Here is a 72089-nt window from a genome sequence, read left to right on the forward strand (position 1 = left end):
ACTTCTTAAGTAACATGAAAATAAATGATTTAAGTCAAGTGGAATGTTCCTAGGTTTACATATAGGTATATATATTTTTTTTTCCATAAAAATATGACTATATATTACATAATTTTGAGAAATACTATATGTCATGCCTTTTCCCTTTGTATTATTTATTTGGTAAACCAAAAGCAAAAGTACATTTTCCCTCACTGTGTATATCTTTGGAGAATTTTTCTACCAATGGACTTCAAAACTCCATAAAAATAGTTGACATTTCTGGTTTGTTTAGTACCAATGACAAAAAAAAAAAAACAAAAACAAGCTAAAAACTGTCTACGTTCTGATTTTTAAATGTCCATAAGAGTCACTAATCTAAAAATATAATCAATTCATTCACTCTATATAGGCATAGAAAAATATGAGTGATTATATAACTTTGAAGCCCATGGAAACCACCTGTTTTATGTGTAATTAATTAATATAACTATAAGATTATAATAATTTGATATATAGTCAATATATAAGTTCTACATATAAATTCCTAAAGGAAAGGGAATAAATACCGTTATTAATCCTGATTTTAAAGCTTAATTTCCCAAGTTACTAAAATTGATAACAGTAGGCTGTTAAGTTCTGTATGTGTTCACACATTAAAAGCGTAAAATAACTGGGAATTCCCTGATGGTCCAGTAGTTAGGACTCCACGCTTTCCCTGCTGAGGGCATAGGTTTGATCCCTGGTTGGGGAGCTAAGATCCCACAAGCCATGTGGCAAAAAAAAAGTGTAAAATAATTTGTAAAAAATATTAAATGCCATACAAACCCGTTATTTTTATTAATATCATTATTAAGGCAGTTGAGTGGAAGAAAAACATAGCAAACTGTTTAAATATGTTGGACATTAATACAAGATATATAGTTTTTCACCATGTATAATCTTCAGGCATTTAAACAGTAGAAACTCATAATAGCTGATATTTAATTTTTTTCTGATATTTAACTTTTCTTGACCTTCACTTATTACTTGGACAATTAGAACTGTATGAGCTTAGACAAATTCTTCAATCTCTCTATGGCTTATTTTCTTAATCTATAAGATGAGTGATAACTTGCCCTAAGAGAATCGTTATGAAGTTTAAATAGCTTAGAAGTTCAAGGCCCTTAGAGAACTACTTGACGTGGTGGGGGGTGGGGGTGGGATGGGGGGGGGAGGAAGAATGCTGGAGCAGGAAAAGGACAGAACTTGATATTTATTAGAAAATACTTAGATTTTTAATTAATGTGGGCTTTCTTGTTTATTCAGGGTATAAGCCATAAGGATGCTATGCACCAATGTCTTATAAAATTATATTTTCAAGTCACTTTCCATATTGCAAACAATATAATTAATTTTGCCATGGATTTAAGATAATCCAATATCCACCCATTCTTAATATGGCAATCTGAAAAAGATACAATGAAATATTTTTTACCATTAAAATAATGTTTACAATGAGGATCGTGTATGAGTTTGGAAGGCCAAGAGACTAGACCATCAATTTCCAGAAGCATTTGCAGCTGCACGCACAACCAGATATGAGCTTCACAGACAGCAGCTTCCAGCAGAGACCATGAATACCTCGTGTTTGAGTTCTTCAGCTTCAGAGTGATATCACTGTTGCCAAACTCTTTTTTTTTTTAAACTTTCTATTTTATATTGGAGTATAGTTGATTAACAATGTTGTGTTCATTTCAGGTGTACAGCAAAGTGATTCAGTTATACACATACATGGATCTATTCTTTTTCAAATGCTTTTCCCATTTAGGTTGTTATATAATATTGAGCAGAATTCCCTGTGCTATGCAGTAGGTCCTTGTTGGTTATCCATTTTAAATATAGCAGTGTGTACATGTCAAACCCTTGACATTTGTTCTCCCAGCTCTTCCAGTGATTATCTGTGCCCTAATTCCTTATTGTTTCTGTTTTCCTAACCAAACCTTGCTTGCAATTTGATCATTTAAAGAAAGACAATGGGGTTTCCCTGGTGGCACAGTGGTTGAGAGTCCGCCTGCCGATGCAGGGGACACGGGTTCGTGCCCCGGTCCAGGAAGATCCCACATGCCGCGGAGCGGCTGGGCCCGTGAGCCATGGACGCTGAGCCTGCGCGTCCGGAGCCTATGCTCCGCAACGGGAGAGGCCACAGCAGTGAGAGGCCCGCGTACCGCAAAAAAAAAAAAAAAAAAAAGACAATGTATTCATTCAGCTAGTTGGTCAATCTAACAATCAACATTAACCAAGTTGCTATTACAGGTGAAGTCTTGTCTTAGGAATTGTGGGGATTCAGCAGAGGCGTAGAATGCAGACCTAGCAGTTCATATATTGCATATAGTTTTACAGCACACTAAAATAATAATAAATCATTCATAAAAATATGACTTCATTGGCTACTTAGTGTTAGATTACCATCCCTTGTGCTTATCATTCAGCCTTATTTTTAAACAACATTGAAAGGTAATCAAGAAATATAATAGGTTTGATCTACACATGATTACAATGTATTATTATAAGCACAAAAATAGTTAACATCTGAATAAAGGCCATTTAAACAAAGGTTTCCCTGTAACAGAGGAAAACATGCCTATCACCAAACCACCACTGATTCCTGAAAGGTATGATTAGTTTACAAACAAATCAATGCAACAAAAAATTAACCAATGGTTTTAGCTTCCTTTACCAAAGATTACACACACACACACACACACACACACACACACACAGAGGAACCTGTAAATCCTGCTCTTCTTGAAGGACGTGACTTATACATATGCAGGAAGCTGTAAAAGTCTGTTTTGCATTGAATCCCTCTCAATCAGTAAACCCGAGGAACAGATCCATTCTGGATTGTTCGATGATAAGCTCTAATTAAAACCCTGCTTTGTTGAAATCTAATTCAAATTCCACATTTCCCCCCAATCTAAATTACTTCTCATCTTGTTCAGTTGCAAGCAGAATTCCTATATGTACAAGCCCTTCTCCCTTAGTCAAGAAAAAAAAAAAGTTAAATAAATTTGGTCTTTTATTTCTCATATATTAGTGATTTGAGATTTACATCAATATTATTCATGTGCAACATCAATTTTTTTTGCTCTTTCTAGTTGATATGGGAAGAAAAAGAGCATAAGCTAACAATAGTGTAAAAGTAGAATTATCTTCCCAAGTCCCCATCTCAGTTACACAGAATTGCCTTATTCCAGCCATGGGATTCTAGTAAGGAAGTTGCTCTCCCTCCACATTTTACCATGAAATGTACCAGCTTCTGAATGAAGGCTTAGGACATCCCGGTTGATAACAAATGAATTTGATACATGACCACTCCAAGTCTCAAAAATACTTTTGGCATCCTAGTTTGTGGATAATTCATTTATTTCCAGAAGAGGTCACCCAGAATGACGACAAGGAAATACTCCTCTCATGGCTATGTGTATCCTTTCAGGTGATAAATCAACTATTCCAATAAAATTAAAATAAAAAAAATTCATTCCTGACTAAAGCTTTGAGCTGGCATTTTTTATTTACCATGGATCCTGATGTCTCAGATTGTGCTTCTCACATGGGAGCCTTTTTTCATCTACTGGACTTGGTGCTCTCTAAGTCTCAAATTGAGGAGATGAATGAGGGTCCTCTCAGAAAGAAGACACTTACTTCTGAATCGTGAGACTCTAACCCTCTCTTCCTCTACCCATTTCTTCTGAGCATCCTCCTTTTGCTCTAGGCCTCCAGAAACAAAATTATTTAAATTCTTTTTCTGCAAGTTGAGGCTTAAGTTATCCAGCAGAAAGACCTAGACTGGCCCTTCCATAGACAGTCACAGTCTTCAGATACACAAAATATTATCTAGACTCCCTGAGGATATGAAAGCATTTCTCCTTAAAATCATAAATTTCCTTCTAGATAAATCACTCCCATAGACTGATTAAAGATTTCTGGCAAAAGCAACCAAAAATTAAGATCACGGTTGAACTTCTGTGCCATAGTGCTCCACGGTTTTCTAATCCACATTTCACGTGTGCAGTGATGATTCTGGACTATCTCCCTCTATTCAGAATCTTAGAACAGACAATTTGATAGCTTTTAAAAGCTTTCATAAAGTGCTAACTCTATAAAGTGCTTACTTTCTTGAAATAAAAATAAGTCTTAACTCATGTACACAAATGAGAAATACTTATTGAAACCGTCAGTTATTCTGAATTTTTTGAAACACTTGAACTGCTTTATGTTTCAAATGAGCTAAAGACATTTAAAACATCTTTTTCCAAAGTGCATTTTTACACACAAATTATCACTTTGGATTTTAGGAATGTTTATGTGCATTCAATTTAAATTAGGGAATCAGAGAGGTAAAGACCACTGTGTCACACAATGAACTACAACTGAAATTTATAATTTAATTAAGAAGCACAAGATTCTTTTATGAAATGATCCTCTTCCTTTTAAATATAAGAATTCAAAACCATAGATTGAATGTTTGCTCAATAAAATGAGATTAGTGGATGAGTAAAACTCATTATATAGCTCTGGAAATGTGAAGGTGTGTTGAGTTTTCTGTTTTTCCTGTAATTGATATTACTCCTGTTAATAAATAAATCAACGTATTTCAAAGTAAATCTTAATAAAAAGGTTACATAAAAGATATACGCATTTTAATTTCGGGCCTACAAATTTAGCAATGTAACAGGATAATATTGTCCATTGTGATTTACCTAGATTATGAGGCGATTTTGTTCTTGCTTTGGCCCACTGAAATATGGTATAATAATAGACTCCTCTTACTGGAGTTGACTCACTGGAAAGGTGTCTATGGAACTCCAGAGTGCAAGCCACACACATGATAATTAATATTAATATCTCATCTTTAGCCTGTAGTCTAAAAGTTCTAATGCCTATTTTCTGTGACTGTGTGTACATATGCTTGTAAGTATATATAAATATATGAATATGTGATATATATACAAATATAATAAATGCATAGGTGGATATAACTCTGAATCTTCTTTGAGACCATTAAGACTAATCTCCTTGATTCCACCAGACACCAAACCTAACCAGTAGACCAGGAATCCTATATCACCCCTCATCATGGAAATGCCATTGTCCCTTAAGATCTGTGTGTCCCTTTTTTTTTTCTGTCACTTGCCCCTGTCAGCTGATGTAAGTTGCTCTCTGGCTTTTGAATTTTGTTCATTATGCGTTCAGGGAATCACGGTTGTTCATAGGCAAACATGTCATATTCTAAATTTCTTCTTTGAACATTTCCCCTGCCTTCTTGGTGGAAATGAAACTAGGATTTCCCTCAGGACGCTGCTCCCTTTGCTGTCCTCAAGTGACGGCTGTTCTCTTTTACATTTCCTACATATTACAGGTCTTGGAGGTAGATTTGGTAACACTTAGGCGCCTCATTGTTGTTTTCAGAATATTCTCATCTCTACTCACTAAATTACCCCAGTCATATGTTTCGTGACACCAGATTATATCATTCACTATCCTTTTTTTTTTTTTTTTTTTGCTGTCATATACACAGGAATACATAACTCTAACTCTGGTTGTTCCTGGCAAGACCCCTGTCCCTCCTCCCTTCCCCACAATACTGTCAGTCTTATCACCACCATTATCCAGCTCATTATCCATCATTCATAGCTGTTAGCACCTGGCTGTCATGCAGTCTAACATTAATATTGCCTTAAGTTTTGATTATTTAATAATCCATGTAAAAAAATCATCTAATAACTTTGCTACTCAGTTTTTGACCTCCATCCCTCCAGTCATCATATTCTTCATCTACTTCAGTTGTTAATTCTCTCAGATAATCCTATCCTTTATTACCAACATCTTTAACATCTGTAGTCACAATTTCAGGCACTGTGCTCTGCAGCAACAATTTCTATCTTGTCTTTCCAGATTAACTTCCTATCTCCTATTTCTGCCCACCTATAACCATTTATCAACCACAGCATTACTTCCCTGAATTATTTTAAATCATTATTCAAATGCCATGTTCTCAGTGAGGCTTTCTTTGGCTACCCAGTAACAGCATTACAACTGCCTCTTTGCTTTGAGCTCCCCATCTTTCTTGTCAATTTTCCTTTCAGCCAGAGCATAAATGGTGAGTGTACTATGAAACTGATGGTACTTAACATTTCAAGTCACTCATTGGCAGGGCCCCTTCTTAGCTCTTCTAAGTAATTTTGTATTTATAACTTTTTATTATTTCTTTAAAAGTACAATCAAACTGTACATAAAATACAAATATAAATACATATATATGTACAAGTACACATATATACATATTTATGTATATATATATACACACACAAAGACACAACAAAAGTAGATCGTCTCCTTCTTATAACTTATCAACACCAACTATATATATTACTTTCTTATTTGTTCATGTAAATACTGCCTATTTTCCTTGAGTAGAATGTATGCTTCACGATGGCAGGTATTTTTGTCTACTTTGGTCACTGCTATTTCCCCAGTCTCAAAAAGGGTAACTGGAATATGGTAAATATTTGTTGAATTAATTATTTCATCTTTTTTATTCTTGCTCACCTCTACTGTAAATATTGCTGGTATTTTAGTTATTAAATGAAGACACAACTGCAACTCTGATAAACTGAGAAGCCAAAAAGGAGATAAATGCCAAGTTCCTAAACTGACAAAATAAGAAACTTGTAATGCTAACACTATGTATGGAATCTAAGGGAAAAAAAAAAAGGGTCATGAAGAACCTAGGGGTAAGACGGGAGTAAAGACACAAAGACACAGACCTACTAGAGAATGGACTTGAGGATATGGGGAGGGGGAAAGGTAAGCTGTGACAAAGTGAGAGAGTGGCATGGACATATATACACTACCAAACGTAAGGTAGATAACTAGTGGGAAGCAGCCACATAGCACAGGGAGATCAGCTCAGTGCTTTGTGACCACTTAGAGGTATGGGATAGGGAGGGTGGGAGGGAGGGAGACACAAGAGGGAAGAGATATGGGAACATATGTATATGTATAACTGATTCACTTTGTTATAAAGCAGAAACTAACACACAATTGTAAAGCAATTATACTCCAATAAAGATGTTAAAAAAAAAAAGACATAGAACGTAAATAGCTTATGGAGCAGATCTGCCAAGAACGCAGAACTGAAAGGTGCAACTGCTTTAAAGAAAGGAGAAAATTATTTACGCTTGAAAAAGGCAAAGCAAAGAACGTGGTAGAGTTGACTGTTCTCAGTGCAAAGGCAAAGTAGCAATCTGAGCTTGGTTGCTTGGCAACGAAGCTGAAGAATCCATATAAGTGGAGAAAGTTCAAGGCAGTTGCACAGAGGGCAGAATTATACTTCATTCAGAGTCAATTCTAATTAAACAAAGTAGTACAATATAAAAATGTCATATATTTCCCCATAGTTCCTGAAGATAGTACATGTACATTATGACAGTTTGTACAAAAGGTGAAAATACAGATGTCTTTTTTCTTTTTAAGTTTCACTGTGTGACATCATTAGGAGAATTCATGAAGCAATATGGAAATATGCATTTCCCTAAGCTTGAAATGACGATTACAGTTGCTGAAGGATATCAAATTGACAATAAGAAAATAAGAGATTTTCCCGGAAACTATACCCCATTCATTTAAAATCAAATGCTCCCTCAGTGGATTGATAAAGCTAAAGGTGATATGCCTTTGCTCCAACTTCAAAGGGATCATCAAGAGTGAGTTTTAAGGCTCTAGGCTAGGAGATGTGTTTTTCATAAAGAGATAAACCATCCAGTGATTAGAAAGAGAGGAAACAATAAATTTTCACTATAACATATGTATCTGCTGAAATGTCTGTTTCTTTTTTTAAAATCACTTCTCAAGTTCATTTTATTTTTCTGTTTACATAAATGATGGGATAGTGATTTCAAATAATTTACCAGTTTTGAAGATTAAAAGAGTTTAAAATTTAAAGGTCTGAGCACAGCGCCTTGCACTTGGTAAGAGCTATGTGAGTTGTTAAAGAAAATAAAGATTGACCGTGGTGTTATGTATATATGTATATCTATATATATATGTATATCTCACATTTTTTAATTTATTCATTTGATGGTGGGGATTTAGATTGTTTCCATATCTTCATTATTATGAAGAATGCTGCAAAAAAAAAATGACTGTGGGACTACAGACATCTCCTTGAGATAGTGATTTCATATCCTTTGGGTTTATACTCAGAAGTGGGATTGTTGGATCATATGGTAGTTCTATTTTGAATTTTTTTGGGGAAATCTCCATACTGTTTTTGTTAATGGCTATACCAACTTACATTCCCACCAACAGTAAACAAGTGTTCCCTTTTCTCTACATCCTTTTCAACACTTGTGATTGTAAGCTAGGCAAATTTTTATCTTTACATTTTTAGGGGTTTTCATGGCTGTGCCTAACAACTAAACTGACACATGACAAACTAAAAATAAAAGATTGTACAAATTTATAGAAGTTTTACGTGACACAGCAGCCCTGATAAGGAAACGAAGACCCAAAGAAATGATGGAAACTACATCCTTTTATAGTAGGTTGAAAAAAAAGAGACAGTTGTGGAAAAGTAACTAAACTATGTGGGGAGGCTAAAAGAAGACACAAATTATTTTAGCAAGGTCTGTTTTTATAGAATTCTCTCCCACTCAACTTCTTGTCTTTCATGATAAGAATATTACTTTCCTTCTGTCACAAGGAGGACATCTTTCACATGGGAATGTCATCTCTTGCTTTTAAGTAAGAGAAGGTAGGTCAGAGTGGTTTTCTTGAAATTTGCAGTTTTTCAAGTGCCTTTAGTTTGAAATAATCTTATGCCAAAGTGGCATATTTTGAGATGGCATATTCTGCCACTTTTCATTATCTTTTTTTTTGATAATAATTATTTGAACAGGTGTGAGATGACATCTCATTATGGTTTTCATTTGCATTTCCCTCATAATTACTGATATTGAGCACTGTTTCTTATACCTGTTGGCCATCTGTATGTCTTCTTTGGAAAAATGTCTATTTAAGGTCCTTTGCCCATTTTTAGTTGAGTTATTTGGTGTTTTTGCTATTGAGTTTTAGTTCCTTATATATTTTGGAAATTAGTCCCTCATCAGATTTATGGTTTGCAAATATTTTCTCCCATTCTGTAGGTTGCCTTTCACTTTGATAATTGTGTTCTTTGCTGTGCAAAAGCTTTTTAATTTGATATAACAATCCTCCTTGTCTATTTTTGCTTTTGTTGCCTGTGATTTTGGTATCATATCCAAAAATTCATTGCCTACACCAATGTCAAGAAATGTGGCTATGTTTTCTTCTAGTCGTTTTATTATTCCAGGTCTTACAGGAGTTTTATGATTCCATTTAAGTTGCTTTTTGTATATCATGTGCAATAAGGGTCCAATTTCATTCTTTGAATGTGGATATCCAGTTTTCCACCACTATTTATTAAAAGGACTATCTTTCTCTCGTGTGTTCTTGGCACGCTTGTTAAAGATCAGTTGAACGTATAAGGGTGAGTTTATCTTTTTTTCTCTATTCTGTTCCAGTGGTCTACATGTTTGCTTTAATGCCAGTACCACACTGTTTGGATTATTGTAGCTTTGTAATATATTTTGAAATCAGGAAATGTGTGCCTCCAGCTTTGTTCTTTTTGCTCAACATCTACATGAGTAAAACCATATATCTCAAAGATATTCTAGCACTATTAGTTTATCTAAGAATATGCAATACCTTCTTGAACAAGAATTATCATTTAAGCCTCCCTACAGACTTACATTTACAAAACACACACAAACTTATTTCAAAAAGTATGAGTAATAATGAATAGAGCTCCTTACTATTACCTACCATGTTTTATTTATTGACTTAATGCTTGAATTTCAAGCTTTACCACAGAGTCTGACATTAAGGCTAAATTTGTATCCTTGTTTTGTAAATTCAGTACACTTATATAAGTTAAAAAATATTTGAAACTCAGTACATAGGCATCAAAACGCAACAATAAAATCACAGTGAGATATCACTACCAACCCACCACCATGGCTAAAATGGAAAAAGACTGACTACATTCCAATGTGGTTATCAAATAATAACCCTACTGGCAATGTTAAAGAGCTTCTCCACATTCTCGCCAACAGTTAATGTAAAGTAATGTGTTAAATTTTACTAATCTAATGAATGTAGGGCGGTGTCTTGCTCCTTTAGTTTGCATTCTCCTTATAATTAATGTGATAATCTATTTAGGCTAATGGAAACTTGTGATATCCACTTCTATAAATTTCATTTTTATTTCCATTATCCATTTATCTGTTGGATTATTGATATTTTCTTTATGACTTGTATGGATTGCTTATATATTTAAAAAATTATTCTTCTGTTAGTTATATATGTTGTAAATATTAACTCCTTACCTGAAAAAAATATCAATTCAATTTACTTATGGAAATTTTCATAAACTGTTTCTAATAAAAAGGTCAAATTTATCAATCTTTATGATTATTGTGTGTTATTTAAGAAACAAAAATATTCTGTTACATTTTTTCCCACAGGTTTTCTGTACTGTTTGCTTGGTTATCCCATCAACATAACACACATTTAATTTACAGCTCTAGAGTAAGACTTCCTATCTCGTACATGTCATTGGTGCCACCTTAGAACAGTGGCTCCCAAAGTGAGGTTTCCAGTTCAGCAGCATCAGCACCGCCTTGGGACTTGTAAGAAATTGAAATTTTCAAGGCTTTCTCTACCTACTGAATCAGAAACTCTTGGGATGAGGCCCAGCAATTTATATTTTAAACATATTTCCTGGTGACTCCTGATGACTCTAAATTTTAAACATATTTCATGCTCAAGTTTAAGAAGGATTTTATTATAATTCTACAACCATGTAATCAGGAAAAGCCAAGGGAGAATCTCAAAGTGTCATAGATTTTATGGCTTTAACAGGTGAGAAAGCACCAAGAAAAGATTTTCCATCAAGGGTAAAAAGTTTTTGAGTTAGAAGAGAAGATTTTAAATCTCTAAAGGTCTAAAGACATGCAAATTCAATTAAATAATATAGTAGCCAAGGTCAACAGAAGAAAAAATAATACACATGTGGCACAGACATTAATATTTTTGATTAAGAAATTGGCACAAATAGGGAATTTTGTGTGCATTTAGTGTTTATGAGCTTTTGGCTGCCTTAAATTGGATTTTCTTGAAAACAAAGACTGAGACCTATCTTAGGAAATAACACTGTGATGCAGACTGTCATTCTAGGGAAACAGAAATAAAGGAAAAGAGGAGTAAGATAGGGACAGAGAAAATACAAGGAAATGCTGATTTGTTGGATGTATCATCTGAGGTCATATGGAACTACTGTCTTCAACCAGCCCACTGGGGGTTTGGAAGGGAGAAGAATTTGCCCTCAGACTTTTGCCAATGGCTCTATGCAGCAGTAATAGGTACTTGAAATACCAATGGTTCTGTTGTGCCACATGAATCAAGTGGCAGAATAACTTCATGGTGGCCTAGATTTCTTGAAGAGATAGTATGAGCAGAGGCTAACAGGAAACTAGAAAACCAGTTAATGCAGTTCATAAAGTCTCCCTTAGCCCTACCCAGGGAATAGGGAAAAGTGAAAAATGGTGGAAACCGCATCTGGAGGAACAAATGAAGAATATCCAGCACATTCTGAAACTATGATTGTATTCCATATGTGTTTCAGTACTGTCGTATATATTTGGGACCCATCATTGAACCAACCCAACAAAAATTTTACTGTCATAGATTTTTCACTGAAGTGGGTAAGGGTATTTCTGTGATCTTGGGCAAATCACTTTACCTATCTAGACCTCTGTTGCTTTATATGTAAAATGGGAATAATAATAGTTCCTACTTCAAAGGGTGTTTGGAGTATTAAAATGAAATTAAACATTTACACAGTGCCTGACAAAAGTACACATTTAGTATATGTTAGGTGTTAATACTGCTGATAATTTAAGAGAATATCTTTTAAGGTGTAGAGGGGAAAAAAAGAAGTTTGGATACATTTGCTGACAACATCAAGATTCTGAAATGTCTGGCTAAGGATTTAGGACTTTTTGATGTATACTATCAGTACCTAGTAAATATCCAAGCAGTACTTAAGCTTAATTAATATCATCAATTAGATGGTTGCACAAAGAATTCTTTAGCAATTAATTCAATTGTGGAAATTATTCAGAACAGGGAGAAGTTTCAGCTTGTCACAGTGGTAATTTCAAAATGATGAAATTAGCCTTGTGCCAGTGCAACCCTTAAGGTACTAGAACATGAAAGTATATAGTAGGAAAACCTCAGGCTGATGTAATAAGTTAGAAATAACTGCAAGACACAAAGAATTTTCATGCAGGAGAGAAACATTTTCAGGTTCTACCAATTTGAAGGCTGTTCTCATCTCATCATAATTCAGATGAGAAAATAAATTCACATCCACTTTCACAGCACATCTCAGGGCATGAACAATAATTAAAGATGTCCAATGGGAAGTTCACACAGAGGAAAGCCATTCTTATATAAAAACAAGAAGCAACCATTCTGCAGATTACAGGTTGAACATTTCAGCTGTATGTGAGCCGATACAAGAGTTACTTGAAACCAGAATATCAAGCACTCCAGAAATGCTGCAGATGATGACTCTGCCATTAAAGTGTAAATTTTGAGAACTTTCAGGTGAAGAGACTGAGAATTTTCTGTAATTGATGTAATATGAATTGATCATTACAAAAAGGAGGACAGCTAAGGAAGACAATCAGATAAAATTAAACCAAGACAATAAAAAGAAAAGTGCAGGGATGTCTTTGCTACCTCCTTATAGGTTTCACCAGTGCATTAGGAAGAAGTGATAGAAATAAAAGCTGATGTGTGAATAATGCAAGGGTCCACTTCTTACACTTGCCTAAGATCTTGCCTTACGTTGGGATGTATATTGTCCAAAATGATACATGGGAGGGATTCAGGAGAGTCAAAGTATTGGTTGAATCTATTAATGTATAACACTGTAGGGAAAATTAAAAATTGCTTCCTTTAGATACTCAAAGTAGTACATGACCCCCCAAATTATCAAGAACTGTTATATAAGCATTATCTGTAGCTATATGTTTAAAATGCTAAAATGCCAAAGATTATTTAAATATACAATTTTTCATGAATTTAAAGAAAATTGTAGGAAGTCTTGTTGGTAAAATTTATAAATGTGAAATTTTACAAATCACAATAAGATAAAGCTTCTAAAATTGTCCATAATATCTCAAAAGTCAAAATTTCAATAAATCCATAAAATTTATGGAAATGTGGAATATGTCAATGATGTGATTTTTTCACATTGATAATACATGAGTAAACTGTGAAAAGTTATATTCAGATAAAGGGGAAAAATCCTGGAAAAACTGAGTCCAAGGCAATGTCCTGTGATAAAAATTACACATATTTTGAATGATAAATAGAGTCACTGAACGTGTAAATAATTCAGATTTCTTCTGATCATTAGAGGCAACCAGACAAAGGATCTGTATTTCAGGAAAATGATAACATGATAAAGTACTGGTTTTTCTACTGATGGTAAAGAGGGTGTTACAGTCTATGAAGAAAATATTGCACTGGAACATCCCACCTTCTTGGGATAAAGAAATAAAGAAAATAAAGAAAAAAATAAAGAAATAAAGAAAATAAAGAAAAAAATAAAGAAAACAGCAGAGCTGCTCTTTGGCATTAATAGCATTATACATGTAGAGTTTATCTAAGAAGATTAAACGAATATATCATCCTCATAATATAAACATTGTGATATTTTAACTAGTCTGTGCAAAAAATATAGTGAATAAGCATGCTGTATCATTCAGGTTTATCAATTTAGCATGTAACAGAAATATAAATAGACTTCAATTAAGAAAATAAAGGATTTATTAGCTCACATATTCTACCTGTAAGAAGGGTGATAGCTGGTTACAGGATACATAGAATCAAGGATTTAAATAGCAAGAATATTTTTCTATGCTTTTCTTTCTGTGGAGCTTTGAAAAGGCCCAATAGCACATTTTATTTTCTTCTCATTAAAGGTACTGAATCAACTGAGAATAAATCATAACAGTCAACATTATTACTGATGATGCTAAATTGAAAGATACGGCTTAGATATCACAGCCACATGAACTTTCTAAGTGAACCTCTGATTTAGACAGACTTACCCAGCAGTCAAGAATTTGCCCTCAGACTTTTGCCAATGGCTCTATGCAGCAGTAATAGGTACTTGAAATACCAATGGTTCTGTTGTGCCACATGAATCAAGTGGCAGAGCTGAACTGAGTATATCCAATCTTTTTTTTCTTTTTTTTCTTTTTTTTCAAGTGGCATCACAGGTGATGGTGGGAAAATTATTTTCATCCTGGAGATCATAGCCCTTGCAAGCTGCTCTGTTCCAAAAGGAAGAAGTGGCAGAGCTGAACTGAGTATATCCAATCTTTTTTTTCTTTTTTCAAATGTATCAGTGAATGAACTACTCCATTTCCCTATGTAAGATGGCAGAAAGGTCCATCAGGTTACTTTAATTGATTTTTTTTCCCAAACGAAAGGAAACATGATTTGGGGAGAAGTGGTCCTCACACATTCTACTTCTGTTTACATCTGTTTATATCTAAATGTCATATTCATTCTCTCTTACTGATGATCGGTATGTCATGGTAGAAGTGTGATGACTGGTAGTACCCTACTCACAGCCTCAAAACTCAGTGGCAGAATTACAAAAATAAAAACAAAATAAAATACAAATCAAAAGAACTTGTTTCTTCCAGTTCCAAATGGAACATTTCTATTGAAATAGTTTGGCTTAACTTAGGTCATATGCTTATCTCTTGGAAAGTCACTGGGCACAGTTGAAAGAGGCAATTATTGTTGGCTTGGACTGGGCTTCATGTTAACCCTGAGGGCAGGAAAACGAATATCTTTAGAATAACAGAGACGGGAAGTAACAGTGCTGAGTACACAGAGTAATGGCCTTCAAAAATCCCTAAAAACATGTCTTTAGTTTACCTTTCATCCATTAACAAATATTTATCGAATGTCTTATTTATTGATGAGTGCAACACCATCTAATATTTATTTGCACTTCATCCTGAAACTAGATGTCAAGAAGATCTGGATGCTCAGTCTTTGCTAAACAGACCTGCACTGCTCTAAATATATCTATAGTCATTCAGTGCCTTCCATCTGAGAGCACATTTCAGTGTATTTACCAAATTGAATTAAATTGAATCAAGTTAACATTGAGCTTTAAATTCCTCTTCATCTCAGATTCTATGATCCTTCAAACTTAAAAAACAAGTCATACAGAGAAAGACAAATATTATGTGATATAAATCTAAAAAATAATATAAATGAATCTACATACAAAACAGAAACGAACTCACAGACATAGAAAACAAAACAAACTTATGATTACCAAAAGAGAAAGGCGGGGAGGGATACATCAGGAGTATGGGCTTAATATATACAAACTAATATGCATAAAATAGATAAGCAACAAGGATTTACTGTATAACACAGGGGGCTATATTCAATATCTTATAATAACCTATAATGGAAAATAATCTGAAATATACATATAAATGAATCACTTTGCTGTACACCTGAAACTAACACAATATTGTAAATAAACTATACCTCAAAGAAAGAAAAAACTCACCATTAAACAAAAAGCAAATCATAGGACTATTAATAACTTTTCTTCTTTTTTTCCTCATATTCCTCTTTGCTCTCCTTGTTATTTTAATTGCAGTTGACCCATTTACTCTGAATTCTCTTGGACTTTATCAATAACCAAAATGCAGCATGTTTTCTGATATTTAGGAAAGCTTATATAATGTTTGGCTGATTCATGCTTACTAGGAAATTCCATAGTCATATAATGCGAATAACTTCTCAGAGTATAAAAGTCAGCATTTAAGTATTTTCCTCACATTATCCATAGAGAGTCCTATGAAGGCAAGTGAAGACATGTTTATGTATGGAAGAATGCTCATAGAAATTTTAGATAATGAGTTTAAAATCTAGAAGTGGTGGTAAGTTTATTTTTTCTGTTGTTTTGAGACTTGAAAAGTATTATATCATGACAAAAATTGCAATTTATATAAGAATTTCTAGAAAGAGAATTAATTTTTGCACTCAGAATTTATATTTGATATCAATACTATACTTTTCATACACACCAAGGACATCAGACTAAATAAGACAAGCAAGGACAATTCTCTTATGGAGTTTACATTTTAGTGGGATAAACAAACAACAAACAATTAATAAGATAATTTTACGTAGTCTTAAGAGCTCTGATGTGAGACAGCCAGTGTGTGGATGAACCATGCTGGGAGGTGTATATGGTAGTTTTTGCCAGGTCAAGATAAGAGATTTGGATGTTATTTTATGAGTGAATGAATGTTACAAAAGAGTTTTTATCAAAGACGTAATTTGATGTGATTATGTTTATTCTTTGTTCTGATATTATTGTTTGATATTAATGTAATCAATCTTTCTTTTGATTCGTGTTTGCATGATATATGTATTTATTTCTATCCTTTTACTTTTAACCTACTTCTATCATTATACTTGAAGTGAGTTTCTTAGAGAAAGTAAGTAATTTTTAACCAACCTGATGATCTTTATATTGTAATTGTTGTGCTTAAACTTTTAATGAAATTATATTTTTAATATAATTATTGATGTGAATTTAGGTCTACCAATTTTTATTTGTTTTTTTGTTTGTTCCCTCTGTTTCTTGCTCCTCTGTTTCCCATTTTCTGCCTTCTTTGGGATTACTTCAACCTTCTGAGTATCCCATTTTAACTTATTAACTATATTTTTACTATATCTCTTTGGATCATTTTACGTTTAGTGTTTGATGTAATAATCATAATATACATACTTAAGTTTTCAAAGTCTACTTAGAACCAGGATTTTTCCATTTCAAGTGAACTATAGAAAATTTACATCTACATATATTTAAACAGCTTTATACAACATCAAACATCAAATATATTTAAATAACTCAAGAGGAGAATAATAGTTTATTACATATATCCAAGCACCACATGCATTACTTATTCATTCTGTTTTATAATTTGCTGACTTTTTTTTTAGGTATTATAATGATTCCTGGTTTGTTTGTTTGCTTATTTATTTAATCGAAGTAAAATTGACATATAACATTATGTTAGTTTCAGGCGTACAACATAATGATTCAAAATTTGCATATACTGGGAAATGATCACCACAATAAGTCAATTTACGAATTGTCATTATTCATTCTTGATAGTCTAAATTTCCTTCTAGTATCATTTCCTTTCTGTCTAAAGGTATTCTAGCAATTTCTTAGGGTAGATCTTCTGGTGATTTTTTTTTTTTTTTTTTTTTTTTTAGTTTTCCTTTATTTGAGAATAACAATTTCATGTTCATTCTTGAAGAATATTTCTAGTTGATATAAAATTATAGGTTTTAAATTTTTTTCATCAGCACTCTAAAAATGATGTTCCACTTATTTTTTTCCTGTTTTCCATAGTTTCTGAGGAGAAATCTACAGTCCTTCAAATTATCTTCTTCTATAAGTGCATTGTTTTCCTCTGATTTTAGGATGTTTTTCTCTCTTTAGTTTTCAGCTGTTTTATTAAGATGTGTTTGGATGTGGGTTTCTTTAAGATTACCTTTTCTGAGGATTCCCTGAGCTTCTTGAATTTGTAGGTTTATGTCTTTTACTAATTTGGAAAGTTTTATGTCATTATTTCTCCATTGTTTTCTTTCTGCATGGGTTTTCCTGTCTTTACTCAACTCGACACAAAATTTATAACTTTTGTTACTGTCCCACGTGTCACTGGTGTTTTCTTTATTTTTTCAATCTTTTACCTTTTTTGTCCAGATAGGATAATTTCTACTGTTCTATCTTCAAGTTCAGTGACTTTTCTCTTTCATCTCATCTTAGCTACTGAGTCCATACAGTGAGGACATTGTTGTCACTGCTGTTGTCTTTTAGTCACTCTTATTTTTTGAGTATTTCATAGTACAGGTATTCCCTAATTTCCAAAGTCTTGCTTTATGCTGCTTTACTTTTAGGAAAGACCAACAAGAGTACCTGTTGTCACTAAGCAATAGAAATCTGCAGAGAGGATTTTTGCTTTCACAAAAAAAGGGTGGAAAGTGAAAATTCTGATAGCTTTCAGCTTTGTTTTTCAGGGAGATGTTATTGAAGGAGAGCCACCCAGCAGCAAAAGTGGCACCACCAAGCTCCTTCCCTGGGAACCACACTCAGCATGTCAACATCAAGCAGGCACAGTTCTGAACTGTGTCTGAGAACATCTGTGCTTCATCTACATTTATTTTGTGCATCCGTTAGCAAGACGTGTCCTAAGGTAGTGCTTCTTAGCTTTACATCATTTCAGCTCAGGAAAGGTTTCATAGGAATCCTGTTTTCCGAAAGCAGGAGAAACCTGGAGTTGCTTTTAAAATCTTTAATGGATACTTACAACATCTATGTCATCTCAGTGTTGACAAATATTAGTGATCTTTTCTCATGTTAGATGAAATTTTCCTGACTCTTTATATTCCAAGTAATTTTAGATTATGTCCTGGATTTTTTGTATAATACGTTATACAATACTGGCTCTTACTTAAATCTTTTGAAGTATGTTATTTCTGTTTTAGCAGACAGTCAAACCCTTTGGACTCAGGCTGCAAGTCCTGACCAGCTTTTTCTGTGTTCTGATTGTAATATCAGTTCTGTTTTTTCAAAGTCTTTGCAGTGCTATTTGAATATGGCCGGAATGTGAGATACTCAGTTGTCAGTCTGGGATCTTGGCAGCAATACACCTTTTAGTTCAGTTCTAAAAAAATCTTTGTGATAGCATTTACTATCAGATTCATAAGACCTGAAGAGTTTATAAGCAACTTTATGGGGTCACTTTGCAAAGCTTCTCCTCCTCAGCAATCTCCGTGGTACTTACTGGTTCCCCAGAGGTCCCCATTTTTGTCCTTTTTCCAGAAAGCTCAGGTTGTATGTAACCTGCTTTGTCACACACTACCTGCATTGAAGGAATGCAGTAGCATTCCTGTCCAGAGCCAAGCTGCCGGATGTCAGAGAGAGAAAAAAACCAATTGAGGTTTGCACTCCTGGGATGACCATATCTGCAATTGGAGAGGAAGGTTCCCCTTCTTCAGAGTTTTAATACCTGTGGTTCTTTGATGCCTCTATTGTCACTGTCAGGAGATCCTTATGCCATTCTTTGAGCTTGAACTTCAGGATTTTTCTCTGTCTGTGCTGATGTTCCTACTGGGTTTTGGGTTGCCTTATGTCCAGAATAGAAGATATTAAATTGAAAAGAAGATACTGCTTTAGTATTACTTTAAAATGATTCTTGATTTCTTGAGAAACCTCCATACTGTTTTCCACAGTGGCTGCACCAATTTACATTCCCACCAACAGTGCACCCAGGTGTCCTTTTCTCCACACCCTCGACAGCACTTGAAATCTCTTGTCTTTTAGATAACAGACCTTCTAACAGGTGTGAGAAGACATATTGTGGTTTTGATCTGCATTTATGGACTGACTTGAATGAGGAAAGACCTTCCGCCGCATGTGGGACATGCTAGAGCCTGAACGGACCTTGGGTCTAGTGGGGCAGGGCGCCGAGTGCAGGAGCTGGTGGTGGCTTGAGATGAAAGGGTGAGGTGTTATTTTTCTTCCACTCGAGATGCTGGGGTCCACAACATCAATAAGTACTTGTCTGTAAGGATGGTTTAGATCCTCAGTTGCTCCTCTAGGTCCAGCAACAAGGGACCAGGGCAGGCAGCCGTAGTAGGTAGAGCTGTGGTTTGCACACACTTGGCTGTGGGGACAAGAAGAAAGAGCTTGTGCACGGCAGAAACTGGCTGTGGACACTGTAAGAAAATATTAAACAGAAACCTCAGTTAAACAGTTGGGAGAACAGAATGGAGAGCTCTCCAGAGCTGAGACCGTAGCGGAGCTCAACAGGAAGAAGAAAGACTGCTCTTCTTTCCTGGCAAGGACTCAGCCAATGAAAAGTCATGGACTGTCTTTGATTATGTCAGCCCTTCCAATGTTCTTTTCCCCTCCATTGCCTTGGGGGAACTTTTTTACCATGGTTGCAGACCCTGAACTGCAATTCTCTGCTGATCCCAATAAACCCATCTTCGCTGGAAAAATATCTGGCAGTCTATGTATTTTAGGCCAACAATACACATGCAGCGTCAGCAGCAAGGGCCTGAATTGGCAACTGCATGGGACCCAGCTGCCGGGGTGCACTCCTGCAGCTGCAGGGTCTTGCCACGGGGGTGCATATAGCAGTGGAGGTACTGCTGTGACAGGTTTCAGGCTAGACGGCTAACAGGTGAGCCCAGCAGTGTAGGCCAGTGAGCGGAAATAGACCCAAATCTGGGCTCACAGGCAGCAAATCCATCAGCATCCAGGGCTGGGATTGCAGGGTGTCACCGTGGATGCACACACAGTAATGGACCCTGGTGATGGGAATCATGCAGGGCACCATGCAGGTGAACAGCTGGTGGGGTGGGGCTGTCTGCCAATTCGGATCCTGGGCTCATGCTGGGGCTGGGGCTGGAGGGAACAAAGAGGGATTCAGGAGGCTGTCATCTGCAAACTTGAATCTCTGTGGGGTGAAAATGGGTGAAATCTGTAGGTCATCCACAGCGACTGTCCTGAGGAGGTTAGTTTTCTCAGTGACAAGAACTGCTGGGGTCCTCTGCAGAGCAGGTCACTGGGAATTGTCATTTCTACAGCTACGTGGCTGATTTGGTAGCCTCTTCTCTTCTTCCTTGCTCCTAGCCATCTATGTAGCATGTCTCACCTTGGCCAGTCTCTGTGTGGGGTAAAAGCAAAGGGGGTTCCTCATGCAAAGCCCCAGAAGACTGGGGAAGCTGGTCACCTAACCTGCTTTTCCTTTCCAAGTGAGAGGAACTGTTTCTAGCTGGGTTCTTCCCTCTTGGCCCTGAACAGTGCTGGGCAGGGGAACGAGGTGATGCAGGCGAGATGAAGCTGTTCTTTCTTCCCTTTTTGTGCGTTATTCTCAGGTTATTTGTTCCACTGAGTTGCTGAAGTTTCTTAAGTAGATTCCTGAGCTCTCCCAGAACTATTTTTGTTCATGGATAGCTGTCTAACTATTGATCCTTGTTGGGGGCTAAAGGCTGGGGTCTCCAACTCCACTATTTTAGTGGTGCCACTTCTCTTAACTCTTACTGACGTCATTATAAGTCACCTGTGTCTCCAAAGAACTCCAGAAGGTGCTCTCGCAAAGCTCAACTGTAGTCTGTGTTCTTAATGTTATGCTATGCTTAGTCTGTAACATAATAAATATTTAAGAGTGATAGAAAAGAGACTAGTCTTTGGGTCATGCCTCATATAAGTTAAGTTATGATAGGGGATGAGTACTGATAGGAACACTGAGACTAATCGAATGGCAATTTTTGGATATTTGACTGATTTTTTTCACAGATCAGCAGTAGGGATCTACAGCATTTCCTTGACCAAGAGAGTGACATGATAAACAACAATTTTGGGAAATTGATCTGGAAGTATAACATGTGCTGGACAGGGATTGGGAAATTGATCTGGAAGTATAACTTGCGCTGGACAGGGGAGACACTAAAGATTGAAACAGTATATTCAGAATCAATAGAGGTGGGATATAATGAGAACTGGTGATAATAGAAATGAAGAATAGTGGGTCATGCTCAGAGATATTTTAAGGTAAAATTAGTAGTTATCAGGCATTTTGAACTTGAAAGAGAAGAAAATATTTTAGATATGTGGATTCTGAAATGCCCTAGAGATAGTCAAGGGAGACATTATCTGCATGCTTCTGAAAATTTGATAGTAGAATCCAGATAAGAGTCTAAGACCATTAAAATACATAAACATCACTCCAAACAGTGACTGAAGTGATGGAAAAGAGGAAGAAAATGGTACATGTCATTGGAAAGCCTGATATTTTGGGTGGAGAGTACTGTGTATCTTAATGTCTGTTTGGAATACAAGAAAGCTCTTAAGTAAAAATGCCTTTGACAGTTTGAAAGATACTTTTAAAAATATGTTTTCTTCATCTTAATGCACTTTGATTGCATTTTAGAAGGGATTATTTTACTTCCCTTACAATATTGTTGAATTTCTCTGTGTAATTAGACTTAAGTGATTTAAAGTGCTACCTCAGACTTAAGAACCTTAGTCATTTTTTTTTAATGGTAAAAATTATGTCATGGAAAATGAAGTTTTTTATCTTTTATTTGTTTTTCTTTCTTTAATTCAACTGTTTTAAAATGTCATCCTTTCTTATAAAAGTGAATATTTGGATATCTGTTCTCTTTTTCTAGAGCAAGGATAATAATAATGTTAAACTAATATTTAAATCCTATTCTGAATTAAGCATATCTCCACATATTGGTAATAATTCATGTTTATGTTTTAGATGTTCAATTCCCCTCTGTGATTTTAAGACACACTGAGTCCTGAGAAAATAATTTAATGAAATTATTATTTTTATGTGTAGTTGAATTTAATGTTCAAATACATTAAACTGATTATGAAAAAAATGGTAGCCAACTTCAGTAATGAATAAATAGTGATGTCATCTATTATTGTTTAGAATTAACTTCAGGGAACATAATGAACTAGTAGTTATGCTGAAAAGAACTAAGAACGATGACTGCCAATACCAATTTACATTTGTGCTTTCATTTTGTAAATTGTTTTAGATTAAAGGATTTTTTACCTTTGTTGCTGCGCATGCGTTTTCTCTAGTTGCAGAGAGCAGAGGCTATCCTTCGTCGCGGCACGCAGGCTTCTCATTGCAGTGGCTTCCCTTGTTGTGAAACAAGGGCTCTATGTGCACAGGCTTCAGTAGTTGCAGCACATGGGCTCAGTGATGGTGGCACGAGGGCCCTAGAGCACGCAGGCTTCAGCAGTTGCATTGCTTGGGCTCAGTAGTTGTGGCGCACAGGCTCTAGAGCACATGCTCAGTAGTTGTGGCCCATAGGCTTAGTTGCTCCACAGCATGTGGGATCTTCCCAGACCAGGGATCGAACCCATGTCCCCTGCATTGGCAAGTGGATTCTCAACCACTGTGCCACCAGGGAAGTCCTATAAATACAGATTTTGAGTTCAAAATTACAAACAGGTTGTTTTTGATAAATGCATCTCATTTTTGGTAATCATGAAATATATGCACCATACATTTGAATGTTGAAATGGATTATTTATATTACAATATAAACTCTAAAATTTTGACAGTAAAAATGTTTTCATTCAGAATAAGTTCCCATACAAATTTCATAGAGGCTATTTACTAATAAATAGTATTTGGATAATAATCAAAAATAAGAACTAAAAAATTGTACAGATTAATTATTTTTCCTAATATATCATGTGCAAATAAAACTCTTTATTTTGACATACGTAGAAATCTGAAGCTAAAATTTCCTGCACTAATATAATACATCCAAGTTTCCAACACACACAAAAACTTGTAGACTACTATAATACAAATAATCCCAGGGTAAAACTGTATTGTTGTTTTTTTCAACATCTGAATTATCTTTTTGAAATCAAGAAGTATCAAAAATTTGAAGACACACATGAAACATAGATTATCTCAATAGTTTTGATGTGATGTCAAACCAACAAGACAAGGTGTAATTTCCTTTTGGTTTCACTTTATAGGCCAATCTAGGACTCATTTGGATGAAGGCCAAATTTTATTTCTACTTTTATTTTGTTTTCTCACATAAACCTTTGTTTATTGCTTCTGGAGTTCAAACTGAAATAAATTTCTGACAGTTCTCCAAGGATTCAGGTTCTGAGATTTATTTGATATCTTTACATTGGATAAAACACATTTTTTTAAATATCTTATTCTTACAAGATACCTAAGGAAAGTATTGCTGACTCTAACTCAAATATCTCTTAACCAAAGGAGGTAGAGCTATTCATACTCACATTCCTTTCATTTATTGTTTTAAATTAAACAAACAACAATAGGGAAAATATTAAAATGGAATTAAAAGTTTGAACTCAAAAGAAACTCTATCCCACAGCTTTTTGACACAATGAGTATGTAATCACAGGAGGGCTTGGCATATCTTTATTCATTATGACAATTTTTCTTCAAGCTGTTCATGATTTCCTAACAACTGACAGGTGTCATGGAGATGCCAGTAACAAGGGGATCATGAAGATGTTCTTTTTTATGAAGTTCAATCTATAGCTGTTTAAAGACAACTTGATCTAACATAGTAATGCTTTAATGAAAACAGCAAAAGCACTATTTGGCTCAATTTACAGACTTGAAATAGAGAATTATGTCAGATAAGTTGTGGTTTGCTTGTTGGATGGTTGGGTGGGTAGTGGTCAGTTTTTTGACTGAAGTAAAGTGTGAATAGAGAAAATCATAATAAAATGGCAAAACTGGGGTATACACTTACAGAGAGCCAGCCAAGCCTACAAGAGTCAATAAGTCCTGAAAATATAATACCCTACCCTTGTTTTATTTAATTTTTAAAGTGGAAATATGATCCTCTGTGCCACCAAGCTTGCATCTATGTGTCAAGATTATTTTTTCATCTTTTTCTGGGAAAATTCAAACCTTTTCTGAAATCAGTGTCTTTTTGTACTCTAGCTATTTGGGTACATATACCATGACAGAAAATAGATATCTAATATCTGAAAAGTATCTTGTGCTTTTTATTGGAATAATTTCTTTCATTTATTCATTTTTTAAGGTTGAAATAGATAGTGTTTTACTGCGTCATAACTATCAACTAAGTAGGAGGTTATATAATATATTTAAATTACAGATATTTCAGTAGTTAATTCTTATCAAAGTGAGATTCATTCTTTCTAGAACATTCAAATAACCATTATGTGTTGTAATGGCAACTTAATGTGGATGGCATTATCTCAGTTGTGAGTAGTATTCTTAAAATAACAAGATTAATTTAAATATTTATAGGTGTGAGTTCATACATTTGAAGATGAAATTTAAATTAAAATGATGAATTTAAAAAACACAGTGTACTGAAGAGGTAGCAATAGTTATTAGTTTTTTAAATGCGCTTTATTTTTTAATAAAATAATTTTGGCTGTACAGAAATAAATGTGTTATTCAGGCATAACGATGGTCTTTAAAGCTGACACAATATTCAATGTTGATTGCATTAACTATTACCTGCATTCATTAGAAACCCACTAATGACCCTATGAGACACAGGTATTAAGTACTCACAAAGGTACATATATACACACATATGTAGCCCAGATTCAAATACACGTTTAAGGAATCTTAAACAACTAAAATATTATCAGAGAAAAGTTACTTTATGTTTCTTCAGACATAGAATTAACATTGTGTGTAACCAAAATATCTTACATTCCTCATCCAGCCATTTAAATTTTTAAAAAAATATATAATGTAATATAATGTAACTGAGTTATAAACCTAAGCATCAAACATAAGATTGTCTCTTAGGGCAGGACTGTTCTTCCCAGTTCCAGCTCACAATAGAAGGCAAACAGTTGCTTCTCTCCTGGCATGTTGGCAGTGATCCTCACCCAGGAGGCTGGGACACCCTCAAGCAAATACTATCCTGCTTTATAAGCACTGATCGGTTGGGCTTTACCTCCTACGACTCCTCTATTTGTTTACTACTTCCTGGCTATACTGGCCAACTTGTGTGTCCTCAAATACCTTGGAATCATTACCCACATCAGAGTCTTTACCTCTAGTTACAAAGCTCTTTTCTCAGATAGATGTATGGCTCACTCCATCACTTATGTGTTGTAACATTATCTTCTCAGAAGCTCTTTTCTGACTACCCAATTCAAATTGCAACACTTCTCTCACCCCAGGTCCTTGAATAATTCTTTTTCTTTGCAGCACTTACTACCATCTGATTTACTATATATTATAAATAAATTTTTGCTTATTGTCTCTTTCTCCCCTGTGAGAATTTAAACCCAATGGGGACAAAAACTTTTATTAATTCAGACAAGAACAAGGCTAACATATATTAGGTGCTCAGAAAACATTTGTTGAATAAATAAATGGAAGCAAATAGAATGTACTGAGCGCTACCATACTCAGATTATGTTTAATACATTACCGCTTCCACCCAGTTTCACCTATTACTAACATCTTGCATTAGTGTAATACATTTGTGACAAATGATAAGCCAGTATGAATGCATTTTTATTAATTGAAGTCCATAGTTTATAGTTCACTCTTTGTGTTGTACAGTTCCATGGATTTTGACAGGTGTGTAATGACATGTATCCACCAACAGAGTATTAAAAGAATACTTTCATTTCCTTAAAAATGCTCTGTGCCGGCTTCCCTGGTGGCGCAGTGGTTGAGAGTCCACCTGCCGATGCAGGGGACATGGGTTCGCCCCGGGTCCGGGAAGATCCCACATGCCGCGGAGCGATTGGGGCCATGAGCCATGGCCACTGAGCCTGCACATCTGGAGCCTGTGCTCTGCAACGGGAGAGGCCACAGCAGTGAGAGGCCAGCGTACCGAAAAAAAAAAAAAAATGCTCTGTGCTCCACCAATTCACCTCTCCTTCCGTCACTCAATCCTCTATCAAGTACTAATCTTTTTTTGTATGCATAGTTTTGCCTTTTGCAGGGTGATGTAGTTAGAGACACATACTACATAGCCTTTTCGGTTTGGCTTCTTTCACTTAGCAATATGCATTTAAGATTTCTCCATGTCTTTTTTATGGCTTGATAGCTTATTTCTTTTAATGCTGACTAATATTCAATTATATGGGGGTATCACAGTTTGTTTTTCCATCTATCTCTTGAAGGATATTTTAGTTGCTTCCAAGTTTTATTAATTGTGACTAAAACTGCTATAAACATTTGTATGCAGGTTATGTGTAGACAAAGATTTTTAACTCTTTTAAGTAAATACTAAGGAGCATGATTGCTGAATTATATGGTAAGAGAATGTTTAATTTTTGTAGGAAACTGCCAAGCCGTCTGTTAAAGTGGCTGTACCATTTTACATCATCACCAACAATGAATGAGAGTTCCTGTTGCCTTGTATCCTCACCAGCATTTGCTGTTGTTAATGTTTTCTAGTAGATGTGTAATGGTATCTCATTGCTGTTTTAATTTGCAGTTCCCTAATAAAATACAATGTGGAATATCCTTTCATATGTTTCTATCTGTATATCTTCTTTCACGAGGTGTCTGTTCAGCTTTTTTGCCCACCTTTTTTTTTTGGCCGTATCCTGCAGCAGGTGGGATCTTAGTTCCCCCGACTAGGGATCAAAACCACACCCCACATTCGAAGTGCTCAGTCTCAACCACTGGACCGCCCACTTTTTAATTAGGTCATTTATTTTCTTACCATTGACTTTAAAGTGTTCTTGGTACATGTTAAATACTAGTCCTTTAACGGATATCTGCTTTACAAATATCATCTCTCAGGGTGTGGCTTGTCTTTTTATTATCTTAACAATGGCTTAGGCAGAGCAAAAGTTTTTAATTTGAACAAACTCCAACTTAATAATTTTTTTTTTCATGGATCATGATTTTGGTGTTATATCTAAAAAATCTTCACCAGAGTCACCTAAATTTTTCTTATATTCTAGGAGCTTTCTAGTTTTGCATTTTACTTTGGATATGTGATCGATTTTGAATTATTTGTTCTGAAAGTTGTAACATCTCTGTCTAGATTCATTTTGTGGCATGTGGATGTCCAGTTGTTGAGAAGACTATCCTTTCTCCATTGAATTCCCTTTACTTCTTTATTCAAAGACCGACTGACTCTATGTAGGTCTACTTTGTGTAGGTCTATATTTGTGTAGGTCTACTTCTAAGCTGTCTATTCATTCCATTGATCAATATATCTATTCTTTTGTTAATACCACACTGTCTCGATTACTTATATTTATAGTAAGTGTTGAAAGCAGATGGCATTCATCCTCCACCTTTGCTCTGCTTCAATATTGTTTTGGTTATGCTGAGTTTTTTGCCTTTTCATTTAAAGTTTAGAATCAGTTTGTCAATAGCCACAAAATAATTTACTGACATTTTGATTGGGTTTGTGTTAAATCTACAGATCAATTTTGGAAGAACTGATATCTTGACAGTATTTAGTATTACTAATCATGTACATAGAATATCTCTCCCCACCACCCATGCAAAATGTTGTGCTGGGATTAAATCTTAAAGTGACATTGGTAAGTATTTAGAGTTATAAAGTTGCTAGCATTCAGATTACTGGGCCTTCAGTAATTTCTTTGAGCTCTCATGTGTGTCACACAAAGATTCACAGCACTGAGAGTTATATTTTATAATATAAAAAAATATATTATATATATTAATATATATATAAATATATATATTAATTAAACTTGATTAAAAATTACTTGTTGCCATATCTGCTATTTTCAGAGAATTATGGTAGGTGTTCATAGAATGCAAGATGAGGAGGAAATATAATTCCTGCTCTGACTAAATGTAAAATCCAATGGGAGAATTTCCTCTGGCTTACCTCAATTTATTTATAGAAAAGAGTGCAAAAATGATTTCAGCAGACATTTTTTCTTAATTGATCTGCATATAATTATTTAATTATTCTATAGGGGTAGTCTTATTTGAAGTTTTTTTTTTTTTTTTTTTTTTTTTGGCGGTACGCGGGCCTCTCACTGTTGTGGCCTCTCCCGTTGCGGAGCACAGGCTCTGGACGCGCAGGCTCAGCGGCCATGGCCCACGGGCCCAGCCGCTCCGCGGCATGTGGGATCTTCCCAGACTGGGGCACGAACCCGTGTTCCCTGCATTGGCAGGCGGACTCTTAACCACTGCGCCACCAGGGAAGCCCTGAAGATGTTTTTTTTTGGTTTTTTATTTTATTTTATTTTATTTTATTTTTTTTCCTGAAGATGTTAATAAACACATTTTACTTCTAGCTTGAAATCAATACTTAAATGTTACAGAATTTGTAAAATGGTTGAGCATGCTCTGTAACTTACATTGTAAGTTGTAACAGGTATTTTGAAGGTGTACTATTGAATTTAAAAAAAAAATAAAAGAAGGGGGTAAGAAAGAGATAATCTTGTGATAGGATCCAGTTCACTACAAGTGTAATTTGCTAAATGAAACCTTGCTGAGGTGAGGGCAGTGCTCCTGGGGTGCTACTAAATAGAGACAGCATGGCAGCTGCCCTTTCTTTGCCATGATAATAACGGGACTCTTACTTTCAATCATGACATTGGGATGACTGACTGGCAGCCCTGGAGAAATGCTTTAGAATGACCACCTTGGCCTCCAGGACTCCCAGCAAAGGGACACAGTTGTTGATAGCATTATTGTAATTATTGTCCACCAGGGTTACTTGACCATTTAGCTAGAACATTTTTTTTTTATCTGGCATTATTTGCATCTAAAAATGTAACTGTCAGTAAGTTGAGGAAAAGGTAAATCTTAGGGAAACATTTATATCATTTCAAAACTTAAAATTTCAAATCCACTCACATTTTATTAACTCAAAGCTTTGAATATGACAAAAATGGTTGATTTGTGGAGAAAGCAAAAGGGGGATTATGTTGGGTTAATTCTTTTTTTTCAGTATTATTCATTCAATAAATGTTATTTACTGATTTTTTTTTGATATGTACAAGGAAGGCAGCCGGGCTGAGTCTGCACAGAGTTGACAGTTATGCCACAAGAAGAAGGAAGAGGGACCCTGAGGTGGGGGGCGGAGGAGGAGAACTTAAACAAAATTAAATTTTATTCATTTAACAGCTGTGTAGAAACACAGGATGCTGAGAGAAATCACTAAAGGCAGAGTGACCCGTGAGAACACTGGAGCATTTTCTAAATGAAGAAATCAAAGACCTGAATCAAAGGTGTGGCAATGGGAAAAGTATGGAGGATTCATATTTTGTAGTTCAGAACTATATAATTGATAAATATGAAAGATTTAAAAAGGTAAAATTGACAATATGAATATGATACCAAAAATATTTAGAAGACTCTACTGTTTTGGTCCTGGGTGACAGGAAGAATGGCAATGACATTAATGGTGAGAGACAACATACGAACAGGCAATGGTCAGATCATATATAAAAATAGAAACTTGACCTACAATCTTCAGCAACCCGTGCCAGAAGCCAAACCACAATCTCTGTAGCAGTTGGCCCCAAATTGTCAGTATTCGATCAATAACTGACAGATTCCCTACACTCTCTCCAAACTTAGAACCAACAGGAGAAAGACAAAAATACTCCTCTAAAGAAAACAGATAGGAAACTCCGCTTCCAGTTATCTTTCCTCAGCTTTCCAAAGCCAACAGCCTCCAGTAAGGGCATATCTGAGCCCTCCCTGTGTTCCATTTTTAAAGCTTTCACACTCCTCTATGTGCTTTGAGTCTCTGCCAAAAACAAGGTGTGACTGATTCTTGCTATGGCAAGCTCTGAATCAATAACCTTTGCTTGTTCTCCTTTGAATGATCTTCACTTATTTCCACAACAGAAAGGAGTCAAGATTAAAACAAGAGTCAAGATGGTGGGTTAACGTTTAAACTTGTTGATTACATATAGTATGAAGACCACTATTTAGATCTGCCCAAGAGGCAATGCAATAGTTAACACAGTACATCTGAAGGAGAAAGACAGCAAACTGCTGTGCCAGGCCAATTGACAATATTCAGTAAGCAAAAAAAAAAAAAAAAAAAGTGATGGTCAAAATTATAACAATGACAACAAAACACAACTGCCCAATGTGTTGGTAAAAGATTAGCATTGTTAAATGCAAAATACACTGGACCATTAAGGAGGTGATTTTGTTCAGGCTGTTGCAATAGGGAGAACGTTCATTAACAAGGAATGTGACAAAGAAAAGGAAGCAAGCCTGGGGTTTGATAGAGACAGCTAAACAAGGGAGCTCTCCACGAGTGTTGGGCAAGTCATGAGGAAGTATAGAGACAGGCCTTATTTCAGAATACGGGGTGGTTCTTCTTCATCAGCCCTTTCCAAGAACACAAACAAATGAGGATATGTCTTAACAGTTCCTGCTTTTTGAAAGCACAAGGCTTATATAAAGTTTAATATTCTCGGCATCAATACTGAATGCTGTTGGGGGAATATAATTAAAAACAATCTTCTCCCAACCCAGTAATCCTCTTCAAAAGTAGAAGAGAAAGAAAAATTTTATTATTGAATAAGCATTAATCTAGAATGTAGTGCACAGCACAGGCAGTGCACTAAGAGATTGCAAAAACAGAAATCTCACCCTTTTATATAACCAAGTAGGTACAAACTATTACATATGTGTCTTTAAGATGAACAATAACTAGTCCTCACATAAGAGGACTTGACAACACTATTTGTCATACACGGCTAATTCTAAGTTCAATTGGAAACAAAATTGATCACCTGTGTTAGCTAATTGGCTTAATCCAAAGGAAAAACAACTTTGTTATACCTTTAGTTTTGGAGCGAGGCACACACAAAAGTTAGGCTCCTATTCTTCCAGAGAAACGTAGATAGCGATGTTGTCTTTTTTGATGGCTATATTTCAAAAAGATGGTTCTTTATATTTCAGAAAGATGGTTCTCTGGGTCTTAAAGCAGGTCTTTTTGTTAATGGAGTTTTTTTTTTTTTTTTGTATTTGTATTTACCCTTACAGTGCATACTTACCCTTCACTGACTGTGAATCTTTGGGTAAATTTCTTAACCTTTCCAACCCTGGTTTCCTCATCTAGACAATGAGGACAATTATATCTATCATACTGTGTTTTAGTGAGAATTAACTGAAATAATACATAACAACATTGTAGGGAAGGAACAATTGTTTTCCCTCTATTCATCCTGGTTCATTGTCTGGGACTTCAAAAATCAGACTCACAAAAGATAAATTAACAAGAGAAAAAAAAAACAACACAGAAGTTTATTAACATAAGCATCATACTCAGTGATGAGTAGCTCAAAAAGGTGGTTCTATGGACTGCTTATGTCCTTCCCAAAATGCATATGTTACTAACACAACAATGTAAAGCAATGATATTCCAATAAAGATGTTAAAAAAAAAACAAACCTAATCCTCAAGGTTATGGTATTTGGAAGTGAGGTCTCAGGGAGGAGATTCAGTCATGAGGGCAGAGCGTTCATGAATGGGATTAGTTTCCTTCTAAAAGACCCCAGAGAGATTCCTCACCTCTTTTGCCATGTGAAAACTGAAAAAAGATGGCTAGATATGAATGAGGAAGTGGCCTCTCACTAGACATGTAATCTGTCCACACCTTGATCTTGGACTTCTCAGCCTCCAGAACTGTGAGAAATAAATTTCTGTTGTTTATAAATCACCCAGTCGATGGTATTTTGTTATAGCAGCCTGAAAGGACTGAAACAGGTGATTAGAACTTGGGCTCATCTTAACAAAAAAAACAATAAATCTGTAGAGAAATGACAAATGAAAAGGACTTTGAGTTTCTGGGGCAGGAGATTGTGGGAAGGTAAATATATGGGAAACATAGTAGGTAAGAGTTAGTAACATTTGTTATGTAGGTTACTCTGGTGCCATCATGGGCTGATATTTGGTTTTCATCCATGGTTCCTGGCTCACAGTTCCCAACACCCTTAGAATTTTTGAATGATAAGAGCAATGGGAGTATCTTTTATTATAATATCTGGTCTCTTGTTCTCAGTTCCTGAAATCATTTCAAAGACATAAAGGTGAAAGCAGTGTCTTGTTATTCACAAACCCTTTTCCATCACGACTGGGTTTATGACAATGAGGTGAATTTTGGAAAGCACCAAGGATGGGGCTAGTTGCCAGGGGAACCAATCAGGAATAGAAGATTCAGCCCCAACCCTGACCTCCCCAGAGGAGAGAGGGGCTGGAGATTGAATTAATCACCAATGGCCAATGATTTAATTAATCATGCCTACATAATCTAGTAAGTAAAATATTTCTGTGAGTTCTTTGAGATGCTCCAGCAAATAAATGGAATCCAAGGAGGTGGTGGTTGGAACCTCTGATCTACAGCCCAGCAGTCAGAAGCACAAGTGATAACCTGGGCCTGCAACTTGCATCTGAAGTGTGTGTAGGGGGAGGGGAGGCCGTCTCATAAGACTGAGCCCTCAATCCATAGAATCAACCTGTAGAATCTGATGCTAGCTCTGGAAAGACAGTGCCAGAAATCAGTTTAAGTGAAGGACACCCAGCTGGTGTAGAAGAATTGCTTGTTATTTTAGAAGACTCCTCCTCCTGATACCCATGGGAATTGGGTGAAGAATTTTAGTCAAGAAAGAGCACAACTGTCCAGTGAGTAGTGACTCAGTTTGAGAAAATAACTTTTCTCTATCGTGTTTCTCAAGACACTATACAAACGTACTTGCTTCAAAATTTTTCAAAGCAGTAGAAATAGATCTATTTGGAAAGAGGAATGGAGGAAAACAAACTATAGATATAGATATAGATAGATATATAGGTATCAGAAAAGGAAAAGTTTTGTTTTTCAAAGTTTTTTTTTAAAAGTTTGAGAATCAGAATATTCTTACTTGGTAAACATGGGTCTCGGATGCCAAGATTTAGTCCTCTTTAAATAAGTCATTCTGTATTGAACAAAAAATGCATTCAAAAGCAACCATTTGGAAACTAGTATTTCTCATATGCAACAAAGCTGAAGCTAAAGAGGTAAAAATTGGTTAGGATTAGGTAGAGCCAAATTATTTATGGAAATAAAACTAGGATTTGAGGACACAGAATATAAGAAATAAATGGGCTATGGCTCAAAGCAAAACGGTCAACCATCCTTCGCTGGGGGTCAGGAGAGGGGTTGGTTTTGGATTGTGAGGCGATATAGAGAACTATGAGAGACTAAGTAGGAAACCCCCAGAGTCTGGGCATAGAACACCTTTTAGATCATTAAAATTGGAACAGACTTACTAATGGTACAAGAGTCACTTTAGCCTATAACACAAAATGACTTGCATTTAAAGTTTTACAAAACAAACCAACTCAACCAAAATAATGGCTTCCTAACTAATTAAAAACGGAACTGATTATCCTCTTTAAGTGTGTTTAAAAAATTCTAATTGGAAACTGCTAGTCTGCTAACATCTGTTAGATGTTTTGCTAAATGTATCAAGATGAGAAGTTACTTTACCGTTCTTACACATTTTAATATCTTCAAACACAGTAACTCACATATTCCCTGAATTTCTTTATATCAAATGAGCTCCCAATTAAAAATTATTTTTAAGCTCTTATTACTCATTTTTATAACTGCTCCTCTCTCTATGTTGAGAAAATGAAAAAATATTTAAGAATTTTATATTTTCAGAATAAGAAACGATTTAAAAATTTTTCTTTAGAAAAACTCAGTAGTCTATTTTAAATTAAGTCTTCATTACATGTAGAAAGTATTTAAGTAAAAATGATGTAAATAACTAGCTTTTTAACGCAATATTTAAAGCGTAATGGTATTAGATAATAATAAGTTAATTTTAGATGTTTTTGTGTTTGAAATGTACTTCATATTGAATTACTGGTATAAGGTAGGATCTACTTACCTGGTAATAAAATTTTTTTTTTCTGATATTTGATGTTTCATTGATGCAGACTTCCTTAAATAATATTCTTAAAAATGCAAGAAAGAATAGTTGGTACTATATCTCCATGTTAAAAAGTAGAGTGATAGAGTCTTTTGCAAATAGCACTGCCTACCTTTTTAATTTGAAAATGCTTTTTCCTAGAAATCAAACACAAGTGAATTGGTTTGAAAATTAAACCCATTTCTCTCTTGTTATCATATTAAAATTTTTAAGTCTCTAATCTAGGAATAAAAGGATGATGTTACAGGAATTTTACTAGAGAAAAAAATGGAGGATAAATTTTACTATTATTTATTTAACTAATTCATGGAATAAATTACTCACCATTCCCTCTGTAGACTGGTATGGAGATACAAAGGATTCAGGATATATTCTATAGGACCCTCATTCTCCTGCAAATAAATTTTTGCTTCCCTTGAATTGGTGGCATTTGTTCACGAAGTTGTGTATGCCAGTTGTACAAGTTGCTGCAATTAAATACCACCAAAGAAAGATGGAAGTAAAAAGAATGTGATCTCTTGAAGGTTGAAGGCTTTGGAAACATTTCCTTTGGAAAGATTTTATAAATTTGTGGGGTTTTTTTTAGTTTTGCAAATTAGCTGTGGAATTGATAATGACAAAAGATATGGGAAATTTTATGTGAAAATCTAGGAGTATGCATTCATTTTGATTGATAAGACCCTATGTTTTCATTTTATTCATAAGTTGAAATAAACAATTATTAATGATGTATTATAGCTGTGTTTTATGTGAGAAAAACAATGATGACCTCCAAAGTGGACCTGCAGTCACAGAAATGACCTCAAAATGTCAAAATGTGTCAACAAATAGTAACCAGAAATAAGTTATTTCTTTAACAATTATACAATTACTGCTTTCAAAGTACTTTGTCTTTAGATAACTTACAATCATACCATAGGAGAAGGCCTTTAATGGATAAGAAGATGAGCTCATTGTGCAGAGTGAAAAAGTGTAATATATGAATAGATATTTTGATAAGGAAACTTATGTCGTGTCAAACCCCATCTATTCACTTGTGAGTATGTAATATGTTCCCACCGTGTAGTTAAGTACCATGTGGTACTGGTGTGGAGATAAAACAGCAAGTAAAGAAGTTAAGTATGTTTAACAATAACGGGAAGTTTAAAATGTTAATTTAATTTCTTATTGCTCAATATAATAGTGAGAAAACAGGTGGTTAAAGGTTAAAAAAGATTAAAATGCTCATAAAAATGATAGAAAAATGATAAATCTGATTTTCTGTTTCATCTCTGACATGTAAAGAACATAGATGTCATCACGCAAGAAAGAAGCTGAACAAGCTGAAAATCAATGACTTTCTTGGAGTCATTACAAAACTGAGGTTCCAGGACGAACAGCCACACTGAAATCTGGAGACACAGGTAAATCCAGAAAGTCACAACTGAGATCTGTGTTGTACAGTAGAAGCCACTGATGAACTAAACTGGTAGGATCGCTTAAATGATGATTTTTGAAGAAAACCTGCAGCTTGAGTGTGGACTACCTTAAGAGTAGGAAACTCCTGAACTCCATGATCTTAAATTGCCTCACGGATCTCAATGGGTTTTACCTGCAGGAACTCTTCTAGGTTCTCACAGTAGAGAGCCAAGAAAAGAAATCTCCCCTCATGGCAGGAACAGGGAAAAAGTAACAATTATGAAGTATGCCCAGAGCATTCTTCTAACAAAGACCTACTCTCTAAGGGCAAAGAATTTACCGGAAAATTATCTCGCCTGTGAGAAATGTATTTCTCTGACCCTAGTCCCCTCTAGTCTGCTTGTCTTGCCTGGTTTGGGGGAGAAGCTAAGGAACACATGTGAAGGTCACAGTCTAGGGACACAGACTGGCTTAAAAAGTGAGACAATGATAAGATTATAGAATTCTCCTTAACCACTGTCCTACCATCACACCAACTTAAAATGCTGAATATGTGACTCTACATAAGGAGAAGTTTCAGCAAAGTTAAAATAATAAATTATTTCCCACAAGGGTATGAGTTAATAATGCTGTAACTGCTAACCATGTACACTGGAATTTAACAGTTATATAAATTGATGTCAAGTGGTGGGAGCCTGGTTTCTCACTGTTGAAGTGCGAAGTTACAGATAAGCCAGGGAAGAAGTTTAGAATGGTGCATATGGTCCTGGATTAGAGCTGGAGACATCAGTATAAACTCATGTTTAGCTTAATATAGACACAGATGTTTACAGATTAAATGTTTATATATATATGTGTTTGTGTACATGTGTTATTATGTCCCACCTATATTTTCTTTCTCTGTAGGCTGACATTTAGAATTAACAACCCACTAGTAGCATTGACCAAACTTAGACCCCAGATAGTAGTTTCTGATACCATTCTTCAATAAAAGGAACCAGGGCTCTGAGAAGTGGCTGATTCTAAGACTAAGGCAGAAAATATACAAGATGAGCCTGTGGCCTGGAAGAAAGTTAAGTACTTAAACAAAACAAGAAAAAATAAAAACAAACAAACAACTCCCACAATGATGAAGGTATGTTAAAAGGACACAGGAGCAAACTCAAAGAAGTCCCAATGACCAAACCTGGAACAATTTTGGCAACAACAACAAAAAAGAAATACTGAACTATAACACAAATTGTAATATAAATATACATATACCAGTGAATACATACTGATAAAGATAGATGAATAAATAAATAAATGGTGGAGAAGAGTCAAATCTCATGTGCAGAAAAAATTCTAAATAATTTACAGAGATGCTCTGCCCTCAGGGAGATGAAGCATGACTCCCCACTCCTTAAGTGTAAACTGTGCATAACAACTCATTTCCACAAAGTAGAGTGTAAAAAGGGAGGGGGAGGGAGAGCAACTTTATGGGAGAGAAATCTGACAAAACTCTCTCAGGTCATCAAGTCAGTCTCTACAATGATGACCCATGTCTATAATATGTGCCCGTGATATGATGTGATGCTGGCCCTTTAACCCCAATCTCATCATGAGGAAAAAATCAGATAAATCCCAACTGAGGGACATTCTATTTTGTACCTGATCAGTACTTCTCAAACTACCACAGTCACCAGAAACAAGGATGATGTGAGAAATAGTCATAACCAAGAGGAACCTAAGGAGACATGACTACTAAATCCAGTGTGCTCTCCTGTACTAGAAAGAGGACACTACGGTCAAACTAAGAAACCCAAATCAAGTTAATAATAATAGTTAATAATAATATGTCAAGATTATATCTTTAAATGTGACAAATACATGACACTAATGTAAGATGTTAAAATAGTGAAGACTATGGGACATATGGGAACTTTCTGTACTATCTTCTACATTTTTCAGTAACTATAAAATGGCTCTAAAAATAAAGTTTATTAAAAACATGGTAAATATAAAAATATTTAAAATGTATGCATGTTCAATTAGAATCAGCATATTAAGCATAGTAACAAAGAAAATGAATTATTAGCAATATGTACTGGAGTAGTTAAGAGCACAGATGTGAACGATCAACTGCCTACCTTTGTCTGAAGTATTGCTTCGTGTGGCTGGCTCTGTTTCTTAATCACTTTGTACCTATTTCCTCAGTTATTAAGTGGAGTTAATAATAGTACCCATCTAATAAAGTTCTTGAGATTAAATGATTAATGTATAAGAAATACTTGCAACAATCATGGAACACAGCAAACCTCAAAAGTACTACCTATGGGACTTCCCTGGTGGCGCAGTGGTTAAGAATCCGCCTACCAATGCAGGGGACATGGGTTTTAGCCCTGGTGCGGGAAGATCCCACATGACACGGAGCAAAAAGCCTGTGCACCACAACTACTGAGACTGTGCTCTGGAGCCCATGAGCCACAACTACTGAACCCCACGCACCTAGAGCCTGTGCTCTGCAACAGGGAAGCCACCGCAATGAGAAGCCCGCACACTGCAACGAAGAGTAGTAGCCCCCACTTGTCGCACCTAGAGAAAGGCAAAAATAAATGAATAAAAATAAATAAGTAAATAAATTTATTTTATAAAAGTACTGCATATGATTGTCATTATGCATCAAATCATTTTTAAACTTTTTACTTTAAAATAATTTTGACTTATAGAAAACTTAAATTATAATAATTTCTCTTATACCTGTCACCAAGCTTCCCTTAATGATAATCTTTTATACAACCATTGTGCAATTATAGCAACTTGGAGATTGACATTGATACACTGTCATTAAATGACAGAATTTGTTTGAATTTCTCTGGTTTCTCAGTGCTGTCTTTTTCTGGTCCAGGATTCATTCTGGGATTCCACAATGTTCTTAGCTGTCATGTCATTTTAGTGTCCTGTAATCTGTGACAGTACATCAATCTTTATTTTGTGATCTTGACACTTTTGAAGAATACTGACCAGATATTTTGTAGAATGCTCCTTAGGTAGGATTTGCCTGATGTTTTCTCATAATTAGATGGAGTTTGTGCATTTTAGGCAAGAATAAAAGAGCAGTATTGTGGTACTTTTCTCCATGCTTCACATCAAGAGTTTGGATGGGGTCTATTTAATTTCTTGGTGAGGTTAACTTTGATCTCTGGGTAAATGTGCTGTCTTCCAAGTTTTTCCATTATAAAGTTATTTAACTTTCCCCTTTGCTGAATGTCGCTTATGGGGAGATATCTTGAGACTAAGATATATCTATTGTTGATTCTAACTCTCAGTGCTCATTTATACTAGTGTTTACCTAAAGATGATTTCTATTTGTATTATTCCTTCTACACTTATTAATTCAAATCCTACTTTAAAAAGAGCTGTCCCTTCTCCCAATTTATTATGTATTCAATTATTATTATCAGTATACATAAGTGGGTATAGAAAAGATTTGTCAAGTAAATCTCTCTTGTTTGCAGTCACTGCTGTTGATAGTGGTTACCGTCAGACAGTAAGATAAGTAGAAGAAAATTTAACTGGGTATACACAGGAAGCAGGGAAATCTGACATGAAATTAGTATAGGATTGGTTAAATTTTAGAACCATGGGACAGTTGCAAGTTAGCTGATATGATTTTATCATAGCAGTTGCTGTTTATTCACTGATTGATTCAATTATTATACATTCAAAAATTTCTAGACTTTTCACTATGAAAAGGGGATATAAAAATTAAAGTAGCATAATTGACAGCACTTCTTTCAAGTTGTTTATTTCTGCTATTTCCATAAAATAATATATATAAACCATATATATATATGCATTATATATATGGATTATATATATATATATATATATATATATATATATATATCAGGAATCATAAATCACATGAACAAAGGTCCTAAGGGTACAGTAGCATTTAACTTTTCTGTAGCTAAGAAATAACCAAAAAACTGGAAACAGAAGCACTAAAAGTAAACAATTTCAGAGAAATGGAGTCATTAATTAGAACACTGTAAAGAAACAGCATCACTGGTTATGTAAACCCTTAGCCACCGTTATATGAGCAGAAGATAATAAGGACTGTGAATCGAAAATTTGTCTCATTTCAGGATTAAGGAGGATCTTATACAACAAATAATTTTTAAAAATCCAAAGGAACTACATTATATTTTACAATTTTTTTCTAAATTTGTAAATCACGATTTTATAACAAGTGAGTGAAAAAAAATGTCAACAAGAAATTGCTAAGACTTTTCCACAGATATGACAGATGATATTAATGCCTTAGGAAATTTTGAACAAAAAATGGACTCTGATTATTCTATGGGAAAGTTCATAAAATCCACAAAAGAAGAATTGCAATGGCCAATAACATATGACAGACTTGTCCAAACTACTATTTATCGAAACACATTATAGTATACATGAAATGACATTCATTGTTCCAATATACATCATAGCACAGATTAAATGACAATTTCATCTTGCCAAATGAAAAAAATGTTTTAGAAAATAACATGTAGTGTTCATGAGAGTATAAAAAAATGTCTGGTTTTATAGCCCAATATTAACAAAGTAAATCACTTTAACCAGTCTGGAGTGTAATGTTGCAATATTTATCAAGGTTTCTTATAAAATACAGACCCTTTGATAGATGAACTCTAGCTATTTGAACTAAGAAAATAATTTAAAATTCAGGTAAATAGTTAAATAAAAGAATGCTCATCTCTGTGCTGTTTTTAATAGCAAAATATAAGAAATAACAGGAAAAAGAACTAGTAATGATATAAAATAATATAGGTAGAAAAATACCTAGTAGTAGAATGTTTATTTAAATCAATTTTTTTATATTCATACAAATTAATATTAAATAAAATTATGTTTTGATGAAACAATGTGAAATACTTTTTCATGAAGTGAGTTATGATGCTATAATTAAACAGGTTTTAATGTTATGCTCATAATCTAAATTATAGAATATATATGTATATATATATCAAACAAGTATATGTCTAAACATATTTTATATTTATGTCTTTACATATGTCTATATTTTAAAGACAGATGTATGGGGCTATTTTATTAACAGTGAATATTTTTAAGTATCATCCTTAAGGTATGTTTGATCAATTTTGTGGGGGAGTGTTACATGGTTTTAAAATTTACTATAATAACTTATTTTCTTGCCATGAATATTTATTTCTATAATCTCAAAAAATAAACGGCATATTTTAATAACTTGATTTAGTCTTATTTCTTTGAACTGTACTCACCAGTGTAAGGAGAAAAGGACAGCTCGATAAAGTTCAAATCTTTATCTTCTTTTTTTCTCGTAATCTTCAAGTATTTTGACATGATTCCCAGGTGCTTGTCAAGCAGCTCTGAACAGAAAAGTACAACATTAGGTCAAATCTTTGAAATAACAAGAGTCAGGCTACCTCAATGAACTGCCTGGGTCCTCTGATTATTTTCTCCCGCAGAAGAAAGGAAAGATGTGCTTAGATCAATTTTATATTAAAATAATCAATTGAGATTCCAACTTAAACACGTACATAAATGAGTCTTGACTTCCAATATAATCCTTTGAAACACTATCTAGAACAGGAAAACAGTATTTGTCTAGAATATGTATTTCCATCGAGGGTATGAATTCTAATGAAAACTATATTGCACTGCAAGGTTGGACAGAACTTTAGTGTCCTGTCCAGAATCACAGTGTATAAGAGAGTAAAATGTTATTTCACAAAAATTACACTTTAATGATTTTACACAATATCTCCATTTTTACCATACATTTACTAAAATATACCATTTCTCAAAATTAATGTAAATCACTGTACTCCTCTTCCAGGCAATACAAACTTGTGTTTGTAATGCAGAGTTCTTGGTTGAAGAAGATGAAATCTAGGTGATATCAGAAGAGATTTAGTAAATGCCATATATAGCCCATAGAATCATAAAGATTATGAACACATATTTTTTAAAAAAATGTCTGTTGGCTATATTCAAAACAGCTCTCAAACAACAGCTGAGAACCAAACTAAAAAGTCATTGCTGTCTCTGCCCAGTGCAAACTGTTGCAGAATCAGGAAGCCTGGAAAATCAGGACTCCAACGCCATAGTTGCTGACGCTAGAATCATGTGAACTCTACTGCCGATGTTGCAGAAAAATGGAATGCTTTTTATATAGAACATAATCATCATGGATTGTCAGGCTTAAATATAGATATGAAATGACATGCATAATAACCATAATGGGGGCATTGGAATAAAACAATTATGTTGTCTGTCTCTATATCCACATTTATTCCTTTTTATAAAATATTCACTTCTACCACTAATTGTGAGCACTGTTTTATTCCTCTCCAAAGAAATCGTCAAGTGAATATGTTCTACATACAAAACGATTATCTAAATGTACATATATTTTCTGGGGTGGTTGCATATGTCCAAAATCATCAAATTGTACATATTAGGTATGTGCAGTTCTTTGAAGATCAACTATACCTCAGTAAAGCTGTTAAAATAAATTAAATATAAAATTAATAGCTCAATAACCTTGAATTTAAATTTATTTTTATCTGTTAAATTTATTAATTTCATATTAATTAGTGATGATAAAATTAAAATTTATATTTGTCATTGTTTAAAATAAAACTTATCCTCCATAAGCTCTTTGTAAACTATATAATTCTAAACCAAGAAAAATTATATAACACATATAATTCCTATACCATACATATAAAATAAAAATATACATGTCTAAAATAATCAAATTTTACTGACAAAAATATTGAGACTTACTACAGAATTTAAGGAAGACATTTGCTATTATAATAATTAAGGCAGGGACTTCCCTGGTGGCGCAGTGGTTAAGAATACGCCTGCCAATGCAGGGGACACAGGTTCGAGCCCTGGTCCGGGAAGATCCCACATGCCTCCGAGCAACTAAGCTTGTGCACCACAACTACTGAGCCTGCACTCTAGAGCTCACAAGCCACAACTACTGAGCCCGTGTGCCACAACTATTGAAGCCCGCGCGCCTAGAGCCTATGCTCTGCAACAAAAGAAGACACCTCAGTGAGAAGCCCACTCACTGCAATGAAGAGTCGCCCCCGCTCACCACAACTAGAGAAAGCCCACGCGCAGCCACAAAGACCCAACACAGCCAAATAAATAAATAAATAAATATAATTAAGGCAAAGTTTTATGGTTTATATATTGTGGGAAAATAAATCTTCATTGGTTTATCAGTGTCTCAGTTTCCTGAGTAATGAAAATGTATACCCTATAAACCCTATAAAGATAAAGAATGTTTACCTTCACTTCCCCTAGAAATACTTTACTTTTCACATACCATGAGGATCATATCTGCAGCCTAATGGTCCAACAATTGCCTCTATCCATTAAACTTTTTCGTATCTCTTCAAGAGCCAAAGGTTACATTCCCCAATCGGCAACTCTCTCAGAATGGGAGGGGAGAAAATGATCTCTTTCCTCTTTAAAAATGAAGGAAATATGTGTTTTCCCAACCCTCACTGATGGAGTGAGCCCACCATGTGTGTGGGATATTTTTCCGCCTGGCTCTCATAACTTAGCACTTCAGGATTGTTGGGCATGGGAGAACAGACACTGTGACGTTACTTTGGCTATTGATTGTGCTGTGAGTATAACAGAGTTCTTTACTCTGACCCAGGTTCATGTTCCTGATTATATATATATATATATATATATATATATATATATATATACTGTGTAAGTAGGGTGACATCTCAGTCCTCTCACAATTTCTGAGAACATATACTTATATATTGTTTTCAATATTGAGTTTAAATGGAGTCATTTGTTAATAGTGAGACCATAAATATGAAATAGTCTATTTGCAATCTTTTTTCTGGATGTTCGTAAAAGTTATATTTTCCCAAATTGTAATATTTTACGCTATACTTAAACATCACTTTATGATATTTGAAAGCCCCCAGAGATAAAGATTTCTAATGGGCATGCTAGGGATTTCTTAACTACAGCAGCACAAAAAGAAGCAGCATAATTTAAATGGCTCAAGCTCCACTTACAAGTTGTAGTCTAGAGCTTACATCCCATAATCATCACATAGCTCTTGGTATTAACAGGAAGCAAAACAAATTAGTAGTATTATGCTAACATTTTCCAAATGCTCTGGATACTTTTCGGAGGGCTCTAGTATCAAAACATCTGTGATTTATTCTGTAGGTAGAGCAGGAGTGGAAATCCATCAAGGGCAAAAAGGAATTTTTTTGACCCACCTTTTTGACCCACCTCCTAGAGTAATGGAAATAAAAACAAAAATAAACAAATGGGACCTAATGAAATTAAAAAGCGTTTGCATGCAAATGAAAACATAAACAAGATGAAAAGACCACCCTCAGGATGGGAGAAAATATTTGCAATTGAAGCAACAAAGGATTAATCGCCAATATTTACAAGCAGCTCATGCAGCTCAATATTAATAAAACAGGCAAACTAATCCAAAAATGGGCAGAAGACCTAAACAGACATTTCTCCAAAGAAGATATACAGCTTGCCAACACACACATGAAAGGATGCTCAATATCAGTAATTATTAGAGAAATGTAAATCAAAACCACAATGAGGTATCACCTCACACCAGTCAGAGTGGCCATCATCTAAAAATCTACAAACAGTAAATGCTGGAAAGGGTGTGGAGAAAAGGGAACCCTCTTGCACTGTTGGTGAGGATGTAAATTGATACAGCCACTGTGGAGAACAGTATGGAGGTTCCTCAAAAAACTAAAATTAGAACTACCATATGGCCCAGCAATCCCATTTCTGGGCATACACCCTGAGAAAACCATAATTCAAAAAGACACATGTACCCCAATGTTCATTGCAGCACTATTTACAATACCCAGGACATGGAAACAACCTAATATGATGAATGGGTAAAGAATGGGTGGTACATATATATAATGGAATATTACTCAGCCATAAAAATAAATGAAATTGGGTCATTTGTAGAGATTGGATGGACCTAGAGTCTGCCATACAGAGTGAAGTAAGTCAGAAAGAGAAAAACTAATACCATATATTAATGCTTATATGTGGAATCTAGAAAAATAGTACAGATGAACATATTTGCAGGGCACAAATAGAGAAGCAGATGTAGAGAACAGACGTGTGGACATAGAGGGGGGAAAGGAAGGGTGGGATGAAATGAGAGATTAATTTTTATATAAATACACTACCATGTGTAAAATGGATAGCTAGTGGGATGCTGCGCTATAGCACAGGGTGCTTAGCTCGGTGCTCTGTGATGACCTAGGTGGGTGGTCTGGGAGGGCATGGGAGGTCCAAGAGGGAGGACGTATACATATAGCTGAATCATTTCACTGTACAGCAGAAACTAAAACAACATTGTAAAGCAATTATACTCCAATAAAAATAAAGTAATTATAAGCCTGAAATATTTTGTATTCTATTATCATTTACCATTGAAATCTTAAGTTTATAAGACCCAGCACAGATTCTATAAACTTTTCACCAAGTAGAAGTGATAGTCCTTTCACTGAACATTTATCGTTTTTGCATGCACCTGATTTGAAGCACCTATAATATTGTCAATATTTTTTTAAATATCTTGCAAAACAATTAGTATTAGCATGTTATTTCTTTGGTGACAAGGATTCCCTTTGCTTAATTGAATATATATGACATATAACATTCCATAAATTTAAAGTGTACAACATGTTACTTTGATAGATTATATATTGTAATATGATTGCCTTTCTAGTGATATTTATCACATTACATAATTATAGTACAATATTGTCTATATTCATTATACTCTGCATTAGATCTCTATGGCTTAGTTACTACTCATTGCAAGTTTGGACCCTAAACAACATCAGTCTTATCCCTCCACTTCCCAGACCCTGGTAACCACCACTTTACTCGTTTATTATGAGTTTGACTTTTTCTTTTTTTTTTTTTTTTTGTGGTACGCGGGCCTCTCACTGTTGTGGCCTCTCCCACTGCGGGGCACAGGCTCCAGACGCGCAGGCTCAGCGGCCATGGCTCACGGGCCCAGCCGCTCCGCGGCATGTGGGATCTTCCCCGACCGGGTCACGAACCCGTGTCCCCTGCATCGGCAGGCGGACTCTCAACCACCGCGCCACCAGGGAAGCCCATGAGTTTGACTTTAAAATTCCACCTGTAAATGATATCATACAGAACTTGTTTTTCTCTGTCTGACTTATCTCGCTTAGTGTAATGTGCTCAAAGTCCATCCATGTTATTGCAAATGGCAGGATAAGTGGCAAGAATTCTCTTGATCTTTGCTTTATCCCACAAAATGCCTATCATGGGACATTATGTTGGTAGTAGTTTATTAAAATTAATTAGTAAAGTGAGTTCAACTATGGCAGAAATACTTTAAACAAAGAAAGAGTAAATGATTAGGCCAACTCATCCATTTGTAAATGCTATCATTTGAGACTTAAATATAAGATTCTGACTCTTATCTGCTGCCTTTCAGGTGGCCAGCTTCTGTAAGAAGAGAGTTAAAGTGCAGTGATAAATCAAGATGTTAGTCCCCATTCTGACAACTGTCTCCAAGTATCACGATTCCCAATGTGGAACCTCTTAATGTAGTGTTCCAAATGGGAACATAAAGAAGACTTGTACACTATTTACAATATCCAAGACATGGAAGCAACCTCAGGGTCTATCAACAGGTGAATGGATAAAGAATATGTGGTACATATACATACAATGGAATATTACTCAGACATAAAAAAGAATGAAATAATGCCATGTGCAGCAACATGGATGGGCCCAGAGATTACCATATTAAGTGAAGTAAGTCAGACAGAGAAAGAAAAATGTCGTATAATATCACTTGTATGTGGAATCTAAAAAAAATGATACAAGTGAACTTATTGACAAAATAGAAACAGACCCACAGACGGAAAACAAATTTATGGCTGTCAAAGGGAAAGGGTTGGGGAGGGATAAATTAGGAGTTTGGGAGTAATAGATGCACACTACTGTACATAAAATAGATAAAAAACAAGCACCTGCAGCATAGCACAGGGAACTATATTCAATAACTTGTAATAACCTATAATGGGAAAAAATCTGAAAAAGAATAATATATATAGAGAGAGATATAGATATAACTGAATCACTTTGCTTTACACCTGAAACTAGCACAACATTGTAAATCAATTATAGTTCAATTAAAAAAAATTAAAATAACAAAAAAGAAGATAGGTATTTGTTTGTCTGGTTCTCAGAAATTATCTGATGAGACAAATCCCTCCCAAATTGCCAATATGAGCTGGACAGCAACAATTCCTGATCGTGGATGGATGGATCTCTCTTAATCCAGTAAGTTTCCTATCCTCCAGCTAGGAGAATTGAGGTAAATTTCACTTATGCAAGGCTTCTTTTCTATGTTGACAGCAGAAATGTAGTCTACAGAGGCACTCTACTCTATAAATTTGAGTAATATTTCCTAAAAGTATTCCAGATGAGGGATAAAAAGAAAGAAGTATTCTTAACCTAAAGGAAGTTAAAAAAAAAAAAAAAAAAGACCTAATCCAGTTGGTGAAGGAAGCAAGTAGAACGTCTGGCCTAGAAAACAAAGGAAATATTTTTTCAGATTAAATGTAAAAGGGTCCTATTTCTACAAAACTAAAAGCAGAATTAATTGACTTGGCTCAGATGAAGTTTAGAGGAGAGAAGTAGATGAAAATAAGAACCAGTATAATTCAAGAACTAAAATGATCGCAAAGCTTTGATGAAACACTTTGGTGTTTTAAATGCCCTGCAATATTCCTGAAGTACTTCATGCAAGGTGTTTGGAAACTTTTTCTGTACAGGGCCAAATAGTGAATATTTAAGAATTGCAGGCCATATGGTCTCTGTTGCAACTGATCAACTCTAGCTGTTGCAGCAAAATAATAGCCACAGACAAAATGTAAATGAATGACAATGGCTTTGGTCCAAGTAAACTTTATCTACCAAAACAAGCAGCAGAACAGATTTGGCTTGCAGATGGTGGTTTGCTGACCACTGCTTCAGACAATAATTAGAGTAATTATGAATTTTTCCAATGTTTTTAATTTGTTTGATTAAAATATTACATAATTGAGATGCTTAATAACCCTGAAACAAGTTTGAGCTACTGACATTCAGCAGAAAGTAAAATTTGTGTCCCAATGAAAAGACAGATAGTTATGATAGACAGTAAAGTAAGATGTGCATTTACTTACTGAGGCAATAACTACCCCTAATGAAAGTAGTTTGAATAATTATATTGAAAAAATAGAAACATGGGAGTAATCTATATGCAGTGCATTGTAATCCATTTTATCATGAATTTGTTCTACCTGAAGTAAACATGCTGTATAAATTGTAGGCTGTTGAAAACCTCTGTATACATTGATTAATATCACTCCCTTATTTTGCAAAAGCATAAACTGAGCCATTCCTGTTCCATGTCTTTTGCACATACTTCTTTCTCTTTCTCTGGATTTTTCTTCTTCCATTCTCTTCCATGAAAGCATTACACCATGATAATATTAATAATACAATAAGAAATAGAAGTCCTGATTTAATGACAGGACTTCAGCTCTGCAGAGAGGACTTCCCTGTCATCTTAGTGGCAGCTCCCCACCCCCTCTTGCTCTCTATTCCATTATTTTGTTGAATTTCCATCAGAGCACTTTTCACTGTGTAAGACCATCTTATTTATTAGTTTGTTTGTTGCTTACCCTCCCCCAGCTAAAAAGTAAGATCCTTGAGGAAGAATACTGTTTATAAGATTTACAGTGGTACCTGAAATGTGATTGGCATTAAGGGGAAATTCTAAGTTTTCTGAAGGCAGTTATGTTCTGATTTTCTATCACAGATAACACCCATGCATTAGATAACACCCATCTAATGCATCCCAACCTAGAGAAGTTATTTACTGTAGAAAATCTATCATTTTTTGCTTTGGATTGTTTAAAAATGGCTTTGCTTTTCTTAAGTGTTTTCAATAATGGCTTTTGAATGTAGTAGGCTGAACAAAAGAACATCCTTCATCTTCAGAGATTAGATGTCCTTTAAGCTAATGGATAATTTTAGTCCTCAGAAAATCACCTATTCTATTGTACTGTACAGGAAATTTTACTATCCAAGCTTTTGGCTATTTCCTAAATTCATATTCATGTTCCAGAATGAATTTCCAGCTTCTACTGATCTTTTTGGAATAGCAAATAGAAAGGCAAATTGATTTTAACTGGAGTGTCAATTCTCATGGATTGGTAGTGGCTGTTCAGAGCACTAAGGTGCGGTATGCTGTGAAGCTACATCTGGGTTCAGCTGGAAAGAGAATGCCTTGGAGTATCAGCTATGTTGTTTGAGGGAGAAGAGAGATTGGGTACGTGATATGTATATAACATATTTCACATCATTTAGAAAGAAGCATGAAGTATGATTCTAAGAGATTTTTTTTTGTAAAGCAAGTCAATTACTATTGTTTAACACTAGTGCTTTCCCTTTTACATGCAAATTTACTTTGTTCTTTCTTTCTCTTTACTGCTAGAATACAGATGTCCACTATGTTTCAGTCTTGCATTAGTTATTAATATGAGTATCTCTTGCTGATCAAATTCTTGGACTCACACAGCCATAAATAGATTAGAAGCTAAATGAACTATGTATTTCAATTCTATTTCGTGTTAAATTTTAAATAGTTATATAATGGTTATGGGGAAAAACAAATGTTAGCTGATGATATATTAACAATATAGAAAATATGAGAACATAACTGAATGATAATGAAAATGGCATTAATATCAGATAATGTCTGGACATTTTTACTCCTATTACATTATTTATCATGGATAGCAATATTTATATGGCCATCTGTTCAGTATCCAAAGTACTGCATGTCATTAAGACACTAATTTACTATCAGATGCAAAAAAAAAAAAAAGGGATTCATACGTCTTATGTTCCAACTCTTTTCTTATGTTAGGAAAGATGAAATAAAAATTCCTCTTAGAAGATGTAAACCCTTATGTAATCAAATCATTGTGAGAGTTACCTTCAATTGTAAAAATTCTGATTCCAAAAAAAAAAAAAAAATTCTGATTCCATTTATACTGTTTTATTTCCATGCCACTGGTTGTGAAATCTATGATAGGGAGTTTGGAGTCTACTAAGTCTAAAACAAAGAGATGTTGTGCAGTGACAAAGCAAAGACCTTGTCTGAAAGACTAAAAATACAAATCTAGGATCATGATAGAACAAAAGGTCACTATATCACTTAAATCCACTGGCTGTGAGCCTTGAGTCAGAGAATCAAAACTTCTGGACTACACTGACCCCATAGACTGATTTTTTTTTTTTAATTTTAAATTTAGGCAGTGCCACATGGCTTGTGGGATCTTAGTTCCCTGACCAGGGATTGATCCCGGGCCCTTGACAGTGAAAGCACGGAATCCTAACCACTGGACAGCCTAATTATTGTTTGCTTGAATTCCTTCATGAACATCACCACTAAATCATTATCTACTACAGAGGTTGTAGATTTTGATTTCAAGATTAATTTTTTACACCAAAGAAAAAATCAAGTCATCAAAAATAACATCATTATAAATTATTTAAAAATGGACATTTTTAAAACAAAATAATTAAGATGAACATAAGACCAGTCATTTCCCAGAAAAGGTAATTGGCAAATATTAATGGGCTACCATAAACAATTATACACACACACACCACTTTTGTTCCATTTTGCCTTAATTGGTGAAAATTTTTTGTTGCAAACTCATACCTCTCTGGATGCCAAAGTCTGTAAATCACTGAGATACTCTGAAATAGTCCTTATCATATTTGCATAGTGTAAGGTGTCAGAAATTTATTTTCTATGTCAGGCTGAAATACAACTTCTTACAACTTCAAGTTATAACTTCAAGTTCTACCTTTTGGGATCACACAACAAAGTCTAATGCATCTCTATGTAAAGGTTATCAAATATTTGAGAAATAGATCATATTTCCTGAATTTATTCCCTGGATTATACCCTCCGATTCTCTCGACTTTCTGATTCTTTATTACCAGGGTTGTATTCCATGAACACACACTATTTTTTTTCCAATGTCCCTCCTAAAATGTGATGCTCATAATGGCATAAATTTAATGACAAGGAAAAATATCTACAATCCAAGTATATGTATTCTAAAAAAAATACACTGTCTCTCAATTCTGATAAAAATCCAAAGGAGAGTATTTACAGAGCATAGCCTGAAGGATTTGTGGTCAATACACTCATTAAATAATACTAAAATCTATTTTTGGATCAAATCCCACAATGAGGAAATTCCCAGAGGATTATCCAAAACACTTTGTGCATTGACCATGACAGAATCAGATTAAACTGAAAACATTAAAAGAAACAATCCTTGGAAATTTGCCATTCTTTTTCTCCCCCTACTTTTAGTTGAATATGTTTATCATTATATCACCCCAGGTCCACTCTTCAAACTGAGTGCAAGAAATCTTGGAGCCATATTTTTGGCTCACTACTTGGAATAGATGAGTACATCATTTCATCCCACATGTTTTGGGTGCAAGAGTAATACCTGGTTTAATCTCACTTTACATCCCTGATTTCCTTGCTTATGCAAAACATTTTTCTAAAACCATTTCATGTTTCAAAAGGACAAACTGAGTACTGAGTAAGAAAATAAAAGCAACTGTGAATTGCTTTCAGAACAGGACACTGTACTAGGTAAAGTTACCCCTTTTATTATTATAACACAATAAGACATGGTAATTAAATGAATTTGTGCACATAAAAGGTATTGAATCATCTGACACAATAACTGGGCTCAGTTCAAGGGTGTTTCATTCACTTTCAGCCAGTTCGTGCTGGCTGTCAGCTTGGGCACTTTGGTTTCTCTCCACGATCTCACACACCATTAGGCAGACTGACTTTTTCACAGTAAGGTAGTCTCATGGCTCTAAAAGGTCAAAAGTAGAACCCTAAAGACCTCTTGAAGACTAGCCCTAGGATCAGCCCTTCATGGTGCCATTTTTTCCATATTCTATCAGCCAAAGCATGTCACAGACCAGTCCAGATTTAAGGGAAGGGGAAATGGATTTCACCTCTTCATTAAGAAGCAACAAAATCTTATTCCCAGTAAGCATGATACTAATGATGACATACAGTCATCTTTGACAACAATCTATCCCACTGCCACTAACGAACTTGAAATGTCATTGCAGAGAGAATAAAAGCAAGAAGTATCATTACAGGAAGTTGTCATGTTCCCAGAAGTGAAAAAGTTTTAGACGGAATAGGTAAAAGGGAGCCTGGAAGGAAAAGTAAAACATATCCTAACAATGCCATTGTGTATTATGGCCATTCATTTATTTCCACTGGGAACACATAAATCACAGATATAGGTAGGCCATCTACTGCCTAATAAAAAACTAAAGAAAGAAACTATAACTCTGATAATTGCTGCAATTTAAAATATTAAAAAATGTTTTTTTCTTTTATCTTATTTAAATTCTATAACTACTCTGAAAAGTAAATCGTATCATTGGCATTTTAAAGATGAGAAACCTGAAATTAGGTAACTTGCTGAAAAGCCTGGTCTGTTTTATTCTAAATGAGTGAAAGCAGAAAAGGAAATGTGGTCCTAATCTGAGAACTGGGAAGATGGAGCATATGGACCCTTTCCGGGGTTGTTTTTCCTTTACTTGACGCTAAACCAGTAAACAAGCAAAATAGGGAATACTATACATCCAAACACAAGAATACCAGGGGGAGGATGCAGCTCCTCACATGGGGTGCCTGAAATTCAATAGTCAGTGTGGAATTTGGGGACCCTTTGAGTTGGAGGAACAAAGTAACTGCAAGTTGACTGCCTTCTGTAACATTGACTGGTAAGTATCTACCTACTCCTATAAAAGGGTGTTCTTACTTTGCACGTTATACTCCTCTGTATTCTATTACCACGTCTCCAATTCTAAACTCTGTACATTTTTGGTAACAGTAAATTTCTTCCTTATGGAAATTCTCTCATTTTTAATCCCCCATTAACTTTGAATTTATTTTCATAAGGGACATATTGCGTATCTAATTTTACACCATCTCTGTGTCACTCTAATAAATTCCATGACAGCTATGCTCATCTGCAAAGATCTCTGTTAAGTCTAGCTAATGGATTTAGAGAACTTTGTTCCTTTAGTATCATGCTTTAAAGCTATTTTGGGGGACTCTTGCATAGTAAAATATTTTGAGTGCAGGTAAGAAAACCATGTCCTCAAATGCTTCCCAGGTTCTCTTCTGAAATTTAGAAATATTTATATAACATCTTATAGTAAGATGACTATTACTTTTCCAGGTTACTTATACCTAAAAATATTACGAAAAGCAAACACTGACCTTTTCTGAATTTGAACACAGAAGTTAAAAGCTTCCTTACTTTTGGTTCTTTGCTTTTTGGAGCATCTCCAGGGAAGCTCTGCTTCACTACAGATTGAGTGAGTTAACCTGTTGCCCTCAAGACTATTTGTCTCTACGGAACTTACTCGTTCATCCTCAAAGACACCTTTCCCTTCAAAGCCACGCAAGCAGAGAAGTTCTTATACAGAAAGAGAATTAATCATGTATTTGTCATATTGCACACAAAATAAGTCATTTGATACAACGGAGCAAACTGTTAGCTGTAAGTTAGCTAATTCCAGTAGAGTTTTACAATATGATGTTTGTCATAAGCTTCTTAGGAGACAGGGAAAATGGATGGTAAGGTGAAATATTTTAATCTTCAATTTGCACAAGGGTAGCGCTCAACCTCAAAAACACATTTTAAAGTAACTCTAGTAAGAAGGCAATATAATACATAGACGACACATTATATTTCTATCAGGAAATATAATGATAGAAATATACAATTCTATACATTTCTCTTAGATCCAATCTTGAATTATTTAAGGTCATACAGGTGCTAATAATTGGATGGGCTACAATTTATTTTGAATAATTAAAACTTTATTTTTTACTTAGATTCTCAGCAGTTTTAATTACTTAGCACATTATATCAATTGCTTTTCTCTTACCTAGAAAATAATCTTTGTGTGTGTTTTATCTTATTTTCTACAATTTGAGCTACTAACTACGTTGAAATTTCTGTAAGCAAATTTAGCCTCTTGCCCCCATGAGGTTGCAGAGAAATAATTTGAAAGAGAATCCAAAGAACCATACTTCTCTTTAAACAGCCTAAAGAGATATGGAAACATGAATTTCAGCCAAGAAAAGAAAAGGAGTAATGGGAAAATAAACTAATTTTAGAAGCTATACAGGTAATTGGTAGGTATAACATTAGAGTAATTTAGAAATACACATTATTTTTAAGTGAGAACTCCTTCAAAGCTTTCTGCAACTACGCTTAGGTTCTTAAAGACACAATTATCATACAATCACTTTCGAATAACTTTGTTCTCCTTGACTTCCAAGAGAAGTTGTTATAGAAAATAGAGAGTTACTACCAAACGTAAAATAGATAGCTAGTGGGAAGCAGCCGCATAGCACAGGGAGATCAGCTCGGTGCTTTGTGACCACCGAGAGGGGTGGGATAGGGAGGGTGGGAGTGAGGGAGATGCAAGAGGGATGAGATATGAGAACATATATATATGTATAACTGATTCACTTTGTTATAAAGCAGAAACCAACACATTATTGTAAAGCAATTATACTCCAATAAAGATGTAAAAAAAAAAAAAGAAAATAGTGGGTCAAATTTTTCAGAGTTAATGTATTGGAACAAGTTCTATATAGAATTACAATTCTCCAAAATTTGGGTCTTTTTATTTTGATACAACCACAACCTTCTGCTATTGAAAGAAAATCACAAAAAGCCTTTTTGTTCTTGAACTCCTTAAGAGTAAGTTTCCTAGATGATGCCCCTTCAAAACTGAACACTGTGATATGTACCAACTACAAATAAGGACAATCTCCTGTATACTGGTCACAATGCAGCCATTAAATAAGGTCATTAGCACTGGTAAATTACTATAGTCTAATCCAAAGACTCCATCCAGGTTTTGTGAGTTTTCTTAGTAATGCCCTTTATAGTAAATAGGGTCAAGCCAGTATCAGCTCTTATACTTAGTCGTTACGAACCTTTAAGGGGTTTTTGGTTGTGTGGTTTAGTTTGGTTTTTACTCTGGAGCAGTTGTTTGACTTTGCTGACCTTCACATTTTGAAGATTATAGACCAATTGCTTTTTTCTTGTTTTTTCTTTTGCGGTACGCAGGCCTCTCACTGTTGTGGCCTCTCCCGTCACGGAGCACAGGCTCCGGACGCGCAGGCTCAGCGGCCATGGCTCACGGGTCCAGCCGCTCCACGGCATGTGGGATCTTCCCAGACCGGGCACGAACCCGTCTCCCCTGCATCGGCAGGCAGATTCCCAACCACTGCGCCACCAGGGAAGCCCTAGACCAATTGTTTTATAGGATGTCCCCTAGATTACATTTATCTGAAATGTCTTCTTTTTTAAATGTAGGTTATAGGGAGAGTGGGAGGGAGGGAGATGCAAGAGGGAAGAGATATGGGGATATATGTATATGTATAACTGATTCACTTTGTTATAAAGCAGAAACTAACACACCATTGTAAAGCAATTATACTCCAATAAAGATGTTAAAAAAATAAATAAAATGCAAAAAAACCTGTTAGACATGATCAAAGAGGAAAAAAAAATGAGATTACCCTCCATGATGTGGGTGGGCCTCATCCAATCAGTTGAAGGCCTTAAAAGTAAAGACTGATTATCCAGAGAAGGAATTCTGTTTCAAGACTGCAACATAGAAATCCTGCATGAGTTTCCAGCCTGCTGGTCTGCTCTACAAATTTCAGACTTACCAGTCCCCACAATCACATAAGCCAATTAATTAAAATAAATCTCTCTATATGTGCATGGATATATATCATATTGATTCTGTTTTTCCAGAGCACCCTGACTGATAAGATACCCATCTATGAGTCTGGAAAGTACACTTCTTCCACTCAGTCCCTCTCACCTGTTCATCAGTTCTACCCTAAAGCTTTTTTTTTTTTAGTAAAATTGATAAAGTTAAAAAAAATGTAGGTTATAGAGTTTTGGTAGGAATATTACAGAAGTGATGCTGACTTCTTCTTCCATTCTATCAGACAGGACACAATTTCAATTTGTCCCGTTGCTTATAATGCTAAACTTGGTACCTTGATTAAAGTATTCCCTGCCAGGTTTCTCCATGGTACAGCAATTTTTTTGTCTTTATAAGGCTTTTGTAGGGAGATAATTGAGACTACTACATTGCTCATCAAACTTTCACCCACTACTTTAACATCTATTTATCTTTCTTGGATAAGTAAACTATTGATGTGATAGTTGCCAAATGGTGATAACCTAGTTCCTTCGTTCCCTCTACAGTCTTCTATTGGCATGCAATTTAAGGAAAGGTTTGCTCCTCTAAAAATTAATTAATTTAGTAAAAATATAAAATCATGGGTTCCTATTTGTTTATAATAATCCACCCCTAACATTATTTTATTTATTTTGCTGATCAGATTACCCCCAATATGGCCTGTGGTAGATCCTTCAAGGTGGCTTCCTGTTGTTTTTAACACACCTTAATCTTTCTTAGAGAAAATCCTTACTTGTTACTAAAATAAGATACTCCAGGCTTATCTTATATCTTCACAGTTCCAACCTTGAAATCAGCAATTTCTCAAAAAAGCCCTGGTTCTTTTTGATGTATAATGATATCTAAAATATCAGACATGGACTCCAGTTGTCCTCATGAGGATTGGGTCACTGCTGCTCCTAGGCTTTTATAGCCTTTCAGCAGACTGAGCTAAAGAATATATTTACTCCCTCCTTCTCCCACACATATTTATGTCTCTCTCTACCATTGGCCCTCTGTACCTGGGGGTTCCCATTTTCAGATTCAACCAACCTCAGGAATGTGCAATTGGGTGCAGAACCGCGTACATGGAGGGCTGACTATACAACAGCGTTATATAAGGGACTTGAGCATCTGCTGACTTTGAAATCAGCAGGGATTCTGGAATCATCCCCTGTGGATACCGAAGTACAACTGTATATTCAAAACCATAACATCACCCTTATACTCAACATCACAGAAATCATTCTAGTTTTTCCCTTTCTATGTCTTCTTTCACGGACAGCAACGTGACTTCCATTATCCCTAATATATTTGCTTTTTTGACAAGTTCCTCTTGGATGTCACCAATGCCTAGTCACCGTTTCAGTTCCTCATATGCAGATGGTCTGCTCACCCTGCTTGGACTTTGACACTCAGGTGCAGGCAGCATCCTCTTGGCTCTGATACTCCATGCTGGCTGCTTTCTCTCCTAACGTACTAGATGGACATTCTCCTCCCTCCACTTGGGCTGTTAACTCCTGTGCTGTGCCACCCTCTCTAGTGCAAGTAGTCTCCACCTTTCGGGATCCCACCTAATGACCTTTAGAATGAAATATTTAGGAAGGGAGGGAGGGAAGGAGGGAGGAAAGAAAGAAGAAAGGAAGGAAGGAAGGAGGAAGGAAGGAAGAGAAGCAGTTATCAGAATTAGACTTTAAAAGCAAAAATTTAGCTCAATGTTATGTGGCAGGCTGGATGGGAGGGGAGTTTGGGGGAGGATGGATATGTGTATATGTATGGCTGAGTCCCTTTGCTGTGCACCTGAAACTATCACAACATTGTTAATTGGCTATACTCCAATATAAAATAAAAAGTTATTAAAAAACAAGCAAAAATTTAGGAAACAAATTAGCTGTTTCTCATGATCGTTTTGTGGAACTTTCTGGGAACAAGATACTTTTAATGGCTGTTTTTAATCCTAGTTGTTATTCATATATGCTAGTATTGAAGGAAAAGAAATAGTATAGTTGCCAGAATGCCTTGCCTATCTGTTCACATTTCCCCAAGGACAAGGCAGACTTCCTAATGTGCCAGCTCTTCCCTTAGCTAAATCATTCTAGAACAGTCTATAAACAACAAGAGTAATGATATGATAACAAGACTACAAACATATTGGCTCTGACTTTTACCCTCTATGGTCCCTGCTCAGAGATTAAATAACCAGTCAAATGCACAATAGTTCATTTAACAAAGTATTGATTAGTAACTCATGGAATAATGTATTACTTTGGAGAAAGTTCCTACTTAGAGAGCACTCCATTATACTTCATATTAAAGAAATAATTGAGGATGGCCATCATTAAAGCAGATCAATGCTTTTGGGGGAAGGGGGGTTGCATTTTTTTGGTTATATTGATAAAATGACTTCTCTAAATGTCTTTCAAGTCACGTTTTGTGGCAACTGTGTGCTCTGTGAGTGTAAAAGTTCAGTTCTGTAAGGGAGCAATGTTTGACCTAATTTTTAAGTGTTTTGTCTAATGTAAGTGAAGGTTTCTACTCCCAGGTGATCACCCCAACAAATCTATAAGGTCAGGTCAGAATTTCAAATCTGAGTTACAATCAGCAACACAAGAAGCAGTGCTTTAAGAAAAAATCTGGGGCTTCCCTGGTGGCGCAGTGGTTGAGAGTCCGCCTGCCGATGCAGGGGACACGGGTTCATGCCCCGGTCCGGGAAGATCCGACATCCCGCGGAGCGGCTGGGCCCGTGAGCCATGGCCGCTGGGCCTGTGCGTCCGGAGCCTGTGCTCTGCAGCGGGAGAGGCCACAGCAGTGAGAGGTCCACATACCGCAAAAAAAAAGAAAAACTCTGCAAGGCACCAGCTGTAATAGATATTTTGTTACTGTTAGATTGCTTGGCTTTGGTTTAACCATTTTCTGAGGGGATGACAAATTAGGTTTTCATAGCAGCCACAGAAAAAGTAACAGGCAACACCGTATTTCTACTTTTGACTCTGTTGATTTTATAACGTAAACATAAAATAATTTTGCAGCATGGTGGGAGAAAATGATTTTACTGAACTTGAAGTTCTACTGAGATTGCTATTTAAAATAATCATCTGTAGGGATATCGTATGAGAATGAAAAATTTCATGGTGACTTGTTTTTAGATGAGTTTTTAAAAATATTTTTGAATCTGCACTTATATGATGAAACTATTAAATTATTTTGAATATATGTCCTTGGATGATAGCAGTTGCCGACAGAAACATGGCTCAGAACATGAGTTGCATTTCAGTGACTTCAGTACAGGAAAAAATACTATGATATTTTATTTCACATTAGGTGGAATTTATTTTTTAAAAAGACAGACTTTATCGTGCAAAAGAAAATATTCAGGATACTTAGACAAATTTAATTTATCTGATGATAGGAAGTTTTTATCATAATGAGAAATTATTTGAGAGTAGGATAATTAATTAATCTAATTAATGAATCACAATTAATATGTCCATTGCAGTTGTACGTTATATCTTTATATTGGAAGAAGCAGTGGTTATAATGAGAATAGCACAAGCTTTGGGTAAAATTGTTCTGTGTTCTATCTCTGACATTTACTAGCTCGTTGTGTCCTTAGGCATGTTACTCACCATCTGTAAAAGGAATAATGCTATTATTTACTAAATAGGCTTGGAGTGAGGTTTCATGAAGTGATGCATGTAAGTAACACAGCAGTGTGCCTGAGGAGATGATATGACTCAATATGATAGCTTACTAAGATTAATAACTGTGCCAGTTAGGAAATTATTCAGCTAAAACCAGTTTTGCAACCAACATTGTGTATTAGCAGCAAGATCAGTCCACTACCTTTTTTCACTTCCTTCCTCTGCTTTAGGGGCTGTAAAGCCTATCATTTTACCTTCCCAATTTCCTTTTAGCTAGAGCTACACAGGAGACCTAGTTGTGACCACAGGAAAAATCAAAAAAACAAAAAGTAGGACTTCTGAAAAACATTTTTAAAAGGGCCAACTTGTACGATCTAGACTTTGTCCTTTTTTTCCTTCTCTTTTCTCTATCTTTCTAATTCCTGCGATATGGGTGTGATGTGTAAAAATGTCCAACTTACCCTCAAATTATGAAGATAAATGTCACTGTCATAAGATGGTAGGGAGAAAGGAAAAGAAACCTGAACTCTTGATGACATTTTTGAATTAAAATAGGAGAAACTACATGTCTCCAATTAATGTGACTTCACTTATTGGGTAAACTTGTCCAAATGAAGTTGCCCTTAATTCTTTCCTCCTGTGTTCACTAATTCTAAACTATTATAACTCGAGCTTTACCCACTCTCAAACAGATTCCAACAGTGAGAGAGCAATCTTAAACTAGACATTAAAAATCTGTAACTATACTGTCTGTGGCCTCCCTACTCTAAGTAGCTACTAAGATGCCTTCAGGGTCTTATGTAATGAGTAGTAATTATCTTTATTTTATGAAGAAGATATTTTGATGGACTTTTCAGTACTTGGTTAACAAATACTAGAGCTGGATTACATACCATAGGATTCTTGATACTAGAAAAATAAATATCTTTTGTCCAAGTTATTCCATTTTAATTCTGTTACTTATTCCTGATCACTTCTCTAATAAATGATACAGCTATTATTTTGTATAATTTATGTAAAGACACTAGAACAGTATTCAGCATATAAATATTCAGTGAACGTTAGTTTTCTTTACTTTATGACCACCCATTAAGAATGAGTTCATACAATCTTCATGAAAAAGTTTTGAAAAGCAAATTTCAATAGGTTGTTCTGCTCCAGGATTTTTGCACTTCTAATGGTAGAATCTAATGATCATAAAATAAATAAATAAATAAATACTTAAAATTTAAAAAAAAGACTCTAATGATCATAAAATGACAGTTGAATGATTTCTTTTTTTTCCTTTCTCAAAGAAGAAAGGGTTTTACTCTATGAAGTTGAAATCACACTAGATAAACATTTATCTATTCCTGCATAACTATCATGTGTCTATAATATATTATTATTCAGCACTTACATGCAAAGACTCAGCTATCAAATGAGTCTGCAGAAGGCCAAAATATCCACATTCAGATGTACCAGAGCTATAGGAAAATAACCTTTGGACATTTTGCTTTATCAAAATCATGAAAGACTTGAGTCTGGGAATTCATCACTTTCATCGATTTCCCTGTTGTTGGAAAGGATCCATTTCAGCCTGCTCCTTGTACTTGCATCAGAGAAATAGCAATAATGCAATTCAAAGAAGCTTCTTACAATATTCTTGTTCTTGCATAAAGGATAGAATTTTTCAAAAAAAAAAACTACTCAAGACATTACATTTTGGAGGTTTACTAGTTTAGTTTTTGATGTTTTCAGTTATGATGATAAGTTATATTTATGATAGAAGGATATAGGTAAAGGAGTAAGAATTGATTTGAAATAGTTAAATCAGAATTAGTTCAAGTTAAGAAGTTTTAATCTGTTTTGACCCAGCCTGTCTTGGTTTAGGTCATTATTTAGACTCAAACTTGGCACTATAGACATTTGGGTTGGATATTTTTTTGTCTTGGTGGGTAATGTCCTGTGCGTTGTAAGATGTTTAGTATCATCTCTGGCCTCTACCCACTAACACCCGTAGCAGCTCCCTAATCTCTTTGATGACAACTAAAAATATCTTGAAACATTGCCAAATTTTCTCGGGGAGTGGGGGGGAATTACCCCCAGTTGAGAACCACTCAGTTGAGATTTGACATTTGCAGTTGACAGGATCACTGTCTCATTCAGTATTAGAAGCTATATGTACTTCAGGAACATTTTGCATAATTCCGAGCAAATTTCCATTTTTTAATTATCTTCACTTTATTTTCTTTTACTTATGAATGCTCTGGCATTATTGTAGTATGTTTGTATTAGTCTCTTAATAATTTCAAGATGTGAACACCAGATTGCTAAAATTAATAGACTTATGTAAAGACACATATCTGGGGTCATACCTTATATCTGTCTTAAGGAGAATTGGAAAATCATTCAGGTCACAATGACTTTCAATGACAAAAATGCACTTATCTTTCCCCCAGTGGTATTCATGGCTTCTTTTTTCCAGTTACCCTCTTTTTCTTCTAATCATGCTAAGTTCTTTCTACTCTTGTTTTACTCCTAATTTATGGCTTCTGTTTATTCATTGATCTCATTGCCTAATAGGCTCTGCTTAAGGTCCTCTTATTCTCTGTGTTTCTATTCCTAACTTCTCTATTTCTTTCACTAAATTCCCTAACAAAGAGGATCTGAGCACATCTGTCTGCCTCTAATATATGGAATAATCTTACTAGGCTACACCATAGACTCTAGGTCTTCCTCTCATTACTCAGCATCCTGGCTTGAGTGACGATGGTCATTTCTTAGAAAGCTGTCTGTGGTCATTTCTTTCAATGAGAACTTTGGATCAGGAAGGCTTCCTGAGTCTTCTCAGAATTATTGTGTTATTCTAGTCATATATCTTACCTGCCTTATTGTGTATCGATGAAACTTGGGCCTTATGTTTTGCCACTTGAAATTCAGGATCTCAAGAAAGGAATATTATTTTACTCTTAAACTTTTCAGTGAGTCATGTGAGGAATGGTTCTCACGTCTTTTTTCCTCTTCTGATGAGTGTCTTCCTTGTTTATTAGAGGAGGACTTCAACAACCCTTTCTGAGGACACAAGGACAGTCATGATTGACAGGTTGCTGCCCTTGGGCAGTTTTCTATATTCCTGAGAGGAATTAAACAGAGAATTTTCCCTGGTGCTAAAAAATTATGATTGTCCAGTGTTGCCATATCAATAACAACATACCTCACACTATGGATTGACTTTTAAATGATAGGAAAAAATACTAGGGGTAAGGTCAAGTCATCATAATCAATTAAATAATTTCTTGAATATAATTAGGCTGTTGTAAGTAAAAACAACTCAGAAGCATGGGTAATTTGGAGAAGCAGCACATCATCAGGCAAAACTTCTGAGCTTGAAATAAGAAAACATTGAAACAAGGCATGTTGTTCCTTCTAAACACCTTTAAGCTATTGAGATGATTTTTAAATTTATTCAAGGCTAATTTTTTCTTATATCTTACATCAACATGTCTTAGTTTTGAAATATTGATGTGAATATTCAAGGTCTTCGAGACACTTTACAAACTGTCTTTACCAAGGCCATCATCAGGCTATCTTGATTCTGAATGATAAAACTAATGTGTGCATTTTAATTTTCATTTTTTTTTCCTGTGGTTACCAAATACGTTGTATCTGCTGAGGAAGACTAGAAAAGCCTATGTATACATACAAGTGTAGGGGGAGGGGGAAGAAACTCCTTATTTTTTCCATTTGTGTGTCCATAAAGAGCATTGCTAAAACTCTTGGGAGACATTGAACCAGGACCGGATACTTCTTTTGAATCCTTTTGGGAGACAGATTTGTTACGCTCAGAGAATACTCAGTGTATCCCTGAGAAAACTGCAAATCATAGGAATCTTCCTGACCTTCATCTTAAAAAGAGATGCAGTTTTCCCTGAATCCCTACTTTCCATTCCCTCAAAATGTAGTAAGGAGGTGGACACATACTAAGCAGTCTTGTCTAGAAGTTTTGTAGTCTATTTTTCTTTATATAAAGCAATTTAACATTTTTTCCCCACTAGAACCTCCTAAAAGTTGATGAAATAACTTAGGAAGACATTACTAACTTGGCCAAATGAAGGAACTTGCTCACTTACTCTCAAAGAAAAAACAATATTGTCCAAAGCCAAACATCAACATGATAAAACTATAACTGGTAGTGGGCAGTGATTTTCATTGTAGCAAGTGAAAAATAGGGGAGATGGCTAGAGCGAAAGTTATGTTTCCTCTCAATGTAAAGGAGAAAATAAGTTATGTTGTTCATCATCCTATCAAATCCAATTATGCTATTATCTAATTAATTTCAACCTGTCAACATGAATTTTGAAATATGTTTGAATATTTTGAAATGTTTCCTGCCTTTGTGTATATCATCATATCTATAAAAATATAAAACCATATAGTTGCAATTATTTAAGCACTATGTTTTTTCTTTATCCTGTATTTCTACGAAAGACAGAATTGCCAGAACTTTAAGTCTTTGATGATAACTGAAAGACAAAATTTCCATCTTTATATTTAACATCTTTAATCATACATATTTAACAATTTATCTCAAAGACAAGCTGCTGGCATCCATTCTCCTAACTGTCTAAAGCAGCAGTCAGTATAGCAGTATTTTAACATATGTTGCCATTTGCCACTTGAAAATTTGGTGGTTTGGTCAGATGCCTGTCTTTGAGAAAATTCTATGAATATCTCACAGCTAATAAATAAAATTATGAAAATGTATGTTCATTATATTCTTATCTAGGGGAAAACAACACAAGAGAAAATGTTGAAAGCAAAATTAAAGAAAATACTTTATTTTAATCTTGTTTTTAAGAGTAAAAACACTTATAAGCAAATTTGAATGGTGAATAAAGGCAGAATTATATTACTAAGGTTTTATGAAATATAAGGAAATAGATATTTATTACACTGAAAAAGAATGAAAAATTAGTGATGTGTCTGAATATGGTTAGGGTTGTGTTTGCTAAGTTTCTCCCCAATAAAGCTATTATTTTACACTTTATGGTGAGTAATTAACAGGTGGTGAGGTAATTTAAGACTATGTAAATGTCCTACTTCTCACTATACATTTGCCCTTAAATTTTAGTATCTGTTGATGATACTTGTCTACATTAATTATTACTGTAGGTTTTGATTAATGGTGATATCTATATTTTCAATATTTCCTTTATAATGATGAGTTGGAATTCAATTATATGGAATAATTTCTCATTTATTTGCTTATTCAATCATTTATACCAGTGTGCATTATGGGTATTTATTTTAATATAACGTATAACTCATCACTGTCATTATTTATTTTTTTGCTTTAATTGTCTCAGATTTGGTTATTGGGAGCTTCTTTAAGTTGGCTTTTCAGTATGGAGCCAACATGTTTTGAGTAATTTTACTTGCAAGCACCACAAGTATTTCCAGATTTATCTTAATGGTTTTATTTGCCATAGCCATGGAATCAGCCATTTCTCCAAAGAGCCCTAGTTCCTTTTACTGAACATAATAGTTAGAAACCGAAATTTGAGTGCTACATATGTTCACTGCTTTTGAAGTGTCTCTGCTTCTTGGCACTATCAGTTGACAGAGCTAGAAAATATACACCCAGGTACTTACATGTATATGCTGATATCTATATTTATTTCCTCTATCAATCAGCTATCATCTATCTATCTACTTATCTTTCTATCTATAAAACCTAGGGTTTATGCTGATGCTTACAATTGCCCATTACCCACTGAATTGGCTGGAACAAATTTTAGTCAGGCTTCTCTTCTCCCCACATGCCCCTGAACTCTGGCTTACATCTAAGTTTAGACAATTACTAAGGTGCGGAATACCCAGGATTAATGGCTTACTCCAAGAATCAGATGGTGTAGTTTTCTGCTGCAGGAAAAAAATACTAGAATTAAAAAAATGAATATAGTAAAGTTGCAGTAAACATGTAAAATTCAGTTGTTTCTATATACTAACAAGAAATATCTGAAAAGGAAATTAGGAAAACAATACCATATACAATAGCACCAAAAATAAAAAAATACCTAGAAATAAACTTAACTAAGGATATGAAAACTTATATATTGAAAACTACAAAATATTGATGAACTACAAACAGCTGAAAAGACATCTTGTGTTCATGAATTGGGAGACTTAATACTATTAAAATATTCATACTACCCAAAACAATGTAAAGATTCAGTATAATCATGATCAAAATCCCAATGACATTTCTATAGAGACAGAGAAAACAATTCTAAAATTCATATGAAACCACAAGAGACATAAAATAACCAGAGCAATCTTGAGAAAGAAGAACAAATCTGGAGGCCTCATACTTCCTAATTTCAAATATATTACAAAGCTACAATAATAAAAAACAGTATGCTGCCTGGATAAATATAGAAATATAGGCCACTGGAACAGAATAGAAAGCATAAAAATAAATCCATGAATATACAGTTGACCTTCTACAAGAGTTCCAAGAACACACTATGAGGAAAAGACAGTCTCTTCAACAAATGGTGTTGAAAAATTGGCTATCCTCATGCAAAAAAATGAAATTTGACCCTTATACCAAACACAAAAAATCAAGTTGACATAGATTAAAGACTTAAATGTAAGACCTGTCCTTGTAAAACTCCTAGGAGAAAACATTGGGAAAAAAGCTTCTTGACATTGGTCTGGGCAATGATTTTTTTTTTTTTTTTTGGATATAACACTAAAGCATAGTCAACTAAAATAAAAATAAAGTGACACTACATGAAAGTAAAAACCTCTGCACAGCAAAAGAAAAAGTCAATAGAGTGAAAAGCCAACCTATGAAATGTCAGAAAATATTTGAGAACCATATATCTGATAAGAGGTTAATATCCAAAATATTCAAATAACTCCTAAAACTAAATAAGAAAAAACTAACAAGCCAATTAAAAATGGATTAAAGATTTGACTAGATACTTCTACAAAGAAGACATACAAATAGACAACATATATATGAAAAGGTGCTCAAAATCACTAATCATCAGGAAAATGCAAATCAAAACCATCATATCACTTCATATCTGCCAAGATGGCTATTATCAAAAAAAACCCAAAAAACTAAAAGTAACAAGAGTTGGCAAGAATATGGAGAAATTTAAATTTCTTACACACTGTTGGTGAGAATGCAAAATGGTGCAGATACTGTGGAAAACAGTGTGGAGATTCCTCAGGATATTAAAACTAGACTACCATACTATCCATCAGTCCCACTTCTGAGTGTTTATCCAAAAGAATTGAAATCAGGACCTCACGGAGATGTTAACACTCCTTTGTTCATTGCAGCACTATTCACAATAGCCAAGATGTAGAAGAATCTAAAAGGACATTGACTGATAAATGGATAAAGAAAATGTAACATATGCACACAATGGAATAATTTTCAGCCTTAAAAAACAAAGAAATTTTGCAAAATGCAACAATATGGATGAACCTTGAGGATATTATCCTAAGTGAAATAAGTCAGTCAAAGGCAAATACTGCTTGATACTTATATGAGATATCTAAAATGTCAGATTCATAGAATCAAATAGTGGAATGGTGGTTGCCAGAGCCTGGTGGGAAGGGGGAAATGAGGAGTTACTACTTTAGGGGCACAAAGTTTCAGTCAAGCAAGATGAATAAGTTCTAGAGATCTGCTGTGTAACATCGTACTTATAGTCAGCAAGAACATATAGTACACTGAAAAGTTTGTTAAGAAATCGATCTCATGCTAAGTGTTCTTACCACGATAAAATTTTAGGAAAGGAAGGAAGATTGGAGGTACCCATAGGTGTACATATATCAATATCTTACTCTTTTAAAGAAAAGTTCTGGTTTGCAAGGTTATTCCTACTTAAATAATCTTATTTTGCACATGAGAAACTGAATATTACCTATGTTCTGTATTTCTACATATTTATTTTCTCCTCACCTCACTTTCTCATTCCATCTAAACTGGCAGATGGATGCCCTTGGTCAACTATGAAAATATCAAGTACTTAGGGAAATAAACATAGAAAACTCATAAAAATAATTTAAAATAAATGTTCCCATTTCACAATAAGAAACAGCATAAATTAATTTTCCATACCTATCATCCAACTGTCCATCCATCCATCAATCCATTCATCTAGAGTAATAATAGCAAACTCAATCTGAAATAAATATGAACTGACAGAAATAAAATTATGCAAAAACAACTAAGTGGTTTATGAGAATAATGACTTTTGAACAAGGGCTCTGCCTTCACTTTTACCAAGTTGGAAATTTTAAAATAATTTGCAGAAAGTGCCTTACATTTTAAAAGTTTAGTTGTTACTTATATAGAAGAGTCATAAAACATTTTAAAGTTTTATATTATAAAGGTTTTATAGTACCTGTTAGGTACTATATCTCAGTCTAGTTAAAGACTGAAAGGGTAATTTGCATGTTTTGATGGGAAAAACTTCAGATGAAATTTTAATATCTTCCTGCTTTTGATTAAAATAAAGGTGAAAACTTGAATCAGTGCATTCAATGTCTATAACTCTCACCTCTCCTCAATACACAGTATTTTATGGTTTTAATCACAAAAATAATTCCATGCCAGATAGAAGCAAAGCTTAAAAAAGTCTATTCTACCTGTTTCTGCAGCCCTTCCCCAATTTCCCAGTGGTGTTCAGGAATGGAGTCCATCTGGTGTTCTCATTTGACTTTTAAACTTTGACTCAACATTTTCATGTCTAAACTGAATTGCCAAATTTCTCACCTTTTTCCTTATCACTTTTCAATTTAATATTTAAGTATTTAAATACTTTTTAATATTTTGTCAGCCATTATTTATTGAGAACCTACTGGGAGCCAAGTGATGTTCTGTTCCTTAAGACTACATTAATGAAGAAAATAGACAAAAAATACCTGTCATCATTGAGTATTCACTCTATTTCATATCATAAGCCCCACATTTTCTCTCCTTTTCAGATAGATACCTCCACCTTCAAACACAATAAATTATTCCATTTCAATCATTTTACTCCACAGAAATTTGGAACTTTGCAAGTAATGTCATGGAGACCATCTAGGGATGATAATTTTTTACTTACTCTTGGCTCAAGTATTAGCCATGTCTGGAATTGGCTTTATATTTTCCAGGTCTAGATGATTTCCATTGGCCACATTAGGAAGTTATGACAACACAGGCAAATTGAAAAGAAATATAAATTTTCTTCAATAAAGGGGAAAATACAAAGGGTTTAATGGCTGAAAACATCCAACAATACATACACAAAAACATATAAGCACGCACGTACGTATTGCTGTGCACAAAGTAAAACTGACAATAATTACACCTTGAGAAAAAACTGGCTTTGGCTGCCGCAAAAATCCAGCTCCAGGCCTAAATCATATGAGGATACATAAAAATACAGGCAGTGTTAGCTATCTTTTCATTACAATCCCATCGTTTACTCTTTTATCATGTTTTCCCTTCCTGGTATTCATTCATGCTTTCCACTGGCAGCTCTACTACTAACAATTCTTCTTCACCTCCTGCTTTTCCCAGCCTTCCTGAATTAAAATATTCCAAACTAAGATAATGTGGTTTTAGGGGAACATATTTGGAATCAGACTTTTGTCATATGCATGTTGCCTACCTGGGCAAAGCATTGAACATATATTTGTAATATAAATGGGAATTAAATATGATATGGCATGATTTGTGTATGAATGAATAAAGCAATGGAACATAATAAGAATCACAGATTCTAAAACATGGCCATTGGTTTAAATCTTGTCTTTGCATATTGCAGAGCGTTATACAGAGGATTAAATTACATAAGTGAAGAGAAAAACAGTGCCTGTCTCATTATCAATAAGAAATAGTAGTCAGAATATTCATTGTATCATCAAAATTAGTGCAGTCATATTAGCATTGTTTTATTAAGACAAACGCCAAAAGAGAGGGGAGTCAGGTGCCGAGCGTTCCTCCCCCGGTAAATCGGGTGCTCGCTCCCCCACGCCCCCCGGGGTGCGGCGCGGGGGGCGGGGACGTCCTGGATCCCCGACCTCCGGCACGACGTCCACGCCCCTGTATTCAGCTTCCTTCGGCTGAAGTGCCGCGGACCTCCGGGATGGGACCCCGGCTCCCGCCCAGGGTGACCGCCCCCTGGATGCGGACCCCTGCCGGGGGAGACCACTTCCCTGGACGCACCTCCTGCCCGGTGTGACCACCCCCCGGACTAGCTCTACCCCCAGAGTGTCAACATTGCACAGCAGGGGCAGCGCGGACTTCGGGGACTGGAGGAGCGGCGGCCCGCGGAGCAGAGCTCTTTCCTGAGCGCCTCCGCCTTTCTGACCGCGGGCTCATGGATGGAGCGACGGGAACATGGGCCCAGGGCTGTGCTAAATGCAGACGTGCTCCCCGCGCCTAGGGAGCAGAGCTCCCGACCCTGCTCCACGGAAGGGGACACCGAGGCACGGGGCCCCGTCACTCCATCAAGGGCCGAACCAGGATTCCTTGTTGCTGCCTCTGCTCTTGTCCGCCCGGCACTAGAATTGGATCTTTTCTCGCTCTCAGTGATCTTGCCTGCAGCTAGCGGCACCCTGGGCAGCTGCAGGCCCTGCCAGGGACCTCAGCTCCCTGGTCTTGGCACCCACAGACTCCAGAGCAACCTTATCTCCATACACCTTGACCCGTTGTCTTGGAGACCCAAGGGCTGTATCCATGACAGTTTACAAATGTCAGCACCTGTGATCCTCACCTGGTTGGTCACTTTGGCCTTCCACTGCCTCTAGTCACACCCCAGATTACTCCCCCCACCAGAAAGGCTTCTCGACTCACCCCTTAAAAAAAAAAGAAAAAAAAAAAAGAGTTATTTACAAATTAGGTAGAAGATCACGATCCCTTTGAACACACAGTTGTAAATGTGTCCATGAATCACACACAGAATCAAATGACAAAGTCCTAAATTCACATTAACAAGGCAGTATAGGTATGCAGTAGCACTGAATATATATTTTTCTTTTGTTAATAAATAATTCAGGATTTCTGGCTTTAAACGGCATTACAACAAGCAGCCTTGGGGCAGTCTTTCCAAACTTCCTCCTAAGATATCTGTAGAAACACAGAACAAGATGAAAATTCACAACCATATAAAACTTAAAATTCCATACAAAGTATTGCCAGAATCTGAAAGGAATTTTTACCAACTTATTACAGTTATAAAGATGAACTTAGGGGGTATAAAGTCTTTCTTCTAAGAAATCCAAAGCCTTTATCAACTAGAAAACTTGTCAGATACAATTTGTCTTTGAAAGCACTACTCAGGTTAAATATCACTTTTTCAGAGAAGACATCTTGCCTTTTAAATAATGAGTCTCTTGTTCAAATGCTGTTTCCATCAGAGTACTTATCTGTGTTTTAAGTTCACATCCATTGATGGGATTACATCTATTTTACCCCTCTTTCCCCCTCTATCACAAAGTTTATACTCCTTTAGGAACAAGTGGAAGATCCAAGAGTCTGGTGCAGTGCCTGATACATAAGAAAAGTACAATAGTTACTTTTTGAATGACCAACAGTTTTCTTTCTATCAAACATCCTTAAATGAGTAAGTAAAACACCAAAATACAGGGGACGGTAGAATAACACGTTGCATCTCAAAAGGCATCATCCCCCAAAAGTGAAACTCTCTATACGGGAATAAAACATTAAGGTCATAACAGCAACCCATAGAGAAAATTGTAGTTTTTTACATAATTTAGAGAATAAAAGATTCAGAAAGAATAATCAGGAACTAGGAGAAATCTGTATCTCAGGAAAGCTAAGTTTCATGTGTTGGAATACCTGTGGTGTAATGATGATTGGGAAACTAGCGTATATATCTATGTGCCATAATTCCTACATCTGAGGATAGACACTGATTGTGTGGTGTGAGTAGAGACATTGGGAAAACTATACAATTTATTTCTTTTCAAACACCAAGTCTGAATAGATCCTAAAGAAGTAAAATGTTGAATTATTATTGCTAAAGATCCTAGCAATGATGTGGAAGAAAATCTTGATAAATACCCCCATGGTAGAGGGTAATTGGAGAAAGAGAAGAAAAACAAGAAAGAAGATAGCAATTGCATAGAACAAATAATAGATACTTAAACCAAATCTTCCTGGGGAGGAAACTAGAACATTAAGGGAAGAATCTAATAAAATTCGACTATAATCTTTTAAAGGAGGTGATCATAGGAAATTTCACTGCAATGAAAGATGTTAATTTTCTCAAAATTAATCAGTAGATTTAATGTAAGTCTAATCAAAATCCTGACAGTCTTCCTGCAAAATGACACACTGATTTTACTAAAAAGAGCAAATGAATAAGAACCCAGAAACTCTTTAAGAAGAAAAC

The sequence above is a fragment of the Tursiops truncatus genome, chromosome 1, assembly GCF_011762595.2.
Source record: "Tursiops truncatus isolate mTurTru1 chromosome 1, mTurTru1.mat.Y, whole genome shotgun sequence".
Classification (NCBI taxonomy): domain Eukaryota; kingdom Metazoa; phylum Chordata; class Mammalia; order Artiodactyla; family Delphinidae; genus Tursiops; species Tursiops truncatus.